The sequence below is a fragment of the Candoia aspera genome, chromosome 4 (assembly GCF_035149785.1).
Source record: "Candoia aspera isolate rCanAsp1 chromosome 4, rCanAsp1.hap2, whole genome shotgun sequence".
NCBI classification, from domain to species: domain Eukaryota; kingdom Metazoa; phylum Chordata; class Lepidosauria; order Squamata; family Boidae; genus Candoia; species Candoia aspera.
In genome coordinates this window covers 99,268,703-99,339,295 of record NC_086156.1, presented here as the reverse complement: position 1 = coordinate 99,339,295, position 70,593 = coordinate 99,268,703, and the positions used below count along the sequence as shown (strand labels likewise).

Below are 70,593 nucleotides of genomic sequence, written 5' to 3'. Positions count from 1 at the left end.
CCTCTGGTATAATGTCTCACAAAATCCCAAAATTCCTTCTGACTGAGCCTGGGGTCAAATTTATAAGCCTCCCACACTCATTGCAGGTGCTTTTCCATTCAATGACAGTCCAGGCCAGTTAAAATTCCTAATATAGTTCACAGCTGAACCTCTTTCTCAAATTCCATACAAAATCCTAAGATTCCTATCTCCCCCTCAAAGCTCATTAGGAATTATGTCCCGAACTGAATTTCTTTGCCTCTTTATCTTCTTTCATTGCTGCCCTGAGGACAATCAGATTGGATAATAAAAGATTAAAGCCACACTGAATATGTGCAGAGAGGATGTGGTAGTGGGTGGATCTTTTCTCGAGCCTTTTTAAAAATCCCTTCTATCGTATCCCATTCTTGGAGACTACCGGACAAGTCCCTGCAGTTTTATTGGCAAGGTTTTTCAGAAGTGGTTTGCCACTGCACTGCGCCAACTGGCTAACTCCCTATAAATGCCCATGCACAGAAATTAAACGCTGTTTGCAGCAAAGACAGATGCCTTTTCAAATATTAGAATCACTGAAATACAGAAATGCATTTTGAGCAACAGTAGCATAATTTCAGAGAATTGTGCTTCATACATAACATTTTTTTCTGTGCATCCCCCCCATATCTATACACTAGTAAAACTCTCCTGTTTGTCTGTGTGTAACCTTTAACTGGGTGAAATGATGCATCGTAGGACAACCATTTTTGAACCAAGGTACTTTAAATGGGCTAAGTTACAGAATGCGTGCAAAATCTGGGACCCATGACTCCCATGGAATAGAAATCTGGCAAATTTTATAAAACATTATATGACATAAAATTATCCTAAAACGTTTTATGACGTAATACAAAATGTCCTGAAACATTTCCTGTGGTCAACTCCTGATCTTGGACTGGGCTGTACAGTTCAACAATGGCTACCTTCAAGGCAGACACATCTCTCCCTGAATTTTTAAGAACATTTCCAGTACATTAGAAGCTCTGCCATTGTTGAAGGCACTGAGGAATCTGGTAAGGAAATATCTCTGAAACAACGACCCAACAGGTCACGGTTTGTCTAGTATTTCACTAAAAGAAGAACAAAAACGATCTTGGCTATGAAGTCAAAGTCAGATAAACTATTGAAGAGTGAATACCTGCAACATAAGTTCCCACGGCACATGAAAGTTTTACATAACTTGCTATGTCCTAATAATAAACTATATTGTGGTTTAATATGATGGCTTGGTTTACATGAGCTAAGATAAACTACTTAACTCCATTTTAGCCTAGTTTCCCCTGTTTGAACCCAGTCATGAAGTTTTGGGGACTGTGTCACTGTCCATGGGGGCTTAAAGTCACTGATTTTTCTTCTGAAAATTGAAGCATTCCATGTACCCCTCAATTTTCATATCTGAAGTGTTGGAGGGGATGGCCTTAGCATCAGGGCTCATATCTGCATATTGACCAAAAGTGTCTGTCTACTTAAAGGCCAGTAAGGGTCACTCCCATGTCAGTATGTATAGAATCTCATCTCAGGCTGGGGTTTTCCCCCCCATACCATCCATGGTTGACTAAATTTTGGCTTTATTGAATTAGCCCAATTGCTTACTTTCACACCACACAGTGAACCTTAACCTAAGCACGCTGACTGTGTTTGACCATACACTGTGGCAAAAACTAGTCAATCACATGTCACTCCTGTAGAATCTTCTGCCAATGTTAGCCAGAGAACTGTAGAACTAAAAAGTTGCTAGCTGACAGTGGGGAGGCTTGTCACTCAGCCTCAGTGTCCTCCACATAGTAAGATGGGATAGTGGCTGACCTTTCTCAGCATTGATATGATGGCATTGCTGAGATAATAGTTGGATTCTCATATATCACTAAGCCAAGATGTGGTTGACTGATTTGCAGGCAGAATATCAGTGCAATATATTAAAGCAGCCATTGTGGCTTGGCCTTCTGTGCAGATCTTATTTTTAAGGTTTCAACAAATCATGATTTTAAGAATTGTGGTTTAGCACAGAAAGTGAATCCAGATATGATGTACGAAATACTTTGACTGCTCAAAATATGCTGCAAAATGAATTCATGGATTGAAAGCCCATCACACTCGGACTGGGGAAGAGATGAAGGCACCACCACAGAAAAACAGCAGAAAAAAAAAGGAGTTAATGGGACATGTTTCTTCTGTAGTTAAGTGAAAGGGAGAAGGACTTCTAAATCATGGTTTGCACACTTTTTCAGGCTGCAGAACCTGTTGGTTAAAAAAAGAGAGAGGCAAACCTGTAGCAGAAGATTGGCTGTTTATTGTTGTTGTTGTTGTTTTGCCCTTAGTCTCTCAATGAACCCCATCAGGTTTTGTAGAACCCTGCTCTAGATTAAGGATGCAGACCTATGCATTTATAGGAAAGGATGTCCACTGAATTCAGTGGGATTTAATTCTCAGTAACCAAGTTCAGCATTGTGCACCTGAATTATGTTTAAGGGTTGAGTTGGATACCTTCTACTCCCTGAATTGTGTAGACACTATCAAAGTAGAACAAAGTTCTCTGACTGACTGTTTGGACTACCTTTGCCCAAAGGGAAATAGGCAGGAGGGAAAATAGCTTACATTTACGTATTAAGACAATCCAACATATGAGACATTTGTCTCAGTTCCTTTGCCAGACAAGTACATATTTGTCATGAGCTTTCCGTGGTATTGTTATGTGTGCCGTTGTGCTGATGCATTCAGCTCAACGGTGCTCATGACAATATTAATACAGATTCCCCCACCCGCCAAGTTCAAGAAGAAAATGTATTTTAACCCTGTATCAGACAAATGTGACAAGATTTTCAGGGTTCTCTTTAGACCTTACAACTCTGAGTCTATGATTCTATTACTATTTTAAGAGAAGCTTCCATTACATAGCTCAACTCAGTTGGCAGGTTACTGAACCTTCTCTTAGGGGTTCACTGAACAGCAGCAGGAGGCAATGGTTCTGGCTTGGCAAGATATATAGATGCCGCCCCAGCCTGGCCAAAGTTATTTAAGGTTCTGGGAGAGAGGAAGCAGATTCAAACTGGAAACTGAGAGACAATACTGCTTCCAAAGTATGTCTGACCTTTTACAACAGCTGCTTCAAATAAGAGCACAAAATGCCCCACCCACTTTGGTTGTGTCAGATGAAGTCCAAAAAGATGTGTGGGGAGGGTGTGGAAAGGTGGCCCTAACTGCTCTTTTGTATAAGTCTCAAATCTGTAGGATTCTTCCTCAAATCACTGAGTGAACCTTGCTAAATGGTAGGGGAAATCAGAGAGTGAAGGATGAAGGGACATAGGGATTTGAGTGGTGGCAAAGGTAGACCATCACTAAATAAAGACAAATAAAGGTAACTTACAGTTCCTATGTCAATCCTATTTGGGACAACTCAGAAATAAGTTCCATTAAATTTGATGAGGTTTACTTCCACTAAGTAAACTGGATAGATAAGATAGCCTTCTCCAGCTAGGTACCTTCACAATGTGTTGGACCATATTCCACAGTTCCTCTCTAGCATGGAAGATTCTAGCTGGAACTTCTGGGAAGAATTATGGTCCAACACTTCCAGAAGGCATGTAGTTGAGGAAAACTAGTATAATTAACTTCTAGACACCCATAATGACAGCAAAGAAAATTCTAACACTCTGCTGCCATCAAGAGATAGGCTGGATTTTTGTATTCCATGTATGTTACCCATAGGATAATTGGACTGAGAAAGTCTGGTAGGTTATCTCCAGCTCCTTTGCACCATTCACCATCACAGGCTTCTCCCATCAAATGTTGTATTTTACTATGTCTAAAGGTAGGGCTGGAACCAAGGTGAACCCAAAAGCATTTTGTTCAATCAAAATGCTTTTGGGTTCACCCTAGACCCTCATCCTTTTCTTGGCTTAAACTACTCTACAAGTGGAGTTTAGTATAAAACAGACTCAGTACCTCCAAGTTAGAGCAAGATGCAAAGCTGACAGTAAATAGAGGGGGGAGGGAAAGACCCAGAGAGCAGATAATTTCTGTTCTCACCCCCAGTTTAATCCTAAATGGATCCTCTTCAAGGAGACCTGGCAGACTACAGAAGGGTAGCCAGCTAACAACCCATTTTTTAATCAACAGTGGTTTTTCAAAAAAACCTATTGAGACTAGTTTAACTTTAATTTTATTTCTGTATCACCAATTGGAAAAGGGACATTAACATCTAGATGTTTTTCCTCTGGGGTTTAAATGTCCAGCATTGGTCCTTTAGTAGGTCCTCCAATATTTGGTTCCATTTTCTTATTCCATGTTGTACTTTGTCCAGCTCCTTAAATTCATCTTTGCCTTTTTTTAGGTGAGGAAATTATATATTGGCTAAATGCTTTCTATTATTTTCATTTTCTTTGCTAATAATTATTGACTATAATTAGGAGGGTCAAAATAGCAAAGATGGTGGCTGCAACTGGGCAATTGAAACCCTGCCCCATTTTTACTGCATTGACCTTTGGCCCTCTCCCCCAGATACCCCTGACTAGAACATTGAAATGCTATGCTCATTCCTTGGGAGTAAGCCCACTACTATATTCAGTACAGATTCCTTTTAAATGAACTTGCTATTGAACCAAGCTCTGGATTATGACCCAAAGTTTACATAAATGGTTCACCTTTTTATCTCATTAGCAACATCGGCCTAGCCTAGAAGGCTAAATTGGGGCCAGCTAGTTTGTGGCTCAGTGTATTTTGGGAATCTAGCCAGAGTGGTTAGTTTATAATGGGAACCTGGACAATTAATTCAGTAAACCCTAACCCAGTAAACCATGGATGAATGTGTTGTATGAACACCAGCAAAGCACTCGGATGAGTCAATGGCTTACACCTTTCCTGGATAATCAGAGCAAATTCAGGCCCTACTATGTAGTAAAATATATGTATTCTAAATCCTTTTCTCTTTAATTTTTTACATTGCTACAAGTTTTGAAATTGTACAGAAGCTGCTAACTCTAGTACCATAAATAGTGTCTGTGTAGTGTTGTTACATATTATATTGCTATACGCTAGAGCAGAGATACTGCATTTTCCTTAAGAGTGTGTTAGAGAATCATTGATACCTAAAATTATTTTCTTTATTTCATCACACAGACCAGGATAGGTTCTTCATATATTTACATTTGGGATACATTTTATATTATATATTTCTTTATTCCAATAAACTAGGTACACTGGATACATCTGTTTGCAAGTATTATTTGGCGAAAAGTTTCTTTACCTATATTTTCTCTCTGGTGTTCTGTCACTCCATTTTATGACTTCTCACAAGTTGTACCAAAGCTTTCCTTTTCCGGCCCACGGTCTGGAAAACAAAAGCTCTCCGTAGTTTCTGCAAGTGATATACGCAAGGGATATTCTTTGAAGAGTGATTTGGAAGCATCATCGCATGCTTGGCAAAAACCCAGCAGCGCTCTGTCATTATAGGAACGCATTTAATGAGATTATTAAAGAATTGCACTTCCGTGAGATCCAAATCACTTATTCCAAAAGATTTTCCAAGTGTCCACAGGCCTAGGATATACACACTTCTCTTGCGTTTCCATGGCCCAAGGACCAACTAGCATGGAAATTTTGCAATCCTTAGAAAGATAGGATATTTCTTGGAGGGTAGCCAGGATAATTAAGCCAGGTTGACAAACCCTTTAAGCTTGTAATGGAGCAATGTTCAGTTTTGCTAAGTAGCATTAGTAGTAAACATAAGCACGAAGTAGGCATCATAGTCTACAGGTAGTCCTTACTTAACAACCATTTGTTTAGTGACAGTTTGGACTTATGATGGTGCTGGAAAAACAGACTTACAACCGGTCCTCACACTTAAGGCCATCACAGTGTCCTGTGGTCACATGATTGCCATTTTTTGCCTTCCTGGCTAGCTTTGGACAAGCAAAATCAATGGGGAACCATGTGATTCACTTAATGACCACATGGTTTGCTTAATGTCTGTGGTGATTCGTTTAATGCCTGCCACAAAAAAGGTCATAAAATCGGGTCAATTCACTTAATGACTGCTTTGCTTAGCAACCAAAATTCCTTTCCCAGTTGTGGTAATTAAGTGAGGACTACCTGTAGTAATTAGGAAGAAATCAGGTTCAAATCCCCACATGTCCACATAACTAGCTGGCTAAGTTTGAGCCAATTTCTATTTTTCTGTCTAATCTACTATACCTCAAACAATTGCTGAGGGGATAAAAGAGGAAAGCAGAAAGAGGGAGTAGTATTCTGAACTCTGCCCAGAATCTGCTCCTGAAACATAATCTTTAATGCAACAAAAAGAAGGATATTAAATATGATATCAATGTCGTTCTCATTCAAGCTAAATAAAACATGCCATTTTTGTTCTGGCCCCTCCCTCATTTTGGAGTTTAGCCTCTAACCTCAAAAGCTCAATGCAACCCAAGGTCCAAAAGTACTTGTGCACCCCGGCTGTAAAGAAAGGGTGAGATACGAATGAGACCAGTGAACAGGGGCGACCCAGTTCAGCCAATGAAAGCCTTGTGTGAGAAAATGCCGTTCAGTAAAAAGAAGGGTTCAGTGTTACATTCCCAGATTCTCTCCTATGAAGCATCCAATTATATTCCAATATCCAGCCAGAGCATCCCACTGAACCTGGTTTCCCTCTTCCCATAAATCCCATGCGCAGGTTGGCCAGGTTCCTTCATTGGAAAGGACTTGTATTCCCTTCTGGGCTAAGCTTAGTGATGAGAAAGGTTAAAAATAGACTGTGATGGAAACTATTATCTTCCCTAACCTTGTTCCTACATACCCAGCCTGCTGCCTTTGATCCCAGTCCTTCTTTGTCTCTTTACTGGCTCTGACTACAATTCATACCATAAAAGGCCAAAGGGTTCCACATGGATTTAGAATGAGCTCTCAGGCTGAGTCTGGAGCAACAGGCAGTGGCCTGTGGGTTAAGCAAGCCATTATTAACTATTTAATTACTGCTTTGATTAGGACTGCTTTAAACTAAGACAATGTGCCTAAAATAATAATAGTAGCAATACTAAAAATAGAGATGACTGTGATTATTATGATTATGGCAGTGAAGGTGGTTTATTAATAACTTTTCCAAAGACATTTGTCAGAGCTAATATCTGAGATTTAATTCCACAATCTTTCTTACCAGCAAAAAAACACCAAAAAAACATGGCTTGTCTATTTCTTTTTTCTAGATAAAACCTAATAACTTCCACCATGTCTGATGAAGAAGTCGAATATGAGTAAGTAGATCAACATCCAGTCCCAAATGTGTAATTAAATATGTACAAAGTTTGGGGGAAGAGGGGCATTTTCAAGCATACTCATATAAATTCTCCTCCTGTGATTTATTAATGATACTCTCTGAGGGGATTACTATTGGATTTGGGGATTTTTTAGAAGAATTGGGGTAATTGCTTAGTTTACATACTTAAGATTCTGCCTCAGAATCAGTGATGAGATTCATATCTTCAAGTGTGGTGACTTGAAACTGCAGCTCTAAATTTTGAAATATGAAATCTGTTGGTGTTTCAGGTTGAAGAATTGCAAATAGACTGTTCATTCATCCAAAAACATGTGAAGCAGATCCAAAAAACTGAAAAGATTGTTTAATGAAATAGCGTGAAATCAGCTTTATTTATTAATTTTTCCAGCACACATACCCAGGAAAAGTTTTACAGAATTAAACCAAATTACTTCTGCTCTATGTGCATAGGATTTCAAAATCAAGCTGATTACCCCTGTCCCCACCTTAGCTTTTGTTTTTAAACAAAGCATGATGGGTGTTTCACAAGATGTTTAAAAGATAAAAGGAAAACCTGGAATCTAGAGACAAAAGGAAAAAAAATAGATCAGATTTAAAATTTGAGTAGCATGTTATGATACAATGTAAATATTTCTTCTTCCCCATCACAACCCTTGTTTTGGAGGAGTGTTTACACATAGCTGATGACAGCACCTAAGTATCTTTGGCTGAGCCTGAAAATGCTAAGTAGGGTTGGTCTTGGTTACTGCTGGTATGGGCCTGTAGGTCTGTAGAAGTTGAAAAAACATTGCAGAAGAAGACAGTGGCAAACCATTTCTATGCTATTGTCAATAAAATAACCCAGAAATCTCCACAAAGTCATCAAGAGTCAAGCTTGATTTGAAAAAAGTCTCATTTTTACTTACTGTGTAACAATAGAAGGGACTACATGGAAGAGCTGAAATAGCAAGAGGTAGTTCCATTTGGTGACATAGATGGGCAGAAATTGCTATCCAACCAAATCGCAAAGCAAGATAAATAGGGAAGGAAAGATAAATAGTGAAATGCTGGAAACAATCTAGTTTACATAAAATCTCCTGTTTTATACTATTGTTGTCTGATTATTAAACGGTTGAAAAGACCACTTGTTGGCAACCCATTATTTGCCCTCAAAATAAAATGAACTTCTGTAAGAGCCATATTCTATCTCTGTGAAAGTATGTCCTTTTCTATAGCTGTGCAACTTCACTGTAATGGCAGCCTCCAGTGAATGGCCAAAGAGCCTGTCTTTTTAAAAAATCGGTGTGGCCATTTTTAAATTTAATTGTTTTTTCAATCTCTCAGAACAGGAAAATGTAGGAAAAGAAAAACAATTGCTCCCATTTTCTTCACCTCCTTCCACAAACATTCACCTCCAAATATTGTAAAGATAATGATCTCATTTGGCTTCATATCTATATTCATCTTAAACTGGGGGCCGTAGTAGACACAGTGTGTAGAAGAGAAATATATATTTATTTTTTTACATTTTTATCTGCCTTTATTGTTTTTATAAATAACTCAAGGCAGCGTCCCTCCTCCTCCTATTTTCCCCGCAACAAGAACCCTGTGAGTGGGTTGGGCTGAGAGGGAGGGACTGGCCCAAGGTCACCCAGCCAGCTTTCATGCCTAAGATGGGACTAGAACTCACAGACTCCTGGTTTCTAGCCTGTTGCCTTAACCACTAGACCAAACTGGCTCTACCAAATGTATTGGGCAAGTAGGACTCAACAACTGAACGATTGCTTACTGGCCTCCTGCAGACAATGAAGGCCTTACAGGAAATGTCTGTGGTACATACAGGACCACATCTGAACCTTCCCATGTCTCCAACCAAACTAGGAAACTTCTCTGAAAGGATTAAGAACTCTTAAAACCCTTAGCTCTTTACAAAATTGCATTTGTTGACATAATTTGGAGGAACTCATACCTATTAAAGTGGTTTCACACCAGTTTCAAAATTCTTTAGCTATCTACAGTCAATGTGCCTAGAGTTTTATAAAATAAGGATCTACTCATATTTATATCTCAATTTCTCTCATTGTCTCTTTTTCTGCCAACTATGATTCCCACCTCCCAGGGAGCAGCAGGAAGGTAAGGGATTTCTAATCCACCCATTATTACTCCCTGTCAGTTCTAGGAGTAGTTTTTTCAGTTTCTTTCTTTTTTAAAAAAATGTGTAGTTGTAATAACAACTTTTCAGACAATGGCTTTTGTTATACACGAGGCAGTCTGTTTTTCTGCTGGTTTTCTTAAAGGCATAGAGAGCATAGGAAAGCTGTCGTGGTTATTCAGAGCAGTGTTTCTCAACCTTGGCAATTCTAAATTCTAAAATGTGTTTTAGAATTCTAAAATGTGTGGACTTGAACTCCCAGAATTCTCCAGCCAGCATGCTGGCTGGGGAATTCTGGGAGTTCAAGTCCACACATCTTAGAGTTGCCAAGGTTGAGAAACACCGATTTAGAGTAACAAATATCCACATGAATACCAACATCCCAGTTTACTCACTTCCTTTCATCATAAAGAAAATCCAGCCTTAATATGTCTTTCCTTATTTATTTTTTTCCCTTACGGAATTTTTGTCTGTAGCTATATAACAATGTTGACTTCTTTGAGGGAAAAGCGTCAGAGCGCCAGAGTCTTTTTGGAGTTGGATGGCCTTAACAGATCCAATAAATAAATAAAAAATAAAGCAAAAATGTTGCTGATTTGTGGCATCCATGATAGCATTACTTTTTTCTTTCTACACCTTTAAGATTTAAAGCATTCCTGCCAGAGCCAAAAAAAAAAAAAAAGTAGACCTTTTTTCTTTCTTACCCATTATTTATTTAAACAGATTTCTCTGGCAGGGGAGAAAATGGTGTAAAGCAGGGATGCATAACATTTGGGGAACAAAGACCATATTCCCAAAAAGTGGTTAAAACCAGAAATGAATAAGACGAGGGCAAAAACTAAATTTAATTTAATTTAAAGTTCATTAAAATAAATTAAATATATTAAATATGAGGTTTTCAAATATATCCAAACATTTTCTTGGTCAATCACATTGAAAATTAACAGACAGCTGTGAATTTGGGCAGGCTCTAGGGCCACCCTTGAGACTTTGACAGGCCACACGTATAAGCATATGTCTCTAACCATGCTAATGCCAAAAGAAAGAAATGGGTGTTGTGATATCACAATGCAAGCTCCACTCTTTCATGTTTGCATCACAATATCATATGCAAGGGGGCATATGGCAAAGGGACAAAGTATGCATCATGATGGATGTTTCGTTTGCAGCACTTGTTTCCCTGTGCACCCTTGTGGCCACATATGACCCTGGATTTGCAAGTTATTTCACCCCTGTGTTAAAAAATAGGCTATCACTGGGAATATTGCCTGCACCTATTTCCAAAACCTTCCCTAACTTGCAGTTATCAGCAACATCTAAATATTCCATATTTGTTGACCACCTAACCTCTTCCTCATCCACTAAGTTAAGAACCTCTCCACGTCTCTCTCACTCTCTTTCTTTTTCATTTTCTTTCTTCAAGAAGAGGAACATGCTGAAGAAGAAGAAGAAGGTGAGAAAATGGCCATGTCCCCAGTTGTGCTTAACCACGGAGTAATTCATGCCCTGGCAACTTATTTTCTACCTTATCCCCATGAAGTTGCCTCCCTCTCCATCCATTCTGAGTAAGGCAGGCTGCCCCAGTGTTAAAGTAATATTTCCCCCTTATTGTGACAAAATCCAAGGGCAGCACCAAGGTGTGGAACATCTGTTAGGTTTTGTCACTCATTATTTGGAGGGAGTCAGGTGACTGGAAACAGAAGCTCTGGGGAATTATAAGGATCAACAATGGGAGTGGCGAATATTATGCTGGTCTTGTTTTTCTGCCAATCCAAGGATGGATAAAGAACACCAATTCAATACAGTAGTGGGGAAGATTACAGTGCTATCTGCCTATCCCAATCATCTAAATGCCTCTTTTTTTCTTTTAGTCCTATGGCAAACAGAATTCCAGCAAGAATCAAGCTGTAGTAAGAGGTGATTGACATGCTGGAGAACTTAGAAAAGTTACTTCTCGTTCCTGAAGGGAGCGGGACATCGTGAATAAGATCTGGAAGATAGGGCTCCATTCCCATGGGAATGAAGGGGAATGTTTGCAATTACAACAGACTCTCTGGTTTTGCTTCCATTCACTGGTTTTTCTTTCAGCTTGGGATGAATCATGATAGCTTGGCTCCTCTTAGTTTCTGGGGATGATTTTCATTTGCTATGAAATAGCCAGAGTGTGTGTTTTTGAGCATCACTGTTATTTCAGCCGTCCCCATCCTGATGCTTCTAAATATGTAGGTCACAGAACCTTTTTTACGAGGAGGGAAAACAGGAGCAATTGGTCCAGGCTCCATAGATGGAGGAGTCCCCACAGAAAGTGTGGTTCAGTACCTGAGATGCTCATATGGATAGCTATTTTTCATCCAATCACCTGAAATATAATCCCAATATTTTGCTTCCCTTCTGCTTCTTGGACTACTGACTTCAGAGAAGGGGAAGGGGAATTCTATTGATGTAGGATGTGGAGAGGTGTCAAGTATCTGCCCCCAAACCTCTTAGAATCCTGGATGCAACCTTCATCATCCCCACCCAGCAGAGCCACCAGACTGAGGAAGGTTGCACCATAGTGTGGCTGGATCCAATACAAATTTATAAATCCAATATTGTTTTTATGATCTGTATTCCTTCACTTATGTGCTTGAAGTGGTTTTATTCACCCCTGAAACTTCTTTCCCTTTTTTCTTTTTCTTTTTCCGGTTTCTGCTTTTTTCTTTTTTCTTTTTGCTTTCTACTTTTTGCTTTTCTCTTTTGGTTTAACAGATTCTAATATCTGATAATTTTGCAACATTTTATCATCCACACTTCTTTCTTGAAATTTTGGTGTCCAGAAATAATATCTGAATGCACTCTTTGGGTCATTTTGAGTAATCTTGGGTCATTTTGAATAACGCACAACATTTTCACTGTGTGCGGAGCCAAAAGTTATTTCTGTTGGCAGAGTGCTTAGAAAGCCTTTGGCCCAGGAGAGATCAGAAAAGTCACACACCAGGCATTTCTATAAAAATAATTTTATTTACAGAAAGCAAACATATTTAAAGGCTGTTTGCTGAGAGGAGAGATTTCTCTCAGCTGCATATTCTCTGCAAGCCTACACAGAAGGGAAACTGAAACTAAAACAAGTTCAGGCAAGTTCCTCCCTTAGGCAATGCAACCATTAACACGTGAAAAGGGGACAATTAAATTCAACCTCTTCACCCGGCCAAAATGGTTAGTTACCATAGTAACCTTAATCTGTAGTAGAAAACATATTAACAATTTCTACAGACATTTGTTGTATTCCCTAAGAAATGGGTCCCCTTTTAATGTTTGGGAATCAGGGAGTCCAAAAAAGCATTAAGTGATGTGGGAGGGAAGGCAGTAGAATGGTAATATCTCAGAGGGCAAATATCCTGCTGCTAATGCCTTAAACCTGAAGAGAGAGCAGGGAATACTGGGTCAACTTTCTTCTTCCCTGCTGAGTGAGGACAACTTGCCCTTCAGGACATTACTGCACAACCAATGCTGATTGGCTACATCTTGCTTATAGAACACTTGGTTGACTGGCATTACTCAGAGCAGGATGGTCTCAGGTCAAGGCTGCCATCAGAACAGGAACAGCCAGAGAAACCATAATTCTATTTTGGGGGGATTTTTAGGGAACATTTCTCACTTTTGAAGGCCCTGTCCCATCACACACACACACACACACACATTTGAAAGCATTTATTTATTTATCAAATTTGTCACCGCCCATCTCCTCTGACCGGAGGGACTCTGGGCAGTTTACAAACAGAATAAATATACAATAAAAACTCAAATAAATACACAGTAAAATTCCAATAAAATCCCATTAAAAACCAAAACAATTTCTTAAGCATTGCCTTTCTCAGGAGTGTGCTTTCCTCAAAAGTCTTTGCTGGGCCAGCTGGTATGATTTGCTGCTTAGGTGATTGTGACTCCAGCATATGTCAAAGGGCACTTTATGCAACTGCGTCCTGGGAATGTTGGGGTAGCTCAAGGGGAAAAAAATGAGTAATGGAGTAAGTGTGCTCGCTACTGCTATTTTCCTTTAATGGAATTACCATGGTCATGTTTCTTTTTTTAATGTTCTGGATGGTTTTTTCAGTTGCCTCAGCAGAAGAACATGACCCCATATTGCCTTGGCCAAGTGGATTATGTGCTATCAACCAATGCCCAAAGTTTCCTTATAATGTCTTGGGTCCCTCTAGAGATGTGGGAAAATTCCTTGAAAGCAGACAACTCAGAATTGGTGCAGAGAAACAGGAGCTTGATTCCTTAAATGATAGTAGAGCATCCAGGTTCCCACAAGGACTACCTGGATTCTGCTCTAGGGTTTATCTGAGGCCTTTGGAGTGTAGAAGAACAAAGGTGTGTGTGTGTGTGTGAATATCCATGATCGCTTCCAATGCATAGGCCAGTCAACCTTGACAACTTTAAGATGTGCGGACTCCAACTCCCAGAATTCCCCAGCCAGCCTTCCACACTTTAAAGGTTGAGAAACACTGGCATAGGCTGGGGGATGGTTTCCTTCCTTTGGCTAATGAGTAATTCTTTTGATGATCCGGACCCTTTTATCCTCAACCTCTAGATCAGTCTTTCCCAACATGGTGCCCTTTAGATGTATCAGACTGCAGTGTTCATCATCCCCAGCCTTCCTGGCTGTAAATTCAGTGGGATTTCAATGGGAAGTGCATCTGATCCATTTGACATGCACCAGCTTGGGGAAATGGCCTGTTGATGGATTGATCTAACTGCCTTTTCCTTTTTCTTCTGGACTTGGTCTCTACTCTACAACCTCCTTCTCTATTCTTGCTCCATCCTCTCCCTGCCCAATATTATTTTCCAACCTCTTGTCTCTGCGATGTATGTTGTTTGCAGTGGCCGAAGAACCTGACCAGGCTCCTGAGCCAGGTACATTTCTCCTTCACTCCGTTTCTCCCTCTGGGGAAGGGGGTGGGTGGGGAAAACACCTTGTGGGAGGCCAAGATAAAAACATCTTCCTTCATTCCATCTGAATCACGGTCTCAGGTACAGGCTGGATAGAAGGTACCAGCTGATGGGCTCTCCTTGGCTGGTTCACAGTCAGCTGAAGTTTACCAGAAATCCGATGTCATAGGGGTAGTCATGAGTCTTTACTGTAATGCCACAACTGAAGCCACTTCAAACAGTTGATTGCTTTCTGACAGTTGAGGCTGCTGTCCCCACCTTATACAGGTAGTCCTCGCTTAACGACCACAATTGGGACCGGAAGTTTGGTCACTAAGCAATGTGGTCATTAAGTGAATCCAACCTGACTTTACAACCTTTTTTGTGGCAGTTGTTAAGCAAATCACACAGTTCACCATTGATTTTGCTTGCCAAAAGCCGGCTGGGAAAGTCGAAATGGCGATCATGTGACCATGGGATGCTGTGATGGTTGTAAATACAAACCGGTTGCCAAGTGACTGTAGGGATGCTGTGACAGTCATGAGTATGAGGACCGGGCGAAAGTCAGTTTTTCAGAGCCGTCATAAGTCTGAACTGTTAATGAATGGTCATTAAGTGAGGACTACCTGTATGCTCTTGGGTTTAAAACTGACTCCCTTTCCTCCTGCCCTTTTTAGAGCTTAACAGAAATCCTGCTTTACACTTCTCATGCTTTGTGCTAGGTGACTATTGGTTGTTGATATTTGTAGCATTCCTGTCCTGGGAAAGTTAAGGTCCTAATGTACCATGTATACCCGCATATATAGCCTCAAATTTTTAACCAAAATACCGTGAAAAATGTGCAACACACAGATAAGCCAACCCTCAAAATATTCATAAGTTTTAATTTTCACAATTGGCTTATCTGTGGGTAATTTGCGGATTATCCATTTTTCATGGTATTTTGGTTAAAAATTCAAGAATCAGCTTATCTACGGAAGGCCTTATACATGAGTATATGCAGGATGTACAGGTACTTTAAAAAAGTATTACCGTACAGTATATACTCACGATAAGCCCATCTGCAGGTAAGCCGAACCCAATTTTGGGGGTGCATTTTGGTACCTAAAATTCTTGGCTTACTTGCAAGTATATGCAGTATCTCCCAGAATAGCCATAAAGAGACAAGCAATATTGATCCAGTCTATACAAGTAAGTGATAGAAAAGGCTATACCCCCTCATGTACGTACAGGGAAGTGGGCAGACATTATTTTTTTTAGTGTTCCTCTAGGTAAGCACCTCCCTGCAAGTAAAAAGCTTGAACGTAGGAAAAATACTAGTCTAATTCTACATAAGGGGCCATTGCTTGAAATAAAAGCTAGCAAAATCCATTGGGTGCTAGTGGCATAGAATATAGGAGAATTCCCCTTATAGAAAGTAAGCACTGGAGGCAGAATAGACAAGGCGACTTGTAGAAATGAACTTAGGGATGAATGCTTGAACGCTGATAAAGGAAAGTTATAAAGTGTTGGACGGATTTGAAACGCCATTCCTATCCACCATCTTGTTTCTTCCTTTTCCCCTCTCTGAAGTCTCTTGGCCTCTGCCAAAAATGCACTCACAGCTCTTGCTCCTTCTCCTACAATGTATTTCCTCCTCCCCACCCATCCACATCCCCCCAAAGAAGAGGATGTGCGCAGGTTCCTAAAAGAACAGGCCTGGCAGATATATTTTATAGAGATATTTCTGTGGGCCTCTGATGCTGTCTGTGTGCTACGCATGTTCTGGATACATGCATGTAGTGTGTAGCGGTGTGTTCTCACTAGGTATCTATGTATCTGAGAACATGCATACCCCTCTCATGTCTATAAGGGAAGCAACATATCGAAGCCCAAATGGTGGTGGTAGATATTTTCCAGTACCTATAGACATGCCTGTGATCAAACCAATGTCAGATCATGAAAACTGTATTTTCTTTGGTATCTATCTATATCCATGCACTAATTTCTGGGGTTTGGGGTTAGATTTAAAGCTCACCTCCAGGCTGTTTTCAAATCGCCAAGTTTTCAAACCACTTTTTGGGGGGAGGGGAGGCGCTATAGGCCGAGAGAGGCAATCCAAGGGTTGTTGATATCTCACAGTATCACTGAAATGTTGGCAAGATGCTCTGAACATTATATAGCAGTCTAAATGGCAGAAGAACTCCACTTTAAGTAAGCAATCCTATAGAAGGCCAATGGTGATGGCACTTTTGCTCTCTCTGGTTGTTTTGCACTATAATTTCCAGCACCCTCACCACTGTCCTGGCTTACTGGTGTTGCTAGAAGTTGCAATTCTGCAACAGTTGGAAAATGATAGGTTGTCCACCCCAGCACTGATCAAAATTTTGGATGCCAAGATCCCTATATTAGAGAAGAAGCCCAGCAGATGATGACAATAATGTTAGGACCACTCCATCACATCACCTACCCAGCCCAAGTATAAAACACATCCCAGCAGTCACCAGAACACCTCTCCAGTTCCAGTGCAGAACAGTCACTTTAATGAAATAAATATCTAGCTAGGAAAATCCAACATTGTCAGCCACTTTTTATTCTTGCCCTAATTGGCTCTTATTGCGAATGTGTAGAAATGAATGCTACCCCTTGTTAGGATTATGCAAAATTCAGTTTCCTTGACGTGCACAGACTCTCTCCTGTGTCATCCCTGACAAGTCTTTCGCAGTCCAAAGTTTTCTTCCTTCTCTACATCTAATAATCGTCTTTCTATCTTCTGTTTCTCACAGAAGAAGAACGCCCCAGAGCAAGGTAAGAGGGGGAAGAGTAAGCAGTTATACCCAATTAGAGTTGCAATAATTTTTTCCCCACCTCTCTCAGCTCCTGTGTCTTTCTACAATGAAATCCAATTTTTCCTCCATGATGCTATCTCATGGACAGAAGATACAATTACGTTTGCATAACGATTATCTCATTGTTAAGACACTGAAGCCTGTAATAGGTATACTTTTATCCTTACATACTTTGGGCAATTTGTCTTGGTTCTGTTCACTAATTATATCAATATAATTCAATGGTTGAGAAGGAGTTTGTCTGAAGATTTTATAGGTTTGGGAGGGTGGCATTGGTGGCCAAAAATAAAAAATTGTAACAATATTCTTCTTTCTTGATCTGTGCTCACCCAAACAAAGGCCAATGGTTCCACAGTTAGCTCCTCCAAAAATCCCCGAGGGGGAGAGAGTGGATTTTGATGTGAGTATTTTCTTAATTGCTCATAATCTTTTTGCATGAGTGTGCGTGTGCTTATGGACATTCCCAAATCCTTCGTATCCACAGCTATTGCCAATAAAAGTAGTTATTTCAGATGGAATAGTTTGGCAAGCACAAAAAAAGTGGACCAAACCATTTAGACAAGCATGTCATCAACTTGGTGTCCTTCAGAGATGTTGGAAGGAAATACTTTTCATGTTCACATCTCTTTTTCTCTCTGATGATCATGAACAGGACATTCACCGCAAGCGTATGGAGAAGGATCTCCTGGAATTGCAAACTCTCATTGATGTACACTTTGAGCAGAGGAAAAAAGAAGAAGAAGAACTTGTGGGCCTCATGTCAAGGATTGTAAGTTCTAGCCAGCAAGGTTTTGTGTAGCTTGATGCCAAAATGGGTTGGCCGTGGCAACCTTTTACATAGCTGTTTGAATTGGTTCTAATCATTTTTCTGTGCTGTCCACCACTGGATAAAACTCTTAACAGTTCCTTCCTTTGCATAAATGTTGGCATGTGCAAGTCAACACAATGCGTTTCATTGTTCATGTATGGAGATGCAACTGGAAAATATTTCAAGGAAGGAAGCAGAACAAACCCAAAGGCCAGTCTTTCAGAGCTTCCTGTCTTGTCTAGGGACCACTGTTGGTATGGTTCCTAATATGGGCACCAAGTAAAAGTAAGTATTTCTTTTTAATGGCAAAAATATTAGAAGATTGCCAGATCTTGTTGCTGTCCTCCCTTGATTTTTTTTCAAGATTTCAGATGGGAACATCAAAATTTTGTGAGATTTGGACTACTTCAATGTTTTAAAAAAATATTTACTTTGGGAGCCCTGCCAATTCCATTGAGAAAGTTACGTTGCTTTGATAGTTAAGGGGGCAATACTACTAGCCCCTTGCTTATGTGTGATCCCCAGAAGCTTATGATGATGATAATGTGGTGGTCCATATACTTGAAAAATTTGGGAACTACTGTTCCCGACTACCATTCTGTTGCTTTGCAGCAAACATGAAAACCTGTTAGCAGCCTTGCCCAACCTGTGATCCCCTAGATATATCAGACAGACAGACAGACACAAACTCTATCAGTATTGTGCAAACTGCAGACAGGTTTTGCATAATGCTATAACTTCCTATCATTGCAAATCAACCCTGTTTCCACCATGTCTATACAGTAATTCATACATAGCTTTAAATTCTTTAAATTTCTTTAAATTCAACTTTTTTGTTATAAATATCACATCACTCTATCCAACCATGACTTTCTCAGCCTTCCCATTTTTCTTGGTCTATTTGCTCTTCTTTCACGTATTTGGTTTGCAATCTGAACGTCATTCATTGTCTCTATATGACCATGTTGTTGTTGTTGTTGTTAGTTGCTGTCGAGTCATTTACGACTCATGGCGACCCTACGTACAGTATAACAGGTGTTATAATGGTGTTCAGTCTTGCGCCATGTGCCTGGCTGTTCCAATGTTTGCATCCATTGTTGCGGTAATTGTATCAATCTATCGCATTGAAGGTCTTCCTCTTTTCCGCTGGCCCTCGACTTTTCCAAACACGATGTCTTTCTATCTTTCTTTCCCCCCCCTTTTTAATATATTATTTTATTATTTTATTATTTTATTTATTTATTTATATTATATTTTTCCTTATTTATATATGACTATAGTTCTTCATTTGTATTTTTTTATTCTAATGTGGACTGAATATAAAATATTTTTATATTCAGTCCACATGAATTCAGCATCCATTCATTCTTGACACTACTTCTTGTTCTCCTTCACACACTTCTTAAGAACTCCATGCCTGCTTACTTTTATGTTTCTCCTGACATACTCAACTCTCACTTCCATGTAACAAAGTAGGGAGAAGCATCTTATAATTGCTTGAGAAACTTACATGACTCACACAGACAACGGACCACCCAGTATTCTTTGACCAGCATTTGTACATCTTTCAATTTCTCTACCCCATATTCCCGTCTTGAATAAAGATTCAACCCTATCTACTTGCTCTCATTTTTCACCATTTATCAATAACTTGCAATTGTTTACTCTATTTTCCTTGTCAAATACAACTATCTTGGTCTTTGATAGATGAACGTTCACATCTATACGCCTTTTTTCTTTGCACAATCTATTTAATATTCACAGCAAATCATTTGTTCTCAGCCAACAATATGGCATTGTATGCATACAAAAGTACTCATACATTCACGATCTGCACCAACATATTTCTAACATCATCACAAACATTTTTCATACCTTTACCCATAAATAAATTAAACAACTAGGGGGACATGACACACCCTCGCTTTTCTCCCTGCCTAATGTTAAAACATTCAACTAAGCATCCAATTTCTCATGTATGCATGATTTCTATCATATGCCACTCTTTACTGCATTATTTATTTGTTTATTTATTTAAATGATCTATATAGCCACCTTTCTCACCAAGGTGAGCCTAGGCAGTGTTACAGATTATAACCAAAGAACCAACATACACAAATCATAAAATCTATACTCTAAAAAACATACTATATCACTTTGAAGAGCCATGCCACTTCAATCAATCATTCATTCAGTAACCAACCTTCAACTCAAGTCTTGCAAAACATTCCGTAATTCAAGCCTATTCATTTTTTATATGCTGTCTCTAAATTAACAAACATACAGTAAACTTTCTCACATTCATACATTTCTCAATTACCTACTGAAGAGGAAAAGTCTGACACTGCTATACTGCATCTCCCAAATTTTGCTCACTGTACCCTTTCCATCAGAATTCTGCCAACCCCTTTCCCAGGCATACTTAATAAACGAATTCTTCTGTAGTTTCTGCATTTAGACTTGCTACCTTTCCCTTTGTGGAGGAGACTGGTAACAGCATTCTTCCAAACATCCATTTTGCCCAGCTAATACCATCGCTTTGGACTTTCGGATGAAATTCAAGGTGTTGGTTGTCTCTTCATGGTTTAGGGTCTGGATATTTTACAACCCCCTCCCCCATTGTTTCTGATCATCTGATGATCTAGCACAGCTGGCTCACCCCAGGTCCCTTCAGTAAAGCAATGTCATCCTGCAGGACTTAGAGACAGGCCTCCTCCAGGGCCATGTCTCCCCAATGGAACAGTATTCCCTAGTCCATACAGCCCGACCCCACTGTGGTTCTGCACCCCAGAGCCCTGCCTTGCTGCTGCGCTGGACCTCTCCTCCGAGCCCTGCCTTGCCGCCGCACAGGACCTCACTGCAGAACCCTGCCTGATGGTCACGCCAAGCCCTTGCCAGGTACCTTGCCTTGCTGCCACACCAAGCCCCGCACCCAAGCCTCACCTTGCTGCCAAGCAGGTCCACAACTGGGATATAGTTAAAAGACAAAATATAGAATATAGAAAATACAGAGTGCAGAACTAAAGAAAAAAGAAAAACCATAAAAGTACAGAACGGACAGAGAACAGAAACAGAAAGTGACTTCCGACCTTCTCCACTACAGATATGAATACATTTGCAAATATAGTCTCTTACCATTAGTTAAACCTTAGTAACATTATTTCTACTGAGTCAAATCATTTAATCATTAAAGCCCAAAGTCAAAACTTCATTTTTTTCTGATGCAAGCAAGTAGTCTAAAAGTGGTTGCCAAGTAGAAACAAACCCAGAAACAGTATTTTCTCTTATCAACTGGGCCAACTGGGCCAGCTCCATCAGTTTAATGATCCGGTCCTCCACTGTAGGTCCCAGTTAATTTTCTACACCTGTCTCCACCAAATGAAATAAGTAGAACTGCCTTTGGAACTGCTTTCCTGCTCAGGGAAGCCGGGAATGTGCAAAAGTAACTTGACTTGGACAGCCTTCAATCTGAAACTGAACACATATAGACTCTTCATAAATCACAGGCCATCTTCCAAGCGAGCAAAGCGTTGCTCTTCATTCCCACCTTGTGGGAATTCCCACTCTTCATTCCCATGGCTAGGCACCACGAGGCAAGTTGAACCCAAAATATGAGATAGTTGCATTCTCAGATTATGAAGTGTGATCATTCCTGAAAGTATGGGGTGAGCAGGGACTGCATTCATTTAGAATTAAATTTCTTAGGAAGAGCTCACTGAAGACCAAAAGCATATGCCCAGTGGCATGTTATGGAAGGATGTGATAGAGGAAGCTGTTCTTTGATGTTGCAAGCCCTAGATGTGAGAAGTTCTCAAGTCCATCGGGTGTTTTCAAGTGCCAGCAGAGTTCCACAATCTCCTGAAAGGAAGGGAGTTGGGAATATATCATCTTGTCCTTGGCTTTAAAGGGGCTTTGAGTTCATCTTATTGAATGCTGCAGAGTCCAAGTCATTGTGTGTGTCCTTTGACAGGACAACCGTCGGAGAGAACGCTCTGAACAACAGCGAGTCCGCACTGAGAAGGAACGGGAGCGGCAGGCCAGGCTTGCTGTGAGTATCATCATCTTCTAGAATGAGCAGGAAAGAGTGTAAAACTGATGATGATGATGCACTGATGATGTCACCTAGTGGGGTAATGGAACGTCTGCAAGCAAACAGCCAAGCTCAGAGAGCACCAAGGGCTCCGGAGTATAAAACCTTTGAAATCTTAGCAGGTATTAAGGTCTGGATATATTAGATTAGGATCTTCATTTCGGGCTTCCTTCCAAACCTGCCAGGTACATTTGGGGATCAATAGGTAAGCAACTGCTATATAACCCTGAATCACATGAGACGTCAACTCAAGCCTGAAAATAGCCAGGAAGGTATTTTATTGGAATGCTTGGGCTAAAACAAGGGATTAACACTTTAACTGGTTGATTTTCAGTGATTGTTTTAAAGATTTTGAAAGACTGTCTTTTGAATTTGAATTGCCTTCAATACATACTTGGCAATGTGTGTAATAAAAATGTATTGACTAAACAGTATGGCCCAGGTGCTGTAGCAAATTCTGAGGTACCTGCAATTTTAGCTTCTTTAAAAGTTGCTGCACTAGAATGGGAACCAACAATTCAATTTTATAAAGTATGAAAAAGTAAAATGAAAGTTAGTGCTGTGTTAGTGTTATATTTGATCTGTGGAAGGAAGTATCAGAATATCCAGTTTTGGAAAAAAAAAAAATGGGTCCAGTATTTAAAAAGGCAAAATATACTTCTTATGATTTGAGAATGAAACTAATTCATGAGAAAATATTATTTCAGGTCTATAGGACTCTCCAAAGAATGTTTAGAAAGAAAAGGACAGTAGACTTCTTATGGTGGTGATGTAAGAAATTTGAAGGTTCTTTAAACTCACATGATTTGGTCTTGCTCCAATTAGACCTTTATTTTGGTTTCAAATTAACATGTACGTTACTATAATTTGGGGAAGAAATATTATACTTAAGAATCCCAATATGATGCTGAATTATATTCTTAAAATATGAAATCTGTCATGAAGAGCTTTCTCAAGTTTGGGGTATGGCAAAAAAGATAATCCTATATAACTGGAAAGAAAGTCACTCTCCTTTCAGGATCCAGGATATGAGATTTTTTAAGTCTTTGTGCTCTAAAAATGAGGAGATGGCACGTTGCATTACAATATGGTCCAGATTTAATGATAAGTTCAAGGACTGAATTAATTCACTACAGGTATTCATACCTACCACATGGATCTTTTCTTTCTGTTAATTCTTTAGTTCATTTAACTATTATAATATAGATTTTTTTCATTGTATTATCACTGCTCAGTGTCAATATTTTTATTTTGTATTTCATTTTTTTACAACAATTTTTTTTTTTAAAAAAAGGATGAAGCCAGGAAGAGAGAAGCTACAAATTTTAGCATGGGAGACCTTTGACTGTGCAAAGGGGAGAAACAGAATCTAAATAAATTTTAGGCGCGTTCATTAGTCTTCAACTGGTAGTTGAGGTCTCTTGAATGGAAGGGCCAGTTACACGTTTGAGTGGGCTGTTAGTCGCCCAATCTGTTTCAGTTTCCTACAATGCCTAGCATAACGCTGGTCTGAAAGTATTGTGGGAAATCTGTCATTCTGAATGGTTCTTGGAGGTGAATGACATGAGTGCCATTAGGGCCACAGCAGCTGTTGAATGGTGCCACTTGCTGGAGCCAGTCTCAAAATTGGTCGCTGCAGTTTTAGTTTCTGATTTTTGTGTAGGGGTTTTTATTTTGTAAGGAAGGAAAAGCCACCAGTATCTTTAACAGTTGTGTAGGAAAAGTCCAACTGGGCTGTCAATAAGTCATTTTTATCACAAAACCACTGTGTGGCTGGTTGCATGCCCTTCTCTGCACTTAAGCATACATGAAAACAATTGGATTTGTGTGTTTCCATCACTTTGTGAGCCTGTGAATCCAGGCATTTTGCATGTGAATTTGTGAAGCTAAAACTCCTCAAACATTCTTAAGCCAGACCAGACAACAGGAGCTGAATGTGCTTAGCATGGAACAGACGTGTTCTGTTGTTTCAAAACAAGGGCACGCTTGGCTTTTCAAAGTCATGTCAGGAGTCACAATCCTGTAACTGAGATAAGACATAGAAATGGAAAGGGGCAGGAGAATATATAATTTTAATTTAATCTAAATGTAATTAAATGAATGAAATACAATATAGCGGATATGATTATTATCCATATTTTTAATCACCTCCCCTTCTGCTATGCTAAGAACGACTATTTGATGGCAATTTGAGGAGAATCTTGGAAGGCCACGCCAATGATTTTTGGGAATCCTTGTACAGCCTGGAGCCTTGATTTTTTTCCCCCTGTGATAAAGAAGGTCACATTGATTATTCTTCCCAAGAGGGAGCAGGGAAAGTATTTTTTTTCTCCTTGCCTTTAGATAATGTTCTCCATGGTGTCATCCTTTGCAGGAAGAGAAGATGAGAAAAGAGGAGGAAGAGGCCAAGAAAAGGGCTGAAGATGATGCTAAGAAGAAGAAAGTACTGTCCAACATGGGAGCTCATTTTGGAGGATACCTGGTCAAGGTAAGCTTGTGGTAGCTTTACCTGGGAGGGAACAATTATATTTTCTTCTTTCAGAAGGAGACATCAAGATGAAGCTGCACATGAATCCATTATTACAAAATATAATCCCATAAGAAATGTTCTGTCTGTTATGGTGGGCACATAGAACTCAATCAAATGGTTTTCGTTTGATTGATCATACGGTGGCTGGTGGAACCCTGATCTTATCCTCCTGGTGCCCAGTAGAAATGTAATACTCTCTCAGGAGTTAACAACCATTTCAAGAAATGGGCACCATTGTGTAACTTTTAGCAAAGGCATCCCTGAGATCTTATGTAGTAAGGCTACACTCTGGCACAATCTAACATAAGAATGTCAACTTCTCATGAGATGTGATAATCTTGTGAGATGTTGGCTATCAGTAAAGCTAGTCTCCTTCAGTTGAGCTTGGCTTTCGGTGACATCATGGATGCAGCCACACAGTCACCCTGGCAACAACATTGAAATGGTTTGTTATGCCCCTCTTCCAGAAACATCTGTTGGGGATCCACAGATGCCAAGGCCTAACATAATGTCTCCTCTCACCATGAGACAGACTCACACAGTTTCCCCATGAAATCTCATTCTACAAGAGTCTGAGGATGCTTCATACAATTTGAATAATTTTCATGTCCTCCAACTCAATCTGCTTTAGAGGGAGCGACTCTGCCTGTTTTCCTAATCTGCATATTTATTGGGAAACTCTAGTCTAGAGTTGAAGCACTGGCTTTCCATGCCATAGACTGTAGATGTACACCCTGATATTACAGCAGATGAACATGAACCTGCTGGTTCAGATCAGGGGTCTATCAAATCCAATCCTTTGCACTCAATGAACCAGTCAGATGGTTCTGAGGACCCCACAAACTAAATATGCATCCAATAACTCTGTGGCACCAGTTGGTACCATACAGTAATTCCCATCTAGCTGTCATAGCTAAGAATTGCTGATAAATCCATCCTCCATGTGAATCTAATCTCCACATTTGAAAAAAAAGGATCTTGGGTAGCATGACTGGGAAGAACCTACAGGGCTCTGATGGACATCTGCCAGGCAAAGTTAAATGGACCAGATCTGACTGGGATATCCAGGAGCTTCATGGGGTTGTGATGTGGAGCAGGAGCCCTAGTGTATTATTACATGTGTTTTGCATGCAGAAGTTCACAAGTCTAGTTCATGACTTGAAGATCTCCCGCTGTGAGGTGCGTGGGGTCAGATATCTCAATAGCAAGAAATCTCACTGCAAGCCATTCAAGTCTCAGGAAAGAGTTTATTAAGATACAGTCCCTGTCCATTCAAAGACTCAAGTGAATCAAATTCCCTAGATCCCGCCGTTTGTTTGAAATTGATTGATTGATAACTGCTTTCAGTTACAACTTCATTCCCAGCTACATTCCTCAGGTTGGTGTCAGTTTTCAGTTACAGCGACAGCCAAAACAATTGAGTCTCATCTCAGCCATGTTGGTAGGTGCTGTCTCTGTTCTCAGCAACAATCAATCCATCCCCTCCCTCCTGTACAATTCGTGACAGAGGAGAAGAACCAGAAACATTTTATGGTTTCTGGGACAAGCCTCTGACATCCGCCAAGTGGAATGGGCAAAAGTAGGCTTGATGGACTAGTAGTGTTGCTTAATGTAAGGAAGGTAGATGCTGTATGAGATCTGCATCTTGTCTGCTGGTGTAGAGAACCACAAAGATGTCCTTGGAAAAACTATGCAGTGACGGTTACAATACATTTTAAGCTCAGGAAATGAAGAAAACATTAAAAAGAAATTCAGACTGACTCTGCCTTAACTCCCTGGGGTATATGAGGGAGGAAGGAAAAACACAGCCAGGCTTTCAATATATTTGATTGATTGATTGATTTTTAGCTTATATCAATAAAGTAGAATTCCAGCATTCTTGTGCCGTGTTTCCTGACCGGGTCTAAGTCGAAGGACTGATATGAACCTATAAGGCCAATTACATTTTAAAAGGCAAGCCATGCCAGAAACAGAGAAAGTTCTACAGTATATAAGCAACTGCACATTTCTGGAAAAGCATCATGATTCCAGCTTCAGCCTCTCCTCAGTGGTGCTGCAAGTTTGGAGTCCCATAGCTCTAGGGTGCCAGTTCCCTGGGCCCCTAAACAGGCATCTTTAGTAGTAGACCAGCAGTCCTGGGCAGGCACTGGCAGCAAGTAGAAGAAGAAAGAGGTAAGGCATGTCCAGACTTGGCTTGCCGCCCCCCAAGAGGTTGGTGGCAGAGCAGGGCAGGCAGCTGGATTGGGGTTAGCCAAGGCAAGGGGCCAGCATGCCTAGAAGGCAGTTTGTCCAGCACACCCTCCAACCCGACTGTTCTGGTTTGTTTTTTCAGGCAGAGCAAAAACGTGGAAAGCGGCAGACCGGCCGAGAAATGAAGACCCGCATCTTAGCAGAGCGACGAAAACCGTTGCATATAGAGAACTTAAGCGAGCAACAGCTGAGGTGGGACCCAGAGAAGAGCTCTGTGTGATCGCTTCCCTGGGGGGGATAGGAGACCTAGGGTGAAGGGAGCTGTGGCATTACCTGAGGATCATCTTTTCCTGTGTCTCCAGGGAGAAGGCCAAGGAGCTCCATGATTGGATCCATCATCTAGAATCGGAGAAGTTTGACCTGATGGAGAAACTCAGACGTCAAAAATACGAGGTAGGAAGCCAAGGGACTGGGGAGGAGGAGAGCACTTTTTCTCTTCTTGGAGACACTGTTAGATCTGAAACAGTATGTTCAGAGGGGCATCATGAAATGCAAGAAAGCTATAACTTTCTCCAAAGTTGATAGAATTCCTTGGTAGAGGAGGCGAATCTTTCCCATCTTTTAATTTCGACCTCTTCTCACTCCTCCCACGCTGCATGTTCTAGGTTCAGTCTTTTGTGCGTCTGCATCCTGATGCAAAATTCTGTTTTATTAGTCACTCTTTAGAGAGTGATTAATCATACCCTTCTAGGATCCTGGTCAAGTAGCTCAGCTGTTTGATGCTTTAAAAATCTCCTTTTGAGGTGTTCATATATATGTAATAAAATGCTAAAATGGTAAGAGGTTTCAGAGATGTCACTCCTTCCCCTGTAATAACTTTCCATAGAATAAGGACACTGGAGCCTTTCCAGGATAAAGGGTCCGTTTACAACATACTAGCTGATCCTGAAATGAAGAGCTCACCCCAATAACTTATGTTTTCAACTGTCAGGTTTCTAGGGGTACCCAAATTGCACAGGATCATCTCTCTGCCTTCTTTTCAGGTTCAACCCCAGTACAAATTGCCTTTCTGGGACACACACACACACACACACACACAGATCTCATCTGCCCACTTCCCTTAACTAGTAGAGGAAACATGAGCTATTTCTGCCCATCATCCAGGTTTTTCTGGACCATTTTTTAAAATACAATTTTTTATTGAAGAAATTTTTGACGAGATAAAAACAATACAAAATATTAGAAAAGAAACAAAGAAAACGAAGAATGGTGAATAAGTTAAAAAAGAAAATAGCAATAGCAATATTTATTTATTTATTTATTTATTTCATTTATTTATCATGTTTTTATCACCGCCCATCTCCCCCATATGGGGGACTCTGGGCGGTTCACAATAAAACAGTTTGAAATTCAATAAAATAATAAATAGTATTCATCAATAAATATCAATATCAATAAATATAAATATAAAATGTAATGAGATCTGAGTAATGGCAGATCTCGTTACATTTTATATTTATATACAGCAATAGCAATAGCAATAGAAAGAAAGAAAGAAAAGATTATAAAGAAGCAGCTTCCAATCTTTTTGACAGCCATTATAATGAATTTATATTTTACCCTCTCTCTCTAAGGCAGTATTTTTCAACCTTGGCAACTTGAAGATGTGTGGACTTCAGCTCCCAGAATTCCCCAGTCAGCACGGTTGCCAAGGTTAAGAAACACTGCTCTAAGATTACATCATAATTTCCTTCTTTGCATAAGCTACCCTTTCCAAACTTCACAAGTTCATTTTTCTCTTTTTTCAGCAAAAAGTCCGTAAGGGGTTTCCAGTAGCTGATAAATGTAGTAGCTGATCTTTCTCTAACCAAACAAGTTAATTTTGCCATTTCTGCTAGTTCTGTCATCTTCACCAACCATTCCTCATTGTGGGTATTTTATATTTTTTGTGCATATAATAGTCTCGCAGCTGGACCATTCTTATTCCTGGTTCAGAGCCTTGCCAGATACTGAGAAATTCAGAGTTAGAAGGGATTCTGTGAAGTCTTCTGGGCCAACCTCCCCTATTCCTCAATCCATCATATTGATTATATAGAAAGACATGGCCTGTTTTGGAGAACAGAGCATGTGGAATAAGGAACTCTTTCAGAAAGTCAAAAGAGAGTCTAAGTGCCCTGTTCACCCAAGGTATGTCAAAGTCATAGTCAACACCACCATCTTCCATCTTGTAGAAGGGCCAAAGGATCCAAGTGGGGAAGTATCCTGTTGCCTGGCCAGCCCATTGTGACACCAGTCATCTTTCTGACATCTACATGCATATTAGTACCTATACAGCTTCTGTTCTTAATGCCAGTCTTAGTTAAATTTGTCATAAATTGCATCAAAAAATTGAATTAATAGGACACATTACTGAATATGCATGGTGAACTATTTATAATTGCTTATATAAAAAAGGGAACATTAAAAGCCAATTATTCTTAAATATGGAGCCTTCTCTGGTGCTGAAATAATATTAATATCACTTCCATTCTGTTTATTTTTATCTTCCCCCTCCAGATCAATGTTCTATACAACCGCATCAGCCATGCCCAGAAGTTGTGAGTAAACTGTGTGTGACTGGGAACAACAGAAACCCAACAACTCTTCTGACTCAAATCCCCTTCCCCTTATTTTTATGCCCACAATCATGTGCATTTTCACAACTGGAATACAGTTATTTCTAATGTAGAAGTAGATGGGCCAAACTAGACACTGCCTTAAATTCATGACCCAAGACAAGCTGCATATCTTTGTTCAATTACAGAATTTCTAGGACACCATGTGCTCTGGTGGCCATGCTTCCTTTTCTACCTTGCATGTTTCTTATAGACTTATCAATGGCACTTTTCCCATACCTGGCTTATGGGCAGCTTATGCAATTTTGCTTAATGTGATTTTCCCAACATCCCAATTGGGGGGCTGAAATAAAACCAGAACAGCCATACCCATCAGGGGCTGAAATCCATGCATAACACTGAAAGGTTAAAACTCAAAGTTTAACCTTTCAGAATTGGAAATCTGTATCTCCAATGTCAGACTTCTAAATCCTGAAAATCTGAAGTTTGGTTTGAATTTTACTCACAAATTATACATATCTGTGTGATTTTTTTATAAAAAATGTTTGCTGTTAGTAGCCACAGGTTATAATACAAATTTGTATACCTCTCCCCAACAGCAAAAAAGGTGCTGGAAAAACCAGGCTTGGTGGTCGCTGGAAGTAAGAGGGACTCAGCTTGTGGACCCCAATCTGGAAGTCTCCTTGGCAACCAAAGTGACTCCCAAATACATCTCATCCTTTCTTCCCTGTGTTGTTCCATGTTGAGTTGAATGCTTTCCTGACCCGTTCCCCGAATCCTTGTCATGTGCGTCTCTGACGAGTCTTGTACCACAAGCCACACACAATAAATCAACCTCTCTTCTCCATGGAATCTCTCCAGTGATTCAATTCCTTTCTGATGCCAATGATTGGCACAAATGGTACAAATAGTTCTTTAACTGATGGGGGAAAAAAGAAGGGAAAAAAGGTTAGATTTATAAGCGGATTGAACAAACTGCACATACGTCTTATCTGACGAGCTTTATCATCATTCTTTTGTGAAACTGATCCTCTTCTGACTTCTGATGGGCATAAAGTTGGGGATACAATACTGTTTAGAGCAGTGTTTCTCAACCTCAGCAGGTTCAAGATGTGTGGACTTCAACTCCCAGAATCTCCCAGTCAGCATGCTTAAAGTTGCTGAAGTTGAGAAACACTGACATAGAGGTTCTATGTACAACTGCAGGAGCATATTCCTCCTTTTAGCTTTTGTTTATATCTGGAGTGAACCGTTTACCATCTCAAAGTTGCCTGAGGCCCCAAAGATCCAGTTTGAGGCCTCCAGATCCCATTCCAACCATAACTCCTCGAAGTCAGAGGCAATGTTTTCTAGCAGTGGGAAACTCAACAAAAATGGCCATGTAAACATTTAACACAGGAAGGCAGGAAGGCAGGCAGGCAGGCAGGCCAAATTCCCCTGGCATTGCCCATTTAGAACCATCATTTTGCCATCTCTAGACACCTCTCCACCCACAAAATTAAAGGCAGTCCCCCAAGCCATCAAAAGCTTGCCTACTTCTGCTTTGTGTGTCCAAAACCCATATTAAGATAATACTTACAATAGGACAACAGAAGATTTACAAAATAATGTAAAATATTTTGAATGTCCAAAATTCATCAGGCAAAATGGTTAAAAATCCAGAAGGAAGAAAAAGAAACGGAGGAGGAGAGGGAAGATGTGGCTGCTAATTACACCCTGTCTTCGACTACCTGTTGTTATACAGATGTGAAGTGGTACCTGATGCTGCAATCCCGTGGTATGGAATTCCACTTTCAAGGTTGCTGGCATCGTGCCCCCTCATAACAAGGCAAGGATCACCCTCAGATCCAGACAATCTAGCTCTCAAAAAAGTGAGGAGGGGCATGGTCTGGACCACAGCTGGCAGAACTTATGTCAGAAAGTACCTTATTCAATCCAATCCGCAGACTGAAAGGAGTCCCAGGTAACACTGCAAGACTTTTCCTGGTCATCGCTTCAGACCCTGCCCACAAAGAGTCAAGACTTTGGCAAATGTGATTGACTTTATCAGCAAAAGGTTGTGCGAAAAGGTCCCAAGAGCCTACTGGGAAGTCGTCTTGTCCACTTCTGTCCAACATGGGGTGGGTCATTCTAGATGGTTCTGTTGCATGACCACCCACTGAAGCTATATGACTGGAAAAGTATCAGTATTGGTGCTTCAGTGCCATATAGCCACTGTGTAGGCTCAGACCCAAGCTCTTACCCATGGTGGGGTTCTGGGTAGTTTATATTAATTAGATGTAGCTGTCATAGGCTTCATAAAAGAGTGTGTATGTGTGTGTGTATTTGTGTGTATGGAGAAAGAAGGAAAAAAAGGAAGGAAGACAGACTTGGAACTGTGCATAATGACAGAAGAAGAGCAGAGATTATTAAAAAATCAAGAAAAAAACCTAAGTAATCCTGAACCCCAAAAATCTGGACAACCAATTAGAGGGCAACAAAGAGATATAGAAAAGAACTCTTTGCCACCCCACAATGGTCGAAAGTCAGCAGCCCAGATGTGATAGCCCCACACTGCCCTAGTCCCGTAGCATCCCTGTAAATACACAATATAGTTAGATTGCTCGCTTAGAGAGAGCAACCGTAGACAACACAGGCACTCTGTTCTACACTTTTTCCAGCTCTATGGGTACGCGATGACGTCACCCACTAGCGTCCCTCTGTCAAAAATGTTTAGGGCGAGGGCCCATAGAGACATTCAGCTTGGCCTTGGAGAATGTTTAGAAGACGTTTTGACGCTAGCTTCGACAACCCTATAAAAGTCATTCAAAGCAATTGTGGAAATTGTAAACGGCTTGGGAAGTTAGTTCAGAATCTCCCGTAGGAATTATAGCGCTCTCCGTTTTTGTAAAGTTGCTACGCCGTAGAACTCACCCCTTACGGACTTCATCTCCCAGGAGCACTTGTGGGAGAGAATGGTAATACAGTAGTAGCCGCCAGGCTACCTAACATCCTTTAAAAAAAAAAAAGTCCCATAGAGATAGAAAACGAAGAGCACTCATTATGGTGATATAGTTCTTAAGGGGGAATTTCGCTCCAAAGTAAAGCGCTGAGAGGTATGTGACGTATAAATCAATAATAAAGCTTAAAGGGGCATTGTTCTGTCCCCATAGAAAGTTATGAAGAAAGGCATGGGGAAATGAAGGCTGGCCACTCCCGTCACACGGTGGGGAGGGGGAGAGGAGGAGGAGAGGGGAGATAGGACTCCATTTCCCATGATGCCCCACAACCCTTTCCTGCCACCTCCTCCTCCTCCTCCTCCTCCCCTCCTCCTCCTGTTTCCCCCCTTTCCTTCCCGTCTCGATACGGAAGCCGAGAGGCGTTCCTCCGGCTGCTTTTCAGCCTACCGAGGAGCTGGGACGGGAGGGCCGCCCAGCCGGGCTGGCGGCGGCGGCAGCGGTGGTGGCTGCAGCAGCAGAGGAAGAAAATGGCGGCGCCTCTGCTCTCCCTCTCCGAGGGAGAGGGCGCCCGGGCGCGGCGGCGGGAGCAACTCCGTGCTTGGGCCGAGGCCGAGGCGGCCGCCGCTGCTCTTCGCCCGACCCCGCCTCCCGCCGACTCCGCGCCTTCATCCGCTCCGGCCGGGCCGCCAGCGGCGGCAGACGAAGCGCTGCCTCCCGCGGCGCCAGGGATGGGCTCCGGCGGCCGCCCGCGCGCGGTCCGTTTCGACGCGGCCGCCGAGTTCTTGGCCTGCTGCGCCGGCGCCGAGCTGGAAGCGGCGCGGGAGATGCTTCGAGCCGACCCGGCCGCCGTGAACGGGACCAACGCAGACGGCATCAGCGCCCTCCACCAGGTAGCCGCCGGGCTGCGACCCACGAACCCCAGAGGGACTCCCGCCGTCGCCTCCTGCTTCTCCGCTCCCCTATTTTGTCCCGGCTGGGCAAAACACGCCTGCGGAGTAGGCCCTAACGAAAGGGTTCCTCTGGGCATGTACAGAGTGTCTTTGTCTCGGGGCGGAATATCAGAGGTCTTTCGTGCCAGGGTCAGCTCTCTGTGAGGAGGAGAATGCGAAGCCTCTTGCTTCGTGCACTGGAGTCTGTAATCTCGGGGCTCAATTTTGGGATGGGTGATGAGAATCAATTTCGGAGCCTGTTTTCAAAAATGCTTTCCCGCAGCATTTCTCAGCCCTGGCCGTAGTGGTCTTTATACCTCCATGTCTAGGAAGAGGCAGATCCCCTCTAAGGAACTGCCAGCGTCTATTTCTCATTCCACTGAGCTTCTGTTAAGGGCATCCCATCCTTGCACCTATCTGGCATCGAAGGATATTGTCCCAGGTGGCGATTTGAGTTTTATTAGCTGGGTATTAGATACAAGCAGTGGCTGCTCCTGCTTTGTAAAGTGATAGCAACTCCTGCTTGCAAATGGAATAATGTATGCAGGTTGCATGTGCAGAATGAAAATGAAGGCATGTTCTTCTGTAGCAATTTGGAAGAAGTTATGTCATTTCAGCACAGGGTAGTTGCATATAGTACAGTGATTTCCCAATAAGTGGAGGGAGAAAAAACATTTCTGTCACTTGGCACCTAAACGGGCATTTGTTTATTTATGGGTTGTTGTTGTTTTAATCTGTTCAATTGTGTCTGATTCTTGGAGACTGTCTGGACAAGTCCCTGCAGTTTTCTTGGCAAGGTTTCAGAAGTGGTTTGCCACTGCCTCCTTCCTAGGGCTGAGAGAAAATGACTGGCCCAAGGTCACCCAGCTGGCTTTGTGCATAAGGCGGGACTAGAACTCAGTCTCCTGGTTTCTAACCTGATGCCTTAACCACTACACCAAACTAGCTCTCATTTCTGATTTAATAATCATAAATTTGTGGTATGACTTAGCATCTAACTGGCCTGGTATCTCTTCTTCCAGTGATGATTGATTGATTATATCCCATCAAGTCTTTTTTGATTCCTAGCGACCACATAGATGGATCTTCTCCGTGATGATCTATCCCCAACCTGTTCTTTCAAGTCTCCCAATGGTGCACCCATCACCACTGTAACTGCGTCCATCTACCGGTCGTCCTCTTCTTGTCTTTCCTTCCACCTTTCCCATCATTAGAACTATTTGCACAGAGCTGGATCTTTGGATAATGTGTCCAAAGTAGGATAATTTGAGCCTGGTTATTTGTGCCTCGAGAGAGAACTCTGGATTGATTTCTTCCAACACTTGAGGGAAAAACTCTCCAATCCTGTTTGTAGTGATCCCGTAGCTGAGGATGTTGGGAATTTGTCTAGAGTCCTAGGATCTTGCAGTGCAATTCCTCTTTTCCTCTTGGTTTTAGAAGTCACTTTCTACATGCAGAGGTCAAGTGATTCATCCTGCTATCATCCCTGAAAGATCAAATAGCGTCATCTCAGGTACTACACTGGTGGGTTCTCACTGTATTCCTACAAGGACCTGAAAGAGTGGAAAGGACCCGCCTTTACACCACTCTTTAACTTCCACTGCTCTGTCTCCAGAACTTTGGAAGCCTCCAGCTGCCAGCTTGTAATTTCAAAGGCTGAGTGTGCTGAACCAAATGTCTTATCATGGCTTGGTGGAGATTGTGTAATCCTGTAGGATTGCCTTCCCATAGTGAACACAAAGGGTTTCTGAGAAGGGTTTCTGCCTTTCCCTGCAGCTCTTGCTGTTTTCATGATGGCTGAAGATGCTGTTGGGCAGGTCCTGAAAAAAAAATTACTCAGGGAAAAAGTGAATTAGAAATGGGTGAGGAGGGCTTTAATGCTCAGCCAATTCATTATATTAGTTTTCTAACTTCCCATGATATCAGTCTTGTACATAAGCACATGACAACTTACTATCCCACAGTTTTCCCCATGCTTACATGTATCTGTATTAGTCATCTGTAGCAAAGTTGGAGTCAAGAAATTCTCATTTTGCCTTCTTTTCTGGTCACCTGGAGTTGAATGCAAGCAACCAAATTTGCTGCTGTATATGTCCTGGTCTCCTTTAATGAGACACATTTACATAGTATGTCAAGCTAGTAGTCACCCCTCATGGCTTTATCTTGCTAACATATATGACTACCACAAGAAGTCATATACAGTATCAAAATGAAAGCTACTGTACTATCTGAACTAGCTTATAAAGAATAAAACACTGGTATATTCCAAGTTTGGACATTGTGGTCTTTTCTTTCTGGTCAGTTTTGCCACTAGCAAGATGACCAAAGGATGAGCAAATGCTGAATTTGCACATTGCTTTAAGCCATAGTTTCCTTAATCATGGCTTGTTGAAAAAGCTACAACTGATAAAATGCATACTTTGTTGCTACTGGTGTGGCTGTTTTCACATAATGTGTCTCAAAGCCAAATAAACAAAATGAGGTTTTACTGTGATAAATGAATCCACCTGCCCTGTGCTGAGTTTGTTCATGGTAAGCTAGATTCCTTTAGAATCTTGGTCTACTATTCTATTCAAGTATTGCTAATCTGATTCTTTTGAAGTCTGCATCATTAGTGAACATCGTTTGTGACCATCCAACCTATGCTTCAGACTCTTACAATCTTCCTTCTCCTCAAGGTTCTCTTCCTTGTTTCTTGAGTAGCCAAGTTCCAGTTGCTCTTTTCAGAGAGGATAGCAAAATATGATGTTTCTGAATCAGGAAGTGAGGGACAGCAACACAGTTCCCACTCTGGCCAACAATGCTTGTTATCACAAGTGTGTTTAGCGCTATATAGCCCTCAGTCTTGATCTTGCTGCAGTGTAGATGAATGGACTGAAGGACTCACATCATACACATGGGTTCTGATTGGTTGAATATCTGGGAAGGGTGGCTTTGTTCCCAGTGGCAGGAGATAGGATTAGCTTGCTTCTCCTTCCCTGCTTGATGACCAAGGCTGGTAACCAGAAAACAGTGAACCAAATCTAGCCAGCTATCCTTGTGTCTGTGACCTTCATTGCACTAAAATGGATCTCAAGTCCAGATATTCTCCCTTTGTACCTGGGCAGGGTGGGTTCAGCAATCAACCCGAGGACTAATTGATTAGAACAGGGCATCTGTTAAGGAGATCCAGGAACAAGGTTGTCTGTATAGGGTATAAATGTGGCATACTTACTAAGGAATATTAGTAATTGTGAACGACTATGAGAGATAGTCTTGCTCTTTGGATTGCAGTTTGTTCTGGATTTCTCCACCAAGTGTCCATAAGACACAAAGAAAAGTAGTTATGCCTAAATAAATCTATCTTCTCTGGGGCTGCTGTCTCCTCTGTATTCTCCCCTGCCCCCCGGCCTTTAATTTCACTCCTGTGAAATTTTCCATTACTTCATCCTCTTGAAGCAGTTTGGCTTCTTGCCTGCTCCCCATCCTCCTGCGATCTCCAAATATCAATTTGTCAAATTGGCTAGGTAGTTGGGAACGAATGGGTTCTGCTTTCTTCCCCTGTCAGAGTTGCTGTTTCAGAGTTTAGGGCCAATAACTGGCAGGAAGGGGTTTCATGAGGAAGTGGTTGGGTGGGCCTTGAAATGATACTGTCATCTAGAGGCTACCATGTTGAGACTTAAATCCATTATTCTGTAACCTGCATTCTGGGATGATAGGAAAGAGGTCTTGTGCAACATTTTTTGAGGTACTTGAGGAGTGCTATGATATTCCTCCTCAATCTTCTCAAGGCTAAACATGTCTAGTTCTTTCTTCTTTTTGTGAGACTTGATTTCTAATTTTGTGATCCTTGCCCTTCCCTAACTGTGTTCCGTTAGGTCTGGCCTTATATGAAAAAATTCCCTTCTTACCCCCATGGGTGGTATGTGTCCTCCTCAGCCTCGGGTCCTCTACCAGAGGCCTGGGAGTTTGAGGGTTCTGCGCAGTCTCTTAGCTGTTCCTAGCACTGCACTCTTCTGGACAGAGAGCTCTGATGTTCTTCCTGGGATCTGTTGGAGCCACTCTCCCAGCTTAGGAATCACAGCCCTGAGACTGGGACCACTTTGGCCTTCACTTTCCACATCCTCTCTAGTTCCTCCTTCAGGCCCTGGTACTTCTCCAGCTTCTCATACTCCTTCTTCCTGATGTTGCTGTCACTTGGCACTGCTACATCTATCACCACCACTACCTTCTGGTCCTTGTCTACTACCACGATGTCTGGTTGATTGGCCAGTACCTGCCTGTCCATCTGGATCTGGAAGTCCCACAGGATCTTAGCTCTGTTATTCTCCATGACCTTCTGTGGAATCTCCCATCTGGACTTGGGAGGGTCTAGCCCATATACTGTGCAGATGTATACTGTATACATCTGTATACTGTACATATACTGTACACAAGGCCAGCTACTTGGTTGTGCTGTTCAGTGTACCATATGTTGTTCCTGCCTGTATCTTACACTCTGCCACTGTGTGTTGGACTGTCTCTGAGGCCCCTCTGCACAGTCTACACAGTCCTCTGTGTGTGTGTGTGTCTGTTGCATAATGCTATTCTAAGGTAGAACGGTTAAGAAAGTCTTGTCCAAGGTGGCAAATTGACTGGTGCCGCATGATTTACCCTCACCCAGCCATCAAGCTCACTGAGTGGCATTGGCCTGGTCCTTATCTTTCTATCTTCAGACAGTTGTGAAAATAAAATGAGGTAAGAGCCCAGTCTGCTACTTTCTCTCTCTCTAACTCAGGGAAAGATTAAACATACAGACAGAAGTAGCAGGGAATGATGATGCTTTGTAGAATGCACCAAATGTTTATATTTTCTTCAGTGTCCTGGAAAATATGAGTGTTGCCTCTGATGTGCCTGCTCCTTGGAACCCTAGCCTTAGCGTTCTCTGGATTATTCAGCCTGAGCAAGGGACTATTTGGAGGTGATAGGATTGTCATCTTCAGATAAACTGAAGGCCTCTCCGCTAATTCAGCTTCCTCCAAACTGGTGGCCTCCAGGTTAGTTGGGACTGGGACCTTTGCAAGTTGCATCACAGCTGGAAAGTGTCAGGTTGGGGAAGCCAGCTGCAGAAGGCTGGAACCTGATTAAGAGATTCAAAATATAAAAAGGGAAGTAAGATAAAAGTTAGGAAGAACTGCTTGATCATATTCTTGACTAGGATGACCGCCTGTCAAAAGTGTGGTAGTTGCTTTCATGGGATGGGAATTGGTGGATTTGATGACCTTTGAGATTACTTCTAACTCTGTTTTTGTGCATGGAGCTAGCTGAAACTAGAGCAAAGATAGATGATACATAGATATAGATATAGATATATACCTGTTTTACTCTGCAGGGATCTGCCTCCCCTTTTTTTTTTAATTGAGCTGAGGGCCACAATTGACCATTGGTTGGTTTCAGTGTCAGATAATATCCCACACTATAAAGATGGTAGAGGAGATGATAAATTGGAAGTAACCAGAATAAAGCTAATGATGTTTAACTTTCTCTTTGTGTCATATTAAAAATTATAATTCAGGACAAACCTTTGGAGAAGCTTGAAGACCGCATCCAAGAGGCAGTGGTATAGGGGGCCTGGAAAATCTAATTTTTCAAAGGGAGCTGCCCTACATATGTTTTAAGAGTTCTCCTTTCATTAAAAATGCAACCAGTGCTCATTTTCTAGGCAGTGATCACAAAAAGCGATCCTACATCCTTGATACTCACAGCCCTGGACAGGGGGCAGTTTCTGGTGATGTTGCTGGAACAGCATCCTGTTCTATAGCTGTTCCCCTGACTGGCTTGGGATGTAGTCATTCTCAGAGCCCAGGAATATTCTTCATGACGTGTGTTGCCAGGGCTCCTGGAAGTTTCTTCTTTCTGCCAGGTTGTCCTCTGACTTTTGGCAAAGCAGAAATTAGAAGGGCGGTAGGACCACATGACCTCTGAACAGCTGGAAGCATGTTGCAGGATGAGGCCTGTTCCTTCAATTTCCCTTGATTCTGAAAAAAGCCTGGGAATTGTGCATAGAACCAGTTTCCAGAGTGTAGCCATAAATACTCAGAATAGTGGATGGATATTTGCATGGCTTTTATTTTAAGACAGTGTCCTTCTGCTTTGGTGGGGTAGTGTGTCTAGCTTCAGCTGAGGATTTAAATGGTTAAAAATCTGAGAACCTGCAGAGCCACAGCTATTGAATATATAGTCAGCACGGTTTCAGTTTAAACTAGTTGGGCTCAGGATGTTTTTCCTTAAAGTTGCTAGTCCTTGTAACTATGGATAAATATTTCAAAACAAATGAGCATTATCTTCTCAATGCTGAGATACTTTAGTATCCAACAGAGTTTTCCAATATGATGGAAATAGCTGATTTAAAAGGATTCCAACGGCATAATCAGAATGCAAATGTTACAACATATTTCAGGTTGCAAACGTTTCGTTTGCAAGGGGAATGGTATATATTTAGATGTTGCAGTCTTTGGAACAGGCAAGTAAACAAGAATGTACTTCTAAAAATACATGATTTCCCTGAGGCAGGGGCATTTTGCAGGTGGGTGGTTCACACTGAGAGAAAGTCTTGGCACATGGCCACAGCAAGCCTGGGATCCTCGTCCATTACAGTGCTGTAATGAAGAAGATCACTCATACTATCAGCTGCTTAAATGGATGTGTGCAGCTTAGGAGGAGGATCAGGGTCCAGATTCCTGGGCTCATTAGAAAAACAGGGCCTAAGAAGGAGAAGTGGGGTGCTTTTATGGCATGGTCAGCTCAAGAATGTTTCTGAGCTTCAGCAACCCAAGTAAATTGTTCTTGGTTGGGGAAAATCTTTGCATTCTCAGCAGAGGCTACTAATGTTTGTGCTCACTTTGTTTGGTGAAACACACAGGATCCCCCTTTCTTACCTCCTGGGCCACCTCTTCCAAAAGGATCCCCCTTTCTTACCTCCTGGGCCACCTCTTTTTACAGCCATGTCCTGATTTCCAAAATGGGTCTCTTTGACCTGAAGGAGAGTAAGAGTAGAGTTCTGTTTTGATAATAGAGTCTCATGCCTAGGGTAGAAATAATTTGAATCCGTGTTCTCAAAAACTAGCACATGGTTTTCTTACCTTCAAGAATCCTTTGAAAAAAATGGAATCTTATTTAGCTCCAGCTAAGCTGACTTGGGCAGCTTCCTTTTCCAGGCACTCTACCTGTCCCACTACCCAACATAACTAGTCTACTTATTTGTGGAAGGCAACCAATGTGATATAAAAAAATAGGAGGAGCCAAGATCTCATCTACATAATTTATCACTGGGTGTCTTTGTACTATAATTTTCTAGTCCATAAATCTAGAAAGATAGGGTTGAATTTATGAAGGAATATTCCAGAGGGAATCTCAAACATTGCACTGGTAAGGGGGGCAGAGTTCAGTGTTCTACACCCCTCTCTTCTCTCCCTCCCCATTTGCTGTAGACCAGTACAATATAAACACGCGTTCAAAATCTGCATAATTGCAGTGCACAAATTGTTACACTGAATTTCCATAATCCAAGTTGCTTATATTACTCTGTTTTCTCAGCATAGAGTTTTGTAGCCTTTTATTTAAAATGGAATGTGAATAGCAGGGTGGATTAATTTGAACCACACTTTAACTCATGTTTTGAATCATCCAAGAGAAGACCTGATTTAAATATCTGATTTAAATTAAATTTGCCACTGGTTGCACTTCATGTTTCTCAAATGTGTGAATCTGATAACTGAATTGTGTTACTTGAAAACCCAGTATTGTATTTTAGGGTCTACTGTAAGCCATATGCAGTACACAAAATAAATGGTGTTCTGTAATCTGTGTTTATCAGCATCAAGCTGCAGATATTGCTGCAATCTGTTAGGAATCCTGCTCTGCCTTATTTTATTTTATTTTTACTTTATTTCCGATGATACAATGAACCGGAGTTTGGCAGCATTCTCCAATCACTTTTGCTGGCGCCTTGCACTTGTGGCTGACAAACTACACCCTATGTCTTGTTCTCTTGCTGTTCAAGGGAGGGAGATTTGGCTTTTTGGATGACACTAATAAACTCTAGATGGGGTCATCTGTGGTTTGTTTGCCACACCTGTTGGAGGCAGGAGCTAGTGGGAGCATTATGGGCTTGTATGTTCCTTAGTTTTTGTAAGCTGGGATCCTGGAGAGTTGTTGTGTCAGCTGAATGGTTAACTAACTTAACTAACTCCTTTGCTATCCTAGACCCAGGTCCTTAAGCATTCAGTAACAGCCATCTATCCAACCTCTATCTCTGAAAGTCAGAGAAATCATTTGCTATAATTTAAAGATCTGGATTTTTGCAACCTAGATCTGGGAGCCCTAGCATGATTTGTGTTTGTATAAAGCAGTGTTTCTCAACCTTAGAAACTTTAAGATGTGTGGACTTCAACTCCCAGAATTCCCCAGGCAGCCATACTGGCAGGGAATTCTGGGAGTTTAAGTCCACACATCTTAAAGTTGCTGAGGTTGAGGAACACTGGTATAAAGTGTCAGTTTCAAAATTTGGCACCTCTGTCTGTGGCAGGGCTCAGACTGACCATAGAGAAATAGGTGTGAGAACAACAGCACTTTGGAAACCAGAGAATGGGCAAAATGCATGACTCTCCATTGTGCGATGGCTACTTCACTTATTCCTCACCCCTGGCTGTGTTGCCCAGGACTGATGCGTTCAACAAACTTCTGCCCGTGTTCTTGGGGAGTTGCTGGAAATCAGAGAACACCAAAAAGGGCATGATGGACTAATATTTTAATGGGTACAAAGCAAACAGTTGAGCCTCTAAAGAGCCCTAAGATCTTTCCTCCTTAACTGCCTCCTAGGAAGATCCTGGAGTTCGATCTGTCCATCCCCCCTGCTTCAGTATCCTTGATTTTCTCTTTTTGAAGAATGTCTCATCTTCTATGGCTCTTTGATATCACACACCCACATGGTGTTTCTTATTGCTTCAATCTGTTTTATTTTGCATGGGTTGACTGCAGATCCAAAGCCTGTTATTAAAGGCAGATGAAACCAGGCAAACACAGCTGCCTTCAGTTCTGATGTCTTTTGTGCCTGAAAGCAGAAAAGTAGCACAGCTGCATGTTCTTGGCATTGAAAGAGACATCAAAGATTTACTGGTCCAATTTTCTTCCTTCTCCTTCTCTCTCTCCCCCCCTCCCCCTCTTCAAATTTTGGTAGATGCTGCACATCTCCTGTGATTATTTTTTGACATACATGCCATCTTACAGCACATCTGGTATTAGGTGGGGAAGGGCCCACTGAGTTTTAGCACTTTAAAATAAAATTACAGGCTATTTTTTGCATGTAATATCAAACTATGGCCTTCCATCTATTTTTTTTTTTTTAAAAGCCCTTCATGTGCTTTCCCTGCCTTCTCCTCTCACTTGCTCAGACTGAAATACTTCCTCTTTGCCACAAACCAGAGTTTGTCTTTACATCCAAACCATTGCTATCTCAGCCTTCCGAGATGTTGTGCCTGAACCAAGTCAAATCAATCATTGTGGTCTATCTATGTGGTTGCTAGGAGTGATGGCACGTAATCAATCAGTCAAGTCAGATCAAACATGGTTTGCTATTAAATCCAAATCAGTGGGCTGGACTTTGCAGCAGTGCTTGAAACTATAACTGTCCTGATTTCGGGAAAAAACATCAAACATTTTCTTCCTGATGATGTTCAAGAAGCTATTAAAGACCTGGCTCTTCCAGGCTTTGGGGCAGGGTGAAGGTTAAGCCCCTGCTGGATGGACTTTTTTTTTTTGGTTATATGTTGTCTTTGGACTGCTCATTATCTCCTTTTTGTCTTTTTTGTTTTAACTTTTTAATTGTAAGCTGCTAGAGTCATTGGCAGATGGATGGCCTACAAAGTGTGTAAATAAATAGTTTTTGCTGTATTGGGTTTTGGGTCAAACATAGCATTGCATGGTACAGCCTTCCCATGGAAATTAAGTGGCAGTGTCTGCTGCCTGTCCACTCACCTCGTAGCTCTGGAAATAAAGTTTAAGTTTTCTTTTTCACCACTATGGGTGGGTTGAGGTTGCAAATGCCAGATTTGGTAGGTTGAAGAAAGCTGTCCTAGCTCCTTATGACTAGAGGGCAGAGCAAGAGGGTGCATTGTGGGCCTTTGGAAAGGAACAGGAATCTTTAGATGTCCAAATCAAGTTTGGGGTAGCCTTAAGACCTGGGATAAGCCCTCTGTTTGCGTATGCATTTACATGGTCCTCTTTAAAAAAAAATCTTACAATTGGATGCTGGCAGTAGTTGCAATGGCAACTGCCCTTCCTCTGTAAGTGCAGGCTGTGCCTCAGTAGTGCAGATGTTCCCAATCTGATGTTTTTCAGATGCCCTTCAGACTTTCCCTAGGAATAATGGAAGTTGTAATCTAATTCATCTGGAGGTCCCAGGTAAGCGTCAACCTCCAAGTCTCCTCACCTCCACAGCATTGGTTCCAGGTTTGGTGTCATGAGCACTGATGGTGAGCAGGAGGGGGCCCCTAGCCAGGGGGGAAAACGCATGCGTAGTACTGAAGAGTTAAGCGGCCATTCAAAGAGAGACAGATCAGACCTGCCTTGACTTTTGGGGTTTATCTGTCTGGGTTTTTCCCACGCTTCTTCAGTTTGTTAGGATTTTCTGTCTAATGTAGCAGTAATAAAACACTAGGGACCTATTCCTTGTCTCAGTGTGGTTCCCTGACTGTTAGGACATCTGGTTTCTGGCCTACTAGTTGAGCTTAGGGCATGGATGGGAAACTGCAACGGTCCTAGCAACATCTGTCTCCTTTGGGCATTCTGGCCGGGACTGTTAGGGGTTGTACAGAAGTCTCTGGAGGACCACAGAGTTTCCATCTCTTGGTTAGATTACCTTCCCAGGCTCCTACCCAATAGCCAACACGTTTCATTCCCATCCCTATTAGAAGCCTGTGCACCCTTTGCTTAAACGTTCCGTGCCAGAGATCTAGTTCTGTGGTCTACCTGTGCAGTGGTGCCCTGGCCACAATCCTCTTATTACTTGAAAATGTTCCTGCTGTTTATATTGTATCTGTTTCCCTGTCAAATGTACTCTCCCACCGCCCCCCCCCCAGTTGGCATAACATCTTCAGCTGTACTCAGAGCAAGACAAACACTGCAAAATTCCCAGGAACTTTGGTTTTTCAGTCCAACTCTGTAATGTGAAATCTGTTACATGTTTACAGTGTTCTGTCTTCCCGTTCAAGGGCTGCCATTTTAACCATTGTCCACCTTGCATGGCTCAAACGATGCAGTGCTACAATGGGGGTATGTGTTTATGGCACTGGGAAAGGCATGGAGGAGGATGAATTGGATGAGGCTAACTTGGAACTGTCCTTTCTCCTAAGGGAGGTAAAGACCTTTGTGTTACAAATGAAAAAAAAAGATGGGGTTGGATTCGCTTTATAATGAGTCTTCTGATTCTTCCAGGCCTGCATTGATGAAAACATGGAGGTGGTTGAATTTCTGGTGGAAAATGGAGCTGATGTGAATCAGGCAGACAATGAGGGCTGGACTCCGCTGCATGTTGCTGCTTCCTGTGGCTACATTGAGATTGCACAGTGAGTTTGGGCTGGGTGAGGGTTTATGTATTTTTTTGCCTAAAGTTACTAGCGCAACAGATCTCTCAGCCAGCCTCACAGTTCTTCTTGATGCAGGGAACTGCAGTGTGTCCTTTCTCACCTTCCACTTGGTGATTGAGCCAGTTCAGGCAGCTGCCATAGTATTGTGTTGGATTTCCCAGCTGGAGAAACTCCGAGAGAGGCTCTGCCTGCTAATTATATTTGGTATATTTCACATTCAGTGAAAGATACTGGATACGTTTGGAGGACTTTAGCCTTAGGCAATCTTGTTTAAAGAGGAAAGTCCTGGCTGCATTTGGTGTGGGAGCTTGCAGGCCAAGGAAGCTTGTAAAGTTTGGTTGTATCTTAACTTTCATCTTCAGTGAAATGGGAGGGAGAGTTTTGCCTGAGAAGATGAGCCAGTGTGTAGGTCTTAAAGATTACAGTATTTGAATGTTGTACTTGGCACCCAAGCAGATTAGGTTATCCAAGTTAAGTTTTGCAGGAAGCAGGGTACGACAATCATCTTAGATGGCCCTTTTTGCTGGATTGTAGAGATAGTAGGCCTGATATGGGGCCTGGCGGCCCATGGATCTGACTGGGCTTAACTGTCTGGCCCAGATACCTCTTGGACCACGGTGCCAACATTGCTGCGGTGAATAGTGATGGGGACGTGCCATTGGACATTGCTGAGGCTGACAACATGGAGGCCTTGCTGCGAGCAGAAATTGGGAAACGAGGTAAGGCACAAGCAGCCACAACAAATGCAGCTCTGCTTCCTCTGATGTCCTGTTCGGGGGGTCTCCAGCCAATTCTTCAACTTGCAACATTCCCCATACTCCGTTGGTTTTGGTGCTATGGAAAGAGGTAACCATTTGAAATGTTCACCATTAAAAAAAAAAAAAAAGTATCAGTGACTTTGTTTAGGTTACCTGGCTGTAAAAATTAACCTGTCAGATTCTTTTAAGTTCAGATTTTATATATATACAGACTTATCGGGAGAGAACAGAAATGGGCTAACTTTGGACACAGTAAATGCCTTCCCTCTCCAGAGCTGCATTGTTGTTGCTGCTGATTATAATTGTTTCCCAAAATTATCAGCATGAGTTCTTTCTGTCTGTGTGTGATGCAACATCCACTTTGCATTTAAATCCAATGAATATTAAGAGCTTTGTTGCACATGTGCATAATAAAACTGTAGCGCTACATCATGGGACATGTGCCGGGCCTATCTTTTCTACCTTCATCGACAGGCTATACGTTGAGAAGCCTTTTCTCAAACAGTGATGTGATTCTAGCTCTTTTTCTGAAACGGAAAGCAAGTTCCAAAGACTCAGTTGCTATAATTGCATTAAGAAAAGTGTGTGTGTGTGTGTTTCTCCTGCTTTATGATGTGGGCCCGGCCATTCGGTATTTTACCACTGCAGGTCCTCTGTTCTCCCTGTGACCATTTCCTTTGCTTTCAGGGGTGGATGTAGAGGTAGCCAAGCGAGAGGAGGAGGAAGTGATGCTTCGTGATGCTCGACATTGGTTGAATGCTGGCAAAATATCTGATGAGCCTCACCCCAAAACTGGGGCCACTGCCCTCCATGTGGCAGCTGCTAAAGGCTACGTTGAGGTCATGAGGTGAGAGCTTCCTATTTCCTGAGCAACTCTTGCCTGGGGTTAACCTCACAGCAACCATTATCTTTCCTTTGGGTTGTCAATTACTTTTTGGAGCGGGAAATCACAGCTTCTTCTGCCTTTTCCAAGTTTTGTTTGGAGGGGCAAAAGCACAAGTCATTGGATCCCCTGGCCTTCTCTTCCCCCCTCCTATCCCCACCCTGTGGCTGGCAGCTCAAAGAGAATGAGCAGGGGTTAGGGGGACTGGTTTGCTGACCCCATCCACTTCGCCAAACATCCTCCAAGCATAGGTGGGGCTTACGGAAAAATGTACGCCAGGCGGATGTCAGTCCCCACCCAGCCACCTCTCAGCTGCTCCAAGCAAAAAGGAAAATCGAGGCATCCTGGCTCTCAGCTCTTTTGCTGTAATCCTGGGATTCCTCTTTCCAAAAGAAAATAAAAAAGGGGGGAAGGAGTTCCAATAAATCCCACTCATCACTTTCCTCTAGGGAACCACCTGGGGTCTTTTCTCCCACCCCTACCTGGCTTTTTCTTTACTGACCATGCTTCTTGCTCAAAAAATCCTAGCATAGCTCAAAAGTATGGATGTTTCTCAGTTGGAATCTGCCCCTAACCCACCATAGATAACTCGGAAACATGAATTCTGGTCTCCCTTGAACCTTTTATTTCTAGGATCTGACTCTGATGTGCCACATTTGTCCTGCTACAACCCAGCTCTCTTCTCCCAGGAGCCAGTGAGTCCCAGGTATCCTCACCCTGCCTTCCCTTGCTCTGTTGCAGGCTGCTCTTGCAAGCTGGCTATGACACCAATGTGCAGGACAAAGACGGCTGGGCGCCCCTACATGCAGCAGCCCACTGGGGAGTGGAGGAGGCCTGCCGGCTTTTGGCTGAGCACTTCTGTGATATGGGGGCGCTCAACAATGTGGTAAGAGACCAAGAGGCTGGTTGAGGGCAGGCAGCAGGTATGGAAGAGTTTCATCTCCCATTGGAAAGAAACCCATGACCCCAAGAGACGACCGGGGAGATCTCTTTCACTGAGGGTGGATATTCAGGTGGAGGCCAGGCAGTCTCTGTCTGGGATGTTTTAATTTGGATTCCTGTATGGAGCGGGGTATTGGATTTGAAGGACTCCGTGTCCTCTTCCAGCTCTGTGGCTTTTTTTCTACCTGAGACCAGGGAGCAAAAAGTACTGCCAGCTGGAATAAAGAGGCATGTAGGGCTAGTTCAGTGTTTCTCAACCTCGGCTGCTTTAAGATGTATGGACTTCAACTCCCAGAATTCTCCAGCCAGCCATGCTGGCTGGGGAATTCTGGGAGTTGAAGTCCACACATCTTAAAAGGAGCCGAGGTTGAGAAACACTGGGCTAGACAGATTTGTGGCTTAGTATAAGACAGGTTCCCCTTCTCATAATTATCTCTGCCTGGTAGGAAAGACGTTACTAGGGGAGTGGAAAATAAGCTGCCACTCTGTCTGTCTGACCTCCCACAGTATTTCACAAGACTCACCGTGGTTTACAAAATACCATAAAACTGCTATTTTACAAATGATCAGTCCATTAATTATTACATCGGTATGAACTGGAGTGCAACAGAAACAGCCGTTTTAACAGTTCTGGTGGGTACATCAAGTTCCACTGCAGAAGAAGTATTTCTCTTGAGAGGGTTGGAAGGGGACTGTCCCTTCACAAAGGCTGCTTGCCACCTATAGATTATATATCCAGGTTAATTATGAGACAGTTGCACTACTGCCTCATTGGGATAGTTCTTTAGGCTTCTGGCAGGCCACTCACACCAGTGAACATGATGCGTGCCAGCACAGAGCCTCTGCACCCTCCCACACTTCTGGCAGAACAGAAAGCAAGGGGGAATGGGGGGGAATAGAGTCAGCTATCCCACTTCCCGTCCCTGATTTTTTTTTTTAAATACAGTCCTTTCCAATGGGATCAATGGAGGGGAATCAATCACTGCCAGTTCTGCGGCCTCTAGGCAGGAAATGTTTTCGATGATAGGAGGCCTTTGGATCCATGGCCCCTCCCTGGCCTGCCTTCTTTCGGCCCTTTCTAGAGAAAAAGAATGGCCTTATTCCGCCTGATTAATCAACTGGAAGTTGCACGGAGTGAAAATTCAAAAGAGTCAGGGAAATGTGGGATTGAAAGTCTGAAATTGATAATTGGGGTCTCACATACATGCTCAGCTATCTGGCAGAAATTCGTTAGAGGAAGCATGGAGGCCTGCAACTACACTGGGTTGAAGTAGAGTGGTAATGGGGTCTGGCAAAGGAGAACGTCCTGGAGAGGCCATAAATTTACCTTCTCTCTCTTGCTCATTCTCTCTCTTTCTCTCTCTCATTTCTTTTTAACCTCTGAGCTTCTTGCTACAAAGGACTCCTGTTTTTCAGAGGCCAGAACACCCCTAGAGGGAATTTTTTATGTTTGGGGAAGAGATGAAGGATCAAAATGAGTGCTGTAAGGCATTCAATTCATCCCTAAAAAATTCCTACCCAACATCTCAAATTGGCCCAATTTTTCTCATTTTGGGGTGGGTGGGCAAAGCTTAATAAGGCACTCATTTCACTTGTGAAGCCCTCAATCCACAAGGGTTTGAACATTTCACTCTGGACACACGGACACACACAGACACACCACACAAATGCCCCCCCCCCGCCACAAAGCTAAGCTGGCTTGTGGCTTCTCCACTTAAAATTGCAACAGCTGGAAGCTAACGGATGGGAATGCTCTGAAAATTAGACCAGTCTTTGGTGCAGCTTTCTTCCTTAGGTGCATAAGTTTGAAGGCATCATAGCTGGCAGTTGAAAGTCTGAGTGACTACATCAGGGGGAATCTGTCGTGCCCACTGCATTTGACCCTCTCCTTTTGCTGGCTGCTGGAGTTTTGAGTCAATTGTGCTGGGGCTTCTCTTGGCCCATCTATTTTCTTTGTCCCCCCACCCCCCAACAGGGCCAGCGTCCCTGCGATCTTGCAGATGAAGATACTTTGGCACTGCTTGAAGAGCTGCAGCACAAACAAAAGGATGTGAGTGATGTATTTTTATTTTTTGACAATTCCATTTGCGCCATGGATGCAAAAGGGTGTTTTTGTAATAGACTTCTGCATTTATGCAGAATGCTTCTCACATCTGAAGTTCGTGCTTCGGGCACTTCCTGTATGGGATTATGCAGAATTTGGAAGACTTTTTTAGGAGAGAAGGCCTCTGCAGGAAATCTTGGGGGCTGGGTTGAGAAGATTCTCTTTGTGGGGTGTCCCAGGCCATCCCCCAGGGCTTAATAGGAGTAGTTGACCAGAATTCTCTGAGTGAACAGAATAATTAAAATTATTGAACAGTTTCCATTTCAAATAAAATAAAAACAACACAAAATTGTAACTAGATCATAGAGGCAGTCAGGGCATGTCTGGATTTACAGACAGTATAACAAAACGTAGCCACATTCCAAGAAACGGAATTGTACTCCTACTTTCTAACATCTAGATCACTGTTTCTTAACCTTGGCAGCTTTAAGATGGGTGGACTTCAACCCCCAGAATTCCCCAGCCGGCATGGCTGGCTGGGGAATTCTGAGAGTTGAAGTCCACCCATCTTAAGGCTGCCAAGGTTGAGAAACACTGATCTAGATGAAACCACAGGGAACCAGTGTGGATCAGAGAGGCTATTTTTCAGTTCCAATGGTTAATTCTAGACAGGGAGACCCTACCCATGAAGGCCCATGACTTTAGGGTGGAGGTGTCTCATGGCCCCACTGCTATTGCTCCATTGACCGAGGAAGGCCATGACCAAGAAGTTTTGCCTAGCTTTCACTGGTGTGCCAGTTACATCCCTACCTGGATTGGGAAGAACTGGTAAAGGTAGCTCGCACTCTTTTCACTACATGTCTAGTATACCACAATGTGATTTGCATGGACTGCCCTTGAAGACCGCTTGAAACTGCCCTTTGCTGGCTGGTAAGAACAGCTATAGTTATGTAACATTGGTGTTGCGTTGGCTTCTGATAGGGTTCCAGTGTAGTTCAACTTGGCTGTCGGGACCATCTTTTCCAACCTGAATCGACCCAGCCTGTATGTGTGTTTCTAGAGAATCTGTTAGTAATTCCACACTTTTGTAACATGAGGAGGCTGAGGCCCAGAAACAGCGTGTTCCCCCCTCCCCAGTGATGGCATTTCCCTCCAGAAGTTAGATTAGCTCCCACTCTATTAATATTCCTGAAATGTGCTAAAGCAGCTTTTCTGGACAGTACTTGGGGATTAGCTGAAATGGCTTAGTCCAATGTTTCTCAACCTCAGCAACTTTAAGATGTGTGGTCTTCAACTCCCAGAATTCCCCAGCCAGCCATGCTTAGTCTGATTATTTGATTCTTTCATTGCTCCGGCTTCTATTACTGTTGTTGCATTTGTCTGTGTGTGTTTCTTGTGGATCTTTTATGCTCCTTGTTAACTGCCAGGAGTCCTTAAGGATTTATGGGTTATAATAGTTGCAGAACAAATAAATGCAGCTTTGGATCAGAAACATAACTTTCTCAGTGGTAGTCCCTCATTTGTGGAATTTGGTTTTGAAGAACTATCTGTTCCACACTATTTTAAGCTACCTTTATTTACAGTAATACATTTCAGCTTTCTTACACCGTTATATGCTTGCTGATACAAGTTATCTTAATAATGATCTAATTTTAGGGATTGCTTAAAATAGTCTTGTGATTTTTATGTTTTTAGGTAAGCTTCCTTACAAAGGCTGTTGGCCCTGAAAATATACATAAGATATGATAAACCCTTGAGGGGGATGAGGGCGATCAGAACTGGTCTGGTCATCCCTGCTCACTAATTTAACAGGTCAGATGGTGTTATACCAAAGTTGCCTGAATAGAATAAGTTGTCTTTTGTGGTGTCCTGCGATTCTGAAACATTTTCAGTTGGTGCCTTGCGTGATGAGGTTTAGGTACTAACTTGAGATTTGTTTATTTGGCCCGTGCATTAATATTTAATTATCATTTACTGCTTTTTGAGGTTTTCTTTATCAGGATTGCCTTTACTACTGCTATTATTTTTTAAATTGTGTTTAACTAAATTTAACTAAATTTTAATAATCATTATATATCACTGAGACTATAATCTTATTTTTAAAAGTCAGCTGTTTAAGCTTGCCTATGCCAATGTGTACTTTGCCCTAAATATACCATAATCCACCACTAAGAAATGCTAATTTGGGGTGTGTGTGTTTGTGTGTATTGCACAGATCAGACAACCAGGAAGCCTGCATTTGCTTTATGTAACAGTTTCGGCTACTCAGTGAATGTGGGTGAACATTTTAATCATCCCAGTGCATTTTTTTTAATTGACACATAAGGTGGCACACAACCCAAACTCTGTTTCTTCCAGTGCCTTTTTGCATGGTATAAGAAGCGTTGAGAGCTGGAAGGCTAAAGAAATGCCAATGACCTCTAGGGCAGAAGATCAGAGAGTAAGGCCAGCATGCCTGTCAACTTAATTTGAGCTTTGCCAGCCTAAGGTTTGCATTTCTGGAACCGCAGGGTGGGCCTCCCAGAGGCAGCCAGTGCTGAGGAAGACCATCAGCCGCCCTCTTCATCTGCTACAGGCAAAAGCTTCACTGGTGGGGGGGGGGTGTAGAAGGGGGAAGAGAGAGGAGGGCTGGTTCCCAAGGGAAAGAAAGCAGGATGGGCCTCCCTCCTGCCTGTCAGCTCTCTGCCCTTTCCAGCTGTGGATTGGAACCAGATCAGCCTCAAGGTCCTTTGCAAAGCTGAAAGGCACTTTCTTTGCATTCTTCCTTTTTGTAATTTGACTTGGAAGTTTTCCTATGAGAACTAGTTTGCAAGAGGGAAGGAGCAGCCTGTCCCAGTAAAAGGCAGGAGGGAAAGGGGGGTGGGGGTGGGAGGCTGAAGCTGCATCTGAAGGAACCCAAGAGTTCAAGGGCCTGGCCCACCTTCTGTGCTATAGAGGCTGAACCGTTTGCAGCTTTTTTATTTGCAAAATGTGTCTTCAGTGGGGAAGAATGTGATTAGAAACCAGTGGAATGGGGGGGGGGTTTCCTTTCTTCCTCCCCCTCCCCCAGGAAACATGGGCTGAAGATTAAGGACTGACTCAGCAGTTAGCTCTTGCAGTTAGCTCATAGCACTGAGTGCCACAAGAAGTAGACAGGGCCTCTGTTCTTTAAGGGGGTGAGCCAGATTCATTGCCCTCCAATCTTATTAAAAAAGCAGTTGCAGGATCCCAGGCTACAACACTAAAGTGCAAGGGCCATACTGGCTGCTGTCCAACACATCTGGAAGAGGATACTGGGGTAGGGAAGAGGTGGTTGGTTGAGATCTGGCACGTCTCTCCAGATCTTGTTCATGGGACTTCCCCTCTGCTTCCAAGTATCGTAAGGCATGGTGCAAATTGCTGTCTTTTAGGCTGCATTGAAGTACTTCAGATGCTACTAATGGGCCTCTCTGCACCTGTCTTTTCAAAGAGTTCAGCATCTCTCTGAACTCAGCAATAACAGTTTCAGCTTGATTCCCATTACCCTTTTGGTTTGAATCACAACCACTTGCTACCTTCCTTGATTTTCACCAGTCCTGTGAAGACAACAGTAGCTGCTGTGAAGTTTGTTTGCCCCCTGTTATTTCTATACAGAGGAGCAGATTTTGTCATGTCCCACCAGACAAAATCTATGAAGGATGCATTGCCTTTCCTTTGTCTAAGTGGAATGAGAGTTTTGATTCTCTTGTCTCCGTTTTTATCATTCAGTTGCGCAGCAAGAAGGAAGCCCATCGGCAGGCTGTGATTGACACCAGCTTGGAACAGGCCCCCTCATACACAAGCAAGCATCGAAGGTCAGCAGGGAGTCCAGATTATCATTAGATATTGTACTATTATGGAAAACGCCAGGTCTTCAGTTCCACTTAACTTCCCAACCTCAGGCTTTGCCTTTAGACACTTCTGATTTAAGGTTTTTAATTTAGGTTTTTCAGCCCTGGGATCAGATGTGTGAAATCAGACCATCACCCTTCCAACAAACCTAAGTGGCAGAACAAGGTTGGGGAGAGGTGTACAGCAAGTTTGACAACAGAAATGTTTATGGTTTGAAGTTGCAGCTGTCAGATTGGTCTCTCTGACTGTTTGCGGTTCCATGTTGAGCCTGCCCAAATTACAAGTGCCCTGTTGTTGGGAAAGGAAACCTCCTAGCAAGGACTATCTGATATTGTGCTTGGAGTGGGACTTAGCTGGGCACTTGCTGGGCTATCACTGAGGCAGTTTGGGATTTGTAAGCAGATTGTCGGCCAGCTCACGCATGTTCAAACGTGGGAATAGGGTGGCCATTTTCTCATATGGCTTCTACTATTGGAAACATTGTAGAATGTAAGGCATGTAAGGGCTCTCTTACCATCATAGTTGGAGTTACATATGTGATGTTATCGCTCTTGTCCTTTCCCATATGTGGCATTTCCAGCATTGAGCACAGACAAATACAGGTAGTCCTTGGTTAACGACAGCAATTGGGACTGGAATGTCCATCGCCAAGCAACATGGTCGTAAGGTGTGACATCACATGACCGTGCTGTTTAGTGATGGAAATGCCAGCACTTCCTGTTGCTGTCATTAAGTGAATCACTGCGGGTTGTTAAGCAAGGCTGTCACGTGGTTGCCGTTTGCGACCTCCTGCCGGCTTCCCCATTGACTTTGCTTGTAGGAAGCTGGCAAGGTCGTAGATGGTGATCACATGTGACTGTGGGATGCTGCAATGTTGTAATTGTGAGCCAGGCGCTGAGCACCTGGATCTCAATCACATGACTGCAGGGATGTTGTGACTGATGTAAGTATGAGTACCAGTCGTAACTACCACTCATTCAGTACCATTACAAGTTTGAACAATCACCGAATGAATGGTCATTAAATGAGGACCACCTGTATGTGCTTAGACCTAGACTGGTTGGCAGCATCTTAAATAGTCTGAAATTCATGTTACAAGATAAAAGGTATATTATCTCAAGGACAGTGATCCATATCATAGCAATCGGAGTTGGGCAGCTAATACATTTAAATAAATAAATAATCCACCTGTAGGGTAGTCACTAAATTATTCCAGGTCTAAACCGCCGTAGCAGAAGATGCCAGCCAAGAGATATGAAGCCGCTGAGTCTTCCTCCTTCACTAAGTAGTATCTTGAACCCAGTGTTAAATAGGAAAATGGAAGCAGGTAGAGCCAGGTGTGGTTAGATGGGTTGGAGTTGTCATCCTATCATGTTCTTTAGTTTGGGCTAAGAACATCCATAACTGATTTTGTGACATATATCTAGTGGGGTAAGCAAGCAAGATCTTTTCAGCTTCTCCTCCTGTCCATCTCTTGCTTGGATTCCCCTAGGAGCTCGGTATGTCGCATGAGCAGCAAAGAAAAGATCTCTGTCCAAGACCAGTCAAAAGAGCGGAAGACCTTGGGTACCATCACTGTTGGCGAGGAGGAGACCAGTTCAGCTTCGGAGGGGGATGAAACACCAGAGACCAACGGTGAGTGGAGCTGTGCAGCAGCCGGGACCCTCGTTGGTTCAAGCAGGCCAGAGTGGATTGATCACTAATTGCTTCCTGTCTCTCGCAGAAGTGAAGGCTATTCCCCCAGCAGACAGCAGTGCAGTGAATGGAGTGTCTGTGACTCCCATTAGGCCTGTGTCCCCTTGTCCTGTTGGGCAAAAGGTAAGGCAAGGCATGGTGGTGGCAAAGAAAGTCAGGTGGTTTTGAGCTTCCTCTCTCCATCGCCTTAATCTCCTCCTCAAGTTGTGGGTCCAGATATGATCATTACGAGTACTGTTGTGTAGTTGAAATCCAACTCCAGCGTCCGCTGGCCAAACAGCCTTTACCAGAGCCCAAGATAGAGGATGACAACTACTTGAAGGGCCCCAGTCACTTTACCATCTCAGCTCATTCATGCCGCTTAATATGGGACTGCTGGTGCTGGTCTAAAAAGAATGCTCATGTGCCCTGAGCACAGGCTGCATGTGCAGCAGAATAAGACTGGACGGTACCATTTCAGAGTGCACATAGAGGAATTTCATTTGTAACATTTCTGTCCAAAGAACTTTCTTCAAGTAGAAAACTAGCCCAGCTGAGGCTAGCGAGGCCAAAATATTGTGCCTTGAACTGGTTAGGTTTGATGGGTCATGTAACTTTCAATTACTTAGCAAAGTTTCTGTCGAAAAGTCTTGCAGCTTTGCAAAAAGGGGCACCTGAACTCTAATTTCTACAGAAGAAGTAGGAGATGGAAGCTGGGAGACCTTAGTCCTGTGCTTGGCGTGGCCCACCTCTAAAGAAAGAATAAGCTTCCCCTTAGAAATGTCACCATTTCTTCTCTTCCAGCCCTCTATCAGTTCTTCGTGGTTATTTGTTCTTCTGCACGAAACATGTGATGGATTCATCTTAATGCATTTTTTCTCAGCATGCTCAACACCTTCATCTATCGTGCTTGATTAACCCTTTATTGCTTGCACCTGACTTTTCCCCTGCTTGGGATGCTGACACAAGCAAGTCCAGGGACTGCATTTGCAAAGAGGCCTTCCCGTTCCGCTGGTTGGACCTCACCTCCCCTCTTCTCCATTCTGCTGCACATCATCTCTGTCTGCACTGTATGAAATACTTTGAACATTTTCTTTTCTTTTCCTCTTTCCCCTGTTCTGACATTTCTTCCTGTGTCTTCCATCCGTTGTGAACTGCACCTCCCTCTCCTCCTCCTCGCTTTCTCATTCCACCTGCCCACTCCAGCCACTGTTTGTCTTCATTTTGCCTCTGCTGCCCAGTCCAAGCCGCCTGGGGCCTTCCATGTGGAGACAAAGCTTGCGCAAAACAGGGATCATTCTGGTGCCCCAGAAGGGACAAAAGGCTGCAGTGAGTGTCCCACATAAGCGAGTTAAGAGGGAGCCAAGAGGGGTGTGTCTATGCATGGTTTTCTCCAGGAAGCCCGGAGTAGGGCTTAAAATCTCTTAATCTGCAACAGAGCTGTTTGTAACTGAGTCAGCCATTGGCTGTGAGTTGAGAGAGACTTCTTCAAGGGAACCCTTGCCTGCTGTTCTCTTAGCTGTTCGTCCTTCTGGTGTTTGCAGGGATTCAGCTGCTTTGTTCCTTAATGCTCTCAAGTGGGGGAGGGGGGGAGAGAGAAAGCACTGCCTCTGTACAAGCCACTGTGGGAAGATTCTGAAAGCATCTCCTGGCTACTGTGTGAAACAGGATGCAGGGCTGTTGATACTTTGTAGTTCCCTCTCCGTGCACTGTGGGGAGCTGTGTTTTTGTTTGGGTGTATAAGAATGCTGGCGTTTAGCAGGAGAAAGTGGTGGAGCAGCCTAAAGATGCCCAAGGGAGGAAACGAAGAGGGCCATTGAGATTGTAAGCTACTGGGGTCAAGCGGTACTTCAGTAGGGAAACTGGCCCTTGGGCTGCAAGAGCTGTCAGCCTGAGTTCTGAAGTCAAAAGCTGTTTGTCCCTTCCCTGGCAGGTAGGGAGGAGGGGGAGAAAAAAGTGGGTTACTAAAAGTGGGTCTCCTCCAGCATTACTTTTGAAGGAATGTAGCCCTTGATGGAGGGGCAGGGGGTGGGTGGTAGGAAGATGGCCCACTCCATTGAAAGCTATCCAGATATAGTGGGCTGTAGGGCTGGGGTGCAGTGTCTGTGTGGACCAGACAAGGAAAACCCGTCAGCCAAGGTGAAGGTTTTCCAGAGTGGAGAGACTGGGAAGTGCAGCAGAGGCGATTTTCTGAAACGTCCTGAAAGGTGTTGTAATGCAAAGAGGCAGTTTTCCAGGTCCTGCTTGCCTGCTGCTCCCTCTGCCCTGACGGCATTTGAAATCCTGGGCTGGCTATGATTGTGGGCAGCCCTTTTCATCGCGAGCATTAGCTCTTCTGTTTTGGAGTTTGCATTGGCCAGGACTTCATAATCGGATTACAGGAACAGGCAGCCTTGTCTTGCAGAGACTCTGGACTATCAGAAGTGGGAGGGGGGCATCTGTCAAGCCTTTGGGTCAGCCTTGAGGGTCTCAGTAGTTACAGTTCCCTCATGCTGTGTTTGCGTTTGTATAAGCTGCATATTGGGCAACCCTGCTTGATAAGTTGCTTGCTAACAATCCCAGGACTGTTTGCTCCTAACCCATATTTTAAGCAGCTCCTTATTGACTAGAGCGATTCCCCCTTCATTTGTTTATTTATACATACAGTAATTTCTACAGAGCCCAAAAGGACTTGAAGCAGTTTACAGTGCAATAAAAAATGACAAAACCCTTCAACAGATCTTACCTAGCTAACTAAGGCACCCAAGAATTGTCAGCATGCATACATTCCACCGAATATAAAGGATTTTAAGGCCTTCCTGAAGGCTGAGAGGTTGGGGGTATTCCTTAAGAGGCAGATGTTTAATATCTGGAAGCCTATTTTAAGAGAGATGTTTCCTAGAGAGAGCTATTCTGGGAAGACTGCAGTCCTGGATCCTTTCACCTGAGCTACAGTTCAGCCTTAAGGCCTACTTCAGTGCTAAGGCTTGCTCTGGAACATCTGAGGACGTGCCAGATAGCTTTTCTACAGTGATCTCTGAAAGCCTCCAGATGATAGAAAGGGGTCTTCTGGCAAGGCTGACCTTGGGTGGCTTTGACCTTTTCCCACACCACCTCATTTGGAGAAATGAATCAGAGCCCTTAGCTAGCTGACTGTGGAAGTACTTCTGTCCTTGCCATGAAACCCAACCAGTTCTGTTTCTTCTCAGGTCGGCCTCCAAAGATTCATGCCCCCCCAGCACTGCCTCTTCTGCAATTCCTCAGGAGAGGGAGGAAAATAAATTAAGTTGCTATGCTATTACCGAGTTAAAGGGTCATAGCTCTGATGTTATCTATTTCAAATCGGAGTCTTGGGGTTGCTTGTTCTCTTAAGGCAGTGTTTCTTAGCCTTGGGAACTTTAAGATGTGTAGACTTCAACTCTCAGAATTCCCCAGCCAGCCATGCTGGGGAATTCTGGGAGTTGAAGTCCACACATCTTAAAATGTCTAAGGTTGAGAAATACTGTCTTAAGGAATCCTCAGTTGTTATGCAGGTCTTAAATTTCTTGGTCTAGCCCAGCCTGGTTATCCCCCTTGTTCCTTCCAGCTTCCAAGTAAAAATTCCCTTTATCCATCCTGACTCCCTTTCCTTCCTTTTCTTTCTGCTTTCTCTGTTGGTCCCCTTCTCTTCTACCCCTCCCCTCCGGTTCCCACCCAGCAGTTCTCTGGAGGATCCAGCCGCACCATGGAGCCAGGGAGTTTGCCAGCTCCGGCCACGTGGAGACAGAGTCTGCGCAAAACCAGCAGCTTTGGTGTATTGCAGGATGCCAAGCTGGATGAAGGGGTACCCAAGGGGGGCAGCGGCATCAAGCGCTCAGCATCCAGTCCCCGACTTGATATAGAGGAAAAGGTGAGTTAGGCAGAGGCAAAGTTTATTGAGACCTCTCAGACGGGGCCAGCCCCACCATTAGGTTAAGGCATATTGTTCGTCTCAGGTGGTAGATTCTGAGAGTTGGCAGCAGCCATGTGTTGGTAGGCAACACCTTTGTAAGACATGGCCTGCCCTGCATCCCTAAGCTAGCGTGCTGCGTTCAGATTTAGTGGAGGGTGGCAGCAAGAAATAGGAAAGTCTTGGACTGCTCTGCCTTCATACAGGAACGGAAGGAGAGGGTGCCAACTGTTCTCTTCCTCAGACAGCACAGTATCTCGAACTGGCCCTCTTGCCAGAAGGTATTTGAACAGTAGCCTTCTTTGTGTATCTGAATCCAGTTAGGGGAAGATCCTTAGTTTTCAGTGAAGGGTTAGCAGAAGGATCAGGCTTATATTTGTGGTCTCTGTTTCATCCCGCCCCCCCATCAGTTGTCCAATTAGATGGCCTCCTTATGAATGTTAATTTACAATTTAAAAATTAGATAAGATCAAAGAAAACCTATAAATAGGCCAAACAGGCCCGCAATAGCAGCTGAAAAACTGAAGTAGCTCCAGATTTTATCTCACCGTTGCGGGCAAAAAAGACAAGGTTTAATCTGACTCTTAAAAGCTATCAAGTAGACATCAGATGAGTGGTGTTTGGGGAGATTATTTCATCATGGAGGCACCTCTGAAGAAGGGCTTACCCAGGCACCAGCAGATGACCTCAATTTTCAGACAAGGGAAGTAGACCTTCAGGGATCCTGGGCTGAATTTTATGCAAGCCAGCCATTTTGTAATGGCATTTGTTGGGTATGTAATGGAACATCAAGTGCTTTCTGGTTTGTCTTCTTCTACCAGTTTTGGTAAGCGTGAGCTTCTGGCACATATTCTTGAAAACCCATGAACAGCAGTTGGAGAAATACTAAGATTCCTCAAGAGGAGGAGGACAAGTTGGTCTTCTAGAGTAGAGCACTTCCATGTCTAATGGAGGCAGAGTAAACTGATGGGACGCAGGCTGACAGAGAGGTGCTATAGCTCAGTGGCAGAGCAGATCTTTTGCATATGGGCAGTATTGGGCATCTCCACTATTAAAAAATGGATGTTGAATAGCAGGACCTTTCTGGTCTTTGGAAAGCTTCTGCAGAATAAAGGAGACAACAGTGTCACAGATGAGCAACCTTCAGCCTTCTCAAGTCGTCTTAGTGGCTGACCAAGAAGTGGCTAGGTGCATTAAAAAAAAACCCTCAAAGCAAAATAGGTGCAGTTAAACCCCCAATAGACTGCACACACTTGAAGAAAGGGCTGAAAATTTGCCCCTACTCCTTCTAGTGACAATACCATGCCATTACCATAGCCTTAGGGCCCCCAGCTGCAAAATGATTGCCCAGGCCTGGCTTAGATAGAATGGACCAAGTCTGGAACGGTTAAAACCATTTGTTCTAAGGTGAGGGTGGATTATTTCACAGTGGGAAAATTCTGTGATGCCATATTTTGCCTGCCTCTCTTTGTGACCTGCTCAGAGAGTTTCTCTGAGCATGTGCCAAATACTGCTGCCTTGCACTAAGTTTCCAAGAATCAGCCTTATTATTTCTGAAGGCTGAAGTGGACACAGCTTTTGTCAGGTGCAGATCATCTTTGATTCTTGCATTTTTCCATGATGTAAGACAAAGACAGAGGAGGAACCACTGTTGTTGAGGAAGAAGAATCGGTTTTGTGTTTAGCACTTTTTGTAGAAAGGAGAACACTTTACTTTTCCTTCTCTGCTTCTTTCTTTCTTTCCTACCTCAGACCTAGCAGCTTTGCAGAGTCTGTTGGCTCTAGTGTGGGTGGTTTCACTCCAGTGGGATGGCTTTTCAGAACGGGGATTCAAGGCATGAATTTTGCCACCAGTATGCCTCTGCTGTGCCCTCTTTTTCTTTTCTTTCTCCTTCCCTCCCTCTCCACCCCGACCCTGTCATTGCCTGTATTATCTGCAGCAAGACATCCAGGAGCTCTTGCAGAAGTGGAGCAAGAATCCCATTGGCCCATGGTTAGCCAATAGGAACACAGCTTCTGAGCCATCTGGTGACCCGGTAGGAGCCTCTACCCATCAGAGAGGGTGGCTGAATACCTTGCTTGCTGGCTCTGCTTTCTTGGGGGGGTGGGGGTTAAGTGTGGAGGGAGGGCTTAGCTTGAGAGCCATGGGGGAGAATATGGGGAAATGGACTCCTGTGGGCACCAACAGCCTCTGGTGGGAATCACATATGGTCCAGGATGCTACTGGAGGTCCTTTTGTTTCAGTTCTTTTGCCTGGTTTTCCTTTCACCTCTGTTCTTTTCCCACTCTTTTATTTTGTTTAGATTTTTCCTTGTTCTCTCTGGGCCTCAGCTACCCTGTTAGATAAGCAGTGTTGAAGCTTTTTGTATCCTTTCTTTTCCACTCCTTGGTAGAGCTATTCCACTGGTATGGAGGGAGAGACGCTCAGGCCCTCCCTTTTACAGAGAGTCAGTGTCCGCAGTACTGTTGTGGGCCCCCAAAGCCTCCTCAGTCTCCAGCGGGCCTCTGAGCAGCCCCCACTCCCAGCCAGAAGTGGAACAGCTGTCAATTTTGTCTGTATTTCCTTTCCTTTTCTTTTCCAGAACAAAGAGCCACGCCTGGCACGGGTAACCCCAACACCCACTCGCCGGATATTTGCCCTCCCAGACACAGAACCCCACCGGGATCCCCGGCGTGCGTGAGTAGTCCACCATGGATAAGCTAAAGTAGTGTGATTTGACTTGGGAGACCTAGATCTGAATATTGTTCAGACATGAAGCTGGTTAGCTGAGACGGGGCAGTTGGCTTTTGCCAGGCAGGGTCGATATTCCCCTCCGTCTCATCCTCAAGTGAGGGTGCATCTCTTGGTGTTCTTGAGTAGTCAAACCCAGTGAATTAAAATGGGATAGGAGACCTTTGATCCTCCGGATGTTAGGTTTCTACTCCAGCCATCCCCGGCCACTGGCCATGTTGGCCGTGGCTAGTGAGAGTTGGAGTTAAGGAATGTCTGGAACGTTCGTCCCTGGATGGGTAGGTGCCTCTGCTAGGGGATGGGATAGGTTGAAGCTACACTAGTTTTAGAGTAGAGATGGGTATCCCTGGAAGATAGAAATATTTGGGGAAGTGAAGCTGGGGGGCTTTCCAGCAAGCTTCACAATTTAAATTAATTTAATTGTCTTTTCTGAGCGCCCTCAGTGACTTTCAGTAAGGTGCTGTGTCAGTTTGCTTTTTACTGTTCGCAGTTTAAAACCTAGCAATACCATCCTGCCTTTGTAAAAGAAAAAAAAGGTTAGGAGCCAGAAAGTGTGTAAGATATTTTGCTGAAGTGGCAAGATTTTGGAGGGGAAGGCGGGGAGGAATGTGGCATGGAAATTCATGCTGGTGAGCGCCTCCAAGTGACCACGAGATGAAGAAGCCTGAATTTTGGGGAGCAGTGGGTTGGTGTCATGAAATCTCACAGAAGTCAGGAGCCCCCCCTAGATATTCTCTTGCGCGTGCTCTCTCTCTCTCTCTCTCTCTCTCTTTCTCTCTCTCTCTCTCTCTGTCTTCTTGCTCACTCCCCGCAGAAACTTAGAAGGTGGCCTTCAGATGAAGATAGATACAGCCCCTGCCCCACACCAGCCCCCCTCTTCCACTGCCATCAGCTCTGGCATGGATCCCTGGGACCGCCGAAGGTGAGGGTTGGCTGGGCCAGGGGCAGGCAGTGTGTAAGGCACTTAGGGCCATGGTAGAGGGGTGACTCTGAAGGTCAAGAGGACTCGTCGCTGTTGATGCGGTTATTACCCTGATCTTCTGTGCCTTAAATTTCTATGCATTGCTTGTATTTTTATTAACTTCCCCCACTGGTACCCAGGCACCCACTTTGTGGTATCGCAGGGCCAGTGTTTGGCCAGAGTCTTACTCCCAATGTCTCTTTGCTTTTGCCTGTTGGTTGGGTCTGATAGGAGGAGGAAGGATCTTCTGGGATGTGCTAAATACTCCATACAGGATGCTGTGTAGCCCCATCTTGATAACTCTCTCTGTCCTGTTGGGTTTGGCAAGATGAAAAGGGCACTGCGGCTGCCTTTTCCCCTCCACCACTTACATTTTACTCCACCTCTTCGGCCTGGCTAATAGTTTTGCTGGCAAAACGAAAGGTACTGTATGTGGCCAGGAAAGGTGGGAAAAGCCAGCCGAAAAACAAAAGAAGGCACCTAACGCAAAAGGCGCAGAGAGTTTCCTTTCATTGTCATGATGTCCAGCCAGTGCAACAGCTCTGTGATGCTTGGTGGCAACTCACACCAGAAAGCATGAGGGGAAGGCTTTATATGCTGCCTAACCACCAGTGTCTTCCTGCTAGGTCATACCAGACGCCAGTGCGAGACGAAGAGTCTGAATCCCAAAGAAAGGCCCGTTCGAGGCTCATGAGACAATCCAGGCGTTCCACGCAGGTAAGAGTTGGTGCAGAAGGATCTGGCTCGAGCCTGAAGGTGATGCCACACAGGTTGGGAAATTCAGGCACTGCTTTCTTGGCCTAACTTGACGACTTACAAAGAGTTCTGCTGTCCATTGGCCACAATCCCATCAGCATCTTCTGAATGGCAGGTTATTTTTCTGATGGACACGCTTTCCATTTACCTTTTCTCTCTCTCCCCCGTGCCCATCCCCTTTGCCTCCCCATCATGCCCTTTTTAGGGAGTAACCCTTACAGATCTAAAGGAGGCCGAGAAGACCATGGTCTGGGCCAGTGATTCCAAAACTGCTTCAGAACAAAGGAACAAGGAGGATGAAAAGCGGGAAAAAGATGGGGAGCAGCAATCTCAGGAGACTACGGTAGGGATCTGTTGAGATGGATGGGTTGCGGTTCAGCGCCCCCAGCATTGCGAAAAGTCCTGGGCTGTACAGAACCTGATCTAATGATTGAATGGATCAGTGAAAAGATTAGGCCTGTCCTAATATAGCCCACTGCTCGGTATACAAATCCTTGCAAAGCACCTCTAAAAGGAAGAGGGAAGTGGCTGTTGCCAGGCTGAGCAGGATACTAACCTTGTGACGGGATAGAGTAGGAGGTGACTCCTGTCATTTACCACGTGTGGCTTTCCTTGTGTGCATCTGTAACATTGGTCTGAGTTGAGAAACTGACGTATTTTGGCACGCCCTGTGGAGTCGTGGCACTCAACGCACAACCCTTTTCAGTCCTTCCAGCTGGCTTGTAGTTTGGCCCTTTCCCTGTTGTTTTGAACCAGGGAAAACATGTTTGCAATCGGTCTTCCTTCGTACTCTCCCTAACACCATTCTTCAACACCTCATTCAGGACTCTTCTAGGCGATTCCGGCTTCCCAGTTCGGACAGTTCTTCAGTTTATACTGTGAATCCGTTAGTGGTGAATTCGCAGCTCCAAAAAGGTAAACCCTGTGTCCAGGTGAATATTTTCTTCTTTTTTTTCTCCTTTGTTTTCAGTTTGCCTGCTTGACGTGTTTCACTGCGGACTGGCATTAGTCCTTGTTGGCCGCAGGCTCCTTCATCTTCTTTGATCCCGAGTCGTTCCGTTCTCTCCCTGGGTTTGCACAGTGCCACCTCAAGGAGGCCTTAAAGCTTTCGTCTCCTCCACGCTCCGTTGTTGACGCTCAGAACTTCCAATGTCGATGGAATGCCCAAACTCAGCCGCGTGTCTTGTTTTAAACTGCAGGCCCAGAAGGCGATAAGGCTGGCTCCGAGCTGGATGCAGACCTTCGGAACAGACTGGCTATCCGAGACCGCAGGAAAGGCCGGCAGGAGAGGCGCATCGCCGGGCTGGGAGGAAACTCAGAGGTGAATGGGAAGGGAACCAGGATTGCGGGCTGATGTGCTGAAGGAAGGGCAGAGTTCAGGATAGAGATAGGAGGTTGCAGTGAAAATGGTGAATGCCTTTTATATGCATCCTCCTTGACCGTGTAGATCATGTCAGGAGCCTGTGGACTGCAGTTTCTTCTTTTTCTAGGGGGAGGAAGACGAAGACGCTGAGCAAGTCCACAATGAAGATCCATCTGTACATAGCAGGTAGATTCCCCTGTAGGGTCTTAAAACAAATGGAGCAACAAACCAGGATCACATGTAGGCAGCCATAGGCCGTATGTAGCCGCTAAAGCCTCCCTCAGAGGCTGAAATGCTTGATCCGTGTTGTGTTTCTGGGTGTGTTTAGAGACAGGGTTGTTAAGAGCTCACTCTTGAACCCCCCCCCCCACACTCCCCCTCCATTTTGTCCCCTCCTTAAGCTTAAGTTTCATTCCCGTAATGTCATGTCTGCCATTGGCTACAATCTCAGCAGCCTCTCAGGCTAGAAGAAAGGTCACCCATTTCTGCATTAACACACAAAAACTGGCATATGTTGTTTTGTTAAAGCGTCACCAGCCTTTTTGCTTTCCTTTTCAATCTTCTGTTCCAAGTTATATTCTGCCCACCTGAATTGGGAGCCAGTTAAGGCACCAGGCCAGAAACCGGGAGGCTCTGAGTTCTTGTCCCGCCTTAGGCACAAAACCAGCTGGGTGACCTTGAGCCAGTCATTCTCTCTCAGCCCTAGGAAGGAGGCAATGGCAAACTGCTTCTGAAAAACCTTTGCCAAGAAAACTGCAGGGACTTGTCCAGGCAGTCTCCAAAAATTGGACACGATTGAATGGATTAAACAAAAAACAAAAAAACACTGAATTGCAGCATGCAAAGGAACCAGCAGGGGGCCATTCTCACAACACCACTCTGCTTTTTCTTTTCAGTGATCACTTAAACAGCCTTCTGCCAAACCGGACAGCGCCTTCTAGCTGCCAGAGAGGGAGCAGCGCATTGTCGGGCTGTAGGGAAGAACCCGACAACTATTACAAGAAAGTTAGTGCTTGGAGATGGGGTTGTTGCATTCTCCGGGCAGGGGAAAAGTGGTCGCAAATGAATGCTAGCTTATTTTGTGCTTGTTCAGCCGTCTAAGTGCCTCCTTTCTTTTTAAATCTTTCTCCTTTCTTCCCTTGTGTGTCTCTAAGCTTTATGAAGATCTCTTGATCGAGAATGAAAAGCTGAAGGAACAGTTGCAGGAGGCGCAGCTCCAGCTGACGCAGATTAAGCTGGAGCTGGAAAGAGTGACCCAGGTACAGGGCAGGGCGGGCTCTTCGTGGGGGAGCAAGTGAGGAGGCGCATTGTGACTGAGAAGATTGGAGAGGATGTAGGGCCAGCACCTAAGCAGATTTCTTGGGATGCAGGATGTGGGGTGTCGTGCTTAGGATGTGGGACAAGGTGTAGGGACGCCCAGGTCCACCCCGTTCAACAGAAGTTCACCAGGTATCTGGGCCAGTCGCGCATGCTCAGCCAAACTCTCAGGGCTGTTGTTGGGGGGGGGGATGGGAGGGGGGAGCACCATATATGCCTCCTTGACCTCCAGGACGAAAGGTGGGCTATTAAGTTAACAAAGAAAGAAATAAAATATAGAGCCTTAGTGTGTAAGCTACTAGCTGGCTGCACGCCTTGCTTTAAATTTCCGTCTTTGCAACTAACCTGGAATGATTAAAAAAAAAAACCTCGCTGAGTGGTTGTGGGTTGGCTGCTGTTTCTCCCAGAGCGTCTTAAGAAAGTGATTGAATTGATAGATGTAAAATGTTTTGCTAGAAACGCACGCACAGCCCAGTCCAGGCAACATCAGTCTAGTCCTTCCACGTATGAACTTGCTTGTAGAGCATGATCTTCTCTGGATGTTCTGTGGTGGCCCCCCAGCTGTGGAACGCCCTCCCCACATTATAGCCACTCCTCTCCCCTCAGTTTCACGGGCACTGTCTTCTCCAGGTTGTGTACTGTGGCGTTGTATAGTTTGTTATTATTTTATCAGCCCTATCCTGTCTTTGGATCTGCTAGGGGGAGAGTTATAGATGTTTAAAAAGTAAGCACAGAAACTATTGTGAGTCTTTTCTGCATTGTCTGCCCATGCACAGAGGCAGGAGCGTTTTGCTGAACGGCCAGCTCTTCTAGAGCTAGAGAGATTTGTAAGTATTTGTTCCTCCCTGTTCCTTCCCCTCTCTTGCGTTGCAAAAACTGACCTGTAAAAAAAAGGTTGATGCCACCTTTGGGAGAAGCCTGGCTGTGAGCCAACCGTGGTGGGGAGGAGAGGGCTGTGGTTGAATGCACATTTTTGCACCCTGCAAGAGGCTGGGGTTTCAAGGCAGAGCGTAAACTCTTAACCCAGATTATTTGCACCTCCCCTAGGAGTGGTTCATGGCTATCTCCTCTTGTGTTGCAAAAATTTGTCCAGTATAGATGGTCTGTAGAAATTCTAGACTGCACAAGACTAAAGTTACCTAGTTTTATTCCATAGAGGTTGACGTTTCTCCACACAGCAGAAATGCACGCTTAGGACTCCTTTCCTGCATTCATTCTCACCTACCTCTTTGTCCCAATTGTCCCAAACTAGGAGCGCCGAGCTTTGGAGAGGAAAGCTGCAGAGCTGGAGGAAGAATTGAAGGTGATGATTCCTCTCCCGCCGAATGAGCCCCTGGTCTCATTCTGCAGGCTTCAGTGGTGACCTGACTGGGATCAAGGATGGTGGAGGTGGCGGGGAGGAGAGAGATTTGCAATGACTGAAAGAGGTGCCTTGGAGTTTTACCCTGTCTCTGCCTTTCCCCCTCAGGCTCTTTCGGATTTGAAGGCCGACAACCAGCGTCTCAAAGACGAAAACGCTGCTCTTATCCGCGTGATCAGCAGGCTCTCCAAATGAACCCCGGCTGCTGTCACTGTCCCCTGGTTTCTCTGTGAAGCAGGGACCTTCCTCCACACCCCACCACCATGTGTACCAAGATCCTGAGCAGGGACAGGAGAAATACACAAGGACAGGGGTGGTCACCTTCCTCTCACCACCCAGACACTCCAAATGCGGGCTGTGCCAAGGCTCAGCCAAATCGGCACCACCAACTGTTGTTTTCCCCAGAAGGCCGAGTTTGTCCTGATGCCCACATCTCCTCCCCTCTCCTCTCCCCACCCCTTCCTCTTCCCAAAGACAGTATTTATTTTGTGGCTTCCTTCAGTGATGCTCTCTGCTTCGTTGCTTTTTCTCCAGGGAACAAGGGGCGAAGGGATGATAGGAACCAGTGTTTCTGGGGACCCATAGGAGTGGGGTGGCCACCACCGTTGCTGTGGGAAAATAGGATTAACAGGGCTTGCTGACAACCAGGCCACCAGTGTGTCCCTTAAGGTTCAACTTGGCAGCCCAAGAGCAGGGTTATCCAGTACTGGACATGCTACTGGGTGGAAGAAGTATTTCTGGATGTGGGTCCCAGCATTGTCCATCACCACCATCCTGACCAGCGTATGCTGCAAGAGGCTGGCAGGCATGTATCAATAGGGTGGGGGGCAGCATCTGGTCTTTGCAGGCAGCTGGCCTCAAAGTGAGCAGTCAGGTTAGAACTGGGGCGTGTGCCTTGGCCAGGCAAAGCTATGAGAGGTCCCTTGGCCGTTCCTCAGAGGAGACTTGAGAGTAGCACCTGATTGGCTGTGAGGATGAGAATGAATCGTCAGTGGTGGGTGAGAGAGGCAGTTCCGGAACTCTGCTGCAGTAATACCGTGGAGGTTCAGCTCCTTTCTCTTTGCATCTTAATCCTCAGGTGCAAGGATCGTGTTGTCTCCTCTCTGGTTTTTGAATGTCCATAAAGCTGGACAGACTTTTCGGAGATGTACCTGGGCTTTCTTGCCTAACTCAGGCCAATGGAAACCTGCCTCTTCCTTCCTTCTGCCATTTGGACAACAGCCTTGTGCCAACACCCAGCCTGGTGATGATGCTGGCACTATCACCGTGAGGTTCAAAGCCAATAAAAGAGGCCGTAGCCAAAGCCCACACTTGACATGGTTACGTGACTTGCCAGCCTTCACTCCTGCCTCTCCAGGAGCAGCATCTCCTTGACCTTTCCTTTTCTAGCCCCCTGGGCACCATTTGTCTCCCAGAAGAAATCTGGGGTTCCAGCTTAGCGGCTGTCCCATATTTCGCTTCCTGCACGCATGCAATCCAATACTTTCAATGTTTAAACTGAGGGCTAGAAGTACTTCCAAGTGAAACAGGGCTAGAAGAAATTCCAAGAGAAAACGGGTCCAAAGTACTACCCTTAAAATCCTGTTTGTGTGTGTGTGTGTTTCCTGCGCTATCATGAGCCAAGATTCCTCTGCCAAAATAAATAATCCCTTTTCCGCCACGTTCCCCTCTTCCAACTCCCCACTTTTCTTCCCTCCATCTGTCCTGGTCCAGGGACTCTCCCACCTCCTCCAAAACTATCTGTACATAACAGATTTTCTATATGGCTGCATTGCCAACAAAAACCAGAAGAAAAAATGCAGAAAAACTTAAATGTGCAATATCGCATGAGTATTTTTTTTCCAAAGAAGTCTCTATATTGTACTTGTTTATTCAGCAGCTCAGCTGCCATTGTTTTAAAGAACAGGGAATTGAAATTACCGTGTTTGAATATAATTAAAAAAAATTAAAAATTGGTATTTGAGTACAATCATTTCTCCTATCAGTTGCATACTGCTGTCTAAAGGTATTGATACAGGAGAGCATGCAGGTTCTCCTTCCCGAACCAGGTGCTCTCCGGGTGTGTTGGACTTCAGTTCCTGAAAAGGTGGAAGGTTTAAAACTGAGTTAGATAAAGCCCTGGAGGACAAGTCTGTTAGTGGTTATACAGACCCTCCATACTGAAAGAGGTTCCCAGTGTGCAGTTGCTGTGGAACAATGGAGAAGATTCTTGCTTGGATGTGCTGGTCAGCTGTGTTCACAGTTACTCCTAATGATGAGATTCTTCCATTCAGGGCCTCAGGTGGCCTTCCCAGAATGGTCTGTTTGAATTTTTGCACTTGTTCAACTCAGATTGCTGTTGGTATATGGTAGTGTAAATCCATCCCACGGTCTCCTCGAGAGTCTGGAGATTCTGTGGCTTTGACCTACCAAACCAAACTCCGGGGGGGGGGGGGGGGCTTCCATAATTTGCTTGCTGTGTGAAGCCTTCTGGCCTAGCAGCCCAACCCTTGTCCCTACGCCCTGAGGAGAAACAAAAGGTAATTTATTAGATTGGAAGCTGATTTAGAGATGACTCCATGGCATCTTGAGTGTTTCTTTGGTCTAAAATTAGAGGTTGGCTTTTGCCCCACCCTTCCTTGTTCACTTCCTTCTCTGGACACATTTCAGGAATGGCAAATATGTCATAGCTAGGCGTTGCCTTTGGGCAAGACTGACTCATCACAGTTTGACACCCTTCTGGGTATGACAGGTGGCTGCCTCCCACTTCCGTCTCCCCAAAGCCAACAGGCTTGGCTTTTGATTTTTCTTCATAGGCATATGCATGGACCCCTGGAAGGTTTAGGGGTGAGGGAGGCCTTGAACCTGGAATGTGGCAGCTATCACTCAAACGGCAAGTTAGGCTTTGGAATGAATTTTTAAAGTGTATTTTTATTTATTAAAAAAACCCTGCAAAATAGCCAAAGCTCTCGGGTGTACAGTATGTTATAATATTGTGCTATTGGCGAAGGGTTGTAAATAGACACTTTAAAATGGGTGGGGTGGAGTGTTTAAAGATTCCATATTTTCATGAACATTACACCATTTATAGGGGGGGCGTGGTGTGGCGGCTCAGTGGTTAAGACGCCAGGCTTGACCAGAAGGTTGCAATTTTGGCAGTTTGAGACCCGAGCGCCGCGTGATGGAGTGAGCTCCCGCACTTGCCCCAGCTCTT

General features: G+C 43.7%; 2 protein-coding genes across 6 annotated transcripts; both read left to right on the top strand.

Annotated features, from left to right (window-relative positions):
• Nucleotides 1–10,844: 10,844 nt before the first annotated feature.
• Nucleotides 10,845–30,324, top strand: TNNT1 (troponin T1, slow skeletal type). 2 transcript variants are annotated; one of them, XM_063301197.1, is made up of 10 exons: nt 10,845–10,863; nt 17,090–17,111; nt 17,492–17,552; nt 17,805–17,921; nt 21,931–22,008; nt 24,425–24,538; nt 26,913–27,022; nt 27,133–27,223; nt 29,327–29,367; nt 29,985–30,324. In XM_063301197.1, the coding sequence occupies exons 3-10, from the start codon at nt 17,496–17,498 to the stop codon at nt 30,028–30,030; spliced, it is 654 nt and encodes a 217-aa protein (XP_063157267.1). In that variant the 5' UTR covers nt 10,845–10,863; nt 17,090–17,111; nt 17,492–17,495; the 3' UTR covers nt 30,031–30,324. The 2 variants fall into 2 exon arrangements, with proteins under 2 accessions (XP_063157267.1, XP_063157265.1); XM_063301195.1 differs by lacking the exon at nt 10,845–10,863 and adding an exon at nt 14,225–14,309.
• Nucleotides 30,325–32,700: 2,376 nt separating this feature from the next.
• On the top strand, nt 32,701–69,207 carry PPP1R12C (protein phosphatase 1 regulatory subunit 12C). Of its 4 annotated transcripts, none has more exons than XM_063301193.1 (22): nt 32,701–33,214; nt 44,705–44,835; nt 45,457–45,575; nt 46,302–46,461; nt 47,239–47,383; nt 49,415–49,489; nt 53,210–53,295; nt 54,825–54,967; nt 55,056–55,150; nt 58,788–58,874; nt 61,495–61,589; nt 62,458–62,565; nt 63,231–63,321; nt 63,566–63,703; nt 64,185–64,275; nt 64,560–64,681; nt 64,851–64,909; nt 65,620–65,728; nt 65,878–65,982; nt 66,817–66,867; nt 67,293–67,343; nt 67,509–69,207. In XM_063301193.1, the coding sequence occupies exons 1-22, from the start codon at nt 32,852–32,854 to the stop codon at nt 67,593–67,595; spliced, it is 2,511 nt and encodes an 836-aa protein (XP_063157263.1). In that variant the 5' UTR covers nt 32,701–32,851; the 3' UTR covers nt 67,596–69,207. The 4 variants fall into 4 exon arrangements, with proteins under 4 accessions (XP_063157263.1, XP_063157261.1, XP_063157264.1 ...); XM_063301191.1 differs by having other exon boundaries at nt 58,683–58,874; XM_063301192.1 differs by having other exon boundaries at nt 32,723–33,214; nt 58,686–58,874.
• The last annotated feature ends 1,386 nt before the right edge of the window (nt 69,208–70,593 follow it).

Bases quoted from the DNA above. Each gene is read 5' to 3' on its own strand.
- TNNT1 (XM_063301195.1), top strand. From the start codon at position 14,264: ATGTTGTTTGCAGTGGCCGAAGAACCTGACCAGGCTCCTGAGCCAG. The intron at 17,553-17,804 runs GTGAGTATTTTC...GATCATGAACAG, and splicing joins GGGAGAGAGTGGATTTTGAT to GACATTCACCGCAAGCGTAT. The intron at 22,009-24,424 runs GTGAGTATCATC...CATCCTTTGCAG, and splicing joins AGCGGCAGGCCAGGCTTGCT to GAAGAGAAGATGAGAAAAGA.
- PPP1R12C (XM_063301191.1), top strand. From the start codon at position 32,852: ATGGCGGCGCCTCTGCTCTCCCTCTCCGAGGGAGAGGGCGCCCGGGCG. The intron at 54,968-55,055 runs GTGAGTGGAGCT...TGTCTCTCGCAG, and splicing joins TGAAACACCAGAGACCAACG to AAGTGAAGGCTATTCCCCCA. The intron at 65,729-65,877 runs GTTAGTGCTTGG...TGTGTCTCTAAG, and splicing joins CCGACAACTATTACAAGAAA to CTTTATGAAGATCTCTTGAT.